The sequence below is a fragment of the Onychomys torridus genome, chromosome 9 (genome assembly GCF_903995425.1).
Source record: "Onychomys torridus chromosome 9, mOncTor1.1, whole genome shotgun sequence".
Taxonomy (NCBI): domain Eukaryota; kingdom Metazoa; phylum Chordata; class Mammalia; order Rodentia; family Cricetidae; genus Onychomys; species Onychomys torridus.
Genome location: NC_050451.1, coordinates 57831750 through 57901278, shown reverse-complemented (window position 1 = coordinate 57901278; position 69529 = coordinate 57831750). Strand labels below are relative to the sequence as shown.

General features: G+C 45.9%; 1 protein-coding gene across 5 annotated transcripts; it reads right to left on the bottom strand.

The window, feature by feature from the left end:
• Positions 1–22098: 22098 nt before the first annotated feature.
• Positions 22099–48627, bottom strand: Entpd4 (ectonucleoside triphosphate diphosphohydrolase 4). Of its 5 annotated transcripts, none has more exons than XM_036199521.1 (13): positions 48484–48627; positions 39519–39623; positions 38204–38401; positions 37269–37474; positions 34738–34888; positions 33693–33796; positions 32394–32453; positions 32015–32169; positions 30386–30552; positions 26769–27093; positions 25167–25252; positions 24272–24433; positions 22099–23295 (listed from the first exon to the last, which is right to left on the bottom strand). In XM_036199521.1, exons 2-13 carry the CDS (start codon positions 39554–39556, stop codon positions 23076–23078), a joined length of 1872 nt encoding a protein of 623 aa, XP_036055414.1. In that variant the 5' UTR covers positions 39557–39623; positions 48484–48627; the 3' UTR covers positions 22099–23075. The 5 variants fall into 5 exon arrangements, with proteins under 5 accessions (XP_036055414.1, XP_036055417.1, XP_036055419.1 ...); XM_036199524.1 differs by having other exon boundaries at positions 32039–32169; XM_036199526.1 differs by having other exon boundaries at positions 34738–34816.
• Between the last annotated feature and the right edge of the window lie 20902 nt (positions 48628–69529).

The following is a 69529-nucleotide window of genomic DNA, read 5'->3' as shown; positions in this document are numbered from 1 at the left end:
CCACTTTCCCACTTACCTAACAAACTCTCGCAGCGGCTTCTTGTCCCTATCAGCACCACTGCCAGCACCACTGCCACCGCCACCCTTAAGGACACCACTGCTGTCCCCACCAAGTTTGAGCACTTGCTGCTCTTTCAGAGGACCCAAGTTTGGCTCCTAGTGCCCACCTTAAGTGGCCCATGACCTTCCGGAACCCTGGCTCCAGGGGGATCCAAAGCTGCTGGCCTCCACAGGAACCTGCACTCATGTCCACACCCACACAGAGCAATACAATACACAAAATTAAACATAATTTTGAAACTAAATTTTAAAATGAAGTAGGCTGGTTTGCTTATTTTGCTTATTTGAAAGAATTCCCTGGAGCTGGAGAGATGGATCAGTGGTTAGAGCACAGGCTGTTCTTACAGAGGACCAAGGTTCGACTAGCAGCCACGTGGTGGTTCACAGTGATTGGTAACTCTATTTCCAAAGGATCAGATGCCCTCTTCCGGTCTTCATGGGTATGCATGTGGGCATATGATACCCAAGCAAGACATTCATACTCAGAAAGTTAAGTAGATAAATCTTATAAAAACTCTTCTTTGAAAATGATACTGTTAAGTGGCTGCATGAGCTACATTATTTAGATTAGGGATATGAGGAAGACTAATACGGTTAAACTCAACATTGCAAACGTTCTAGCCCTAAATCAGCACAGTTTATTGTTTTTAACATCCTTGTTGGCGATGTCTTTTTTAGTAAGCACTATTTTTGTAGGCAATTTTGATTGTATCAGTTGTGGTAAGGTTTCACACTCCCGTACACATTCTGAGGAGTGGCTTTCCGTGGTCCCTTAGTTTTCCTCTCCTATGGTGACTCACTCTGACCTGCCCCCAGTGTGAACCCCAGAGCCAGGAATGTTATGTCTTTTTGAACAATGACCACCCCACACTTGTTGGATCTTTAATCCCATGAGTGCAGGGCTTGCTAACCCTGACCCTGACATGAAGCAAAGGACCTTAGAGGTCACAGGATCCCAAACCTTTCCTTTACAAAAGAGAAAGCTACTCCACAGATGGAAGAGAGGCTTGTTTCATCTGTCAGAGGCAACATGGTGGGGAAACAGCCCAGTGCTGCAGCCTGTAACCTGAGGCCTTCCGTTCCACTTTCCCCTTTCTCTGTCACTTCAGTTTGGGTAAACCCAATCCTTGACTCCCCAATGTTTATGAGAAAGTTTTCCTAGGGAGACCCCACCACACACATACACACACACAAACACATGCTCCTACTTACCCCAAATAGAACACCCACAACAAAACAAAGTAATGATTGTGCCAAAGTCCAACTTGGTGAGCCAATGAGTTTTTGCTGGGGTTAATGGTTGATGTGGGAGGGCCCAGCCAATTCAGGCAGTGCTACCCCTGGGCAGTTGGCCCTGGACTATATGAGAAAGTGAGCTGAGGAAGCCATGGAAAGTGAGCGTAATTCCACTATGGTTTCTGCTTCAGTTCCTGACTCCATGGTCCTGCTTTGAGCTCCTGCTCTGACCTCCTTCATTGACAGACTGTGATCTGGAAGTATACAACAAATAAATCCTTTCCTCCCCAAGTGGTTTTTCAACAACAGAAACCAAGACAGAGTGGCCACCTCCTGCTGCTTCTTTCTGCTTGATGCCCACATACTGCTGCTACTGAAGGTGCTGCTGCCCCAAGTGCTAGGGTCTGTGGGGAGCAGTAGGCTCAGGCCAGAGTCAGAGAGCCAGGCTGCCTCCTGTAGCAGTCTGAAAGGTCCCTTTCTTTCTTTCTTTCTTTCTTTCTTTCTTTCTTTCTTTCTTGCTTTCTTGCTTTCTTGCTTTCTTGCTTTCTTGCTTTCTCTTTGGTTTTCTGAGACAGGCTTTCTCCGTATAGCTTTGCGCCTTTTCTGGAACTCACTCTGTAGCCCAGGCTGGCCTCAAACTCACAAAGATCCGCCTGGCTCTGCCTCCCGAGTGCTGGGATTAAAGGCGTGCGCCACCACTGCCCAGCTCTGAAAGATCCTTTTCAAAGACCACTCTATTCAAGGCAGAGATGGGATTCTTGGCTTCACTGCAGGATGAGCTAGGATGAGGCAGAGCTGGAATTTATTAAGAAGAGATTTGGGGGGACTAGCCAGATAGCTCAGTGGGTAATGATGCCTGCTGCTAAGCCTGCGGACCTGAGTCAGAGCCCCACGTGGTGAAAGGAGAAAGCTGACTCCTACAAGTTCTTCTCTGACCTCCCTAACAGACGCTTTACATGTGCAGGCTCGCTAAATACAAATACTGAGTAAACATTAGAGATTGAAGTTGAATGTCAAGGTCAGGGTTAGCAAGCTCCACACTCATGGGATTAAACAATACCTAGACAAGAAAGGGAGGCATCCAGGGAAAGAATAACACACACCCAATGTGGAAATGTGGTGTGAGCTTCTTAGGAAAGAGTCATACTTGAAGTGTCCTGGAAGTAGCTATATATATAATTTTGGTGGCTCTCAAATTATACTTTTTTTTTTTTTGAGACAAGGTCTTATTGTATAGCGCTGGCTGACCTGGAATTCACAGAGATCCACCTGCCTCTGTCTTCTCAGTGCTGGAATTAAAGGTGTGCACATCTTGCTAGGTCTTCTCAAGTTACATATTGAAAGCTTGCTAAGGGACTTTCTATTGTCTCATTTTTAATAAATAAGATTATAGAGTGGCTCCAGAGGTGCCTTGGATAGATCAATCTATGGATCATAAAGGGATTAAGATATGTCTTTGATGGCAAATGAGATTCCTTGTAAGACTCCAGGAAATATTTGTGCTTTGGAAAGGAGGAAAGCCATACTCCATCATATACACATGGGCCTGAAGCATGGGTTTGTGGCTGCTTCTTATTTGAACATCTTATTTGAACATCTCTACCCCAAAGGAATGTTATCTCTATGAAGGCAGTCTTCACGGAACTGTTTCCCATGCTGGACTCTCAGCAGACTCCAGGGCAGTGTTTCTCAACCTTCCTAATGCTTGAATACAGTCCCTCATGTTTCCAGAACCCCCAACCATAAAATTATTTCATTGCTACTTCACAACTATAATTTTGCTGCTGTTATAAATTTTAATGTAAATATCTGATATGCAGGATATCTGATATGCGACCCCTGTGAAAGGGTTGTTTGAACCCCAAAGGGGTTGCCTTCTCTTTCTGTCCTGACACAGGCCCACTGGTCAGGTTGAAATTTGGAATGAAAAGCTTCCAGTCTGAGTGCCTATAGCCAGGAATCTCTGGCATCTAAAGCCTGGACCAATAGGCCCTTGGTTTTCCAGGCTTAAAGCTGTGTGCCTCCGTGTCTACCAATCAAGCCTTGGTCACTCAAGGGGGGTTCTAATGCCCCTCCTCACTATCTTCCTATTAACCTCTGCAGCCACCCTGGGAGCCAGCAGCATGCTCTGCACAGGTCATCAGTGTTTGTGATATGCACCGGATCAAACTGAAAATATAAACCTCTAAGACGTGACAGAAGTAGAAACGGCTTTATTGGTGTTGTGATTGATCCCCCAGCTCCTAAGGATGAAGTAAGAGGTTTAAGCTCACACTACTGAATATCTTCATGTTCTCTAGTTGTTAATATAAATGGAGATCAAGAAAGCAACTATGCAAACATTGGTCCACACATTTGGGAAAGAGATTTGGAAATGTCTATCAGTGAGGGGTATCTACCTCATCTGGCCTTGGGGAAGGGATCATGATCAGTTATATCACATATTCCACGTTGGACATCTAACTAGCCCTGTGATCTGGCTTCCGTGTTTCTCATGATCACAAATCTGCCAATCTATCACAATGCCTTTTAGTTGAGTACTGATTGAGAATGAAGAGGCTGCGCCCTCTAGTGGCTGGATCCTTGCTCAACAATGAGCAATTGCTCTCCTGGATACAGAAGAAAAGGTATCACGAAAATTGTCCTTAAAACTACTGTTCGGCTCCTGATAACATTTGCAAAAGGGAATTGGCTTAGAGGACACGATTTTATGCTGTGTTAAGATAATTGCTCATGTTTTCTGCTGATTTTGTTGGGCTTTTGACCACTCAGGAAACCAAGTCTTAACCAAACCAAGGTTCGTTTAATTGTTTGTGTATGTTAAAGCCTTCAGTGTCCACATTATAAACATCTATTGCTTGAAGGTGGCCCTGGTGCATCGAATGTCATATTGTTGCATGTGTGTTTCCAAGGGAGAAATGCTTTGCCATCCTCACCACCCCCACAGTCATTTCTTTACAATAATTCAGTTAGTTTTGTATTGCCACTATAAAGCTTTGTTGTCTGTGGACTATTGTTGCTATAAAGCTTTGTAACTGTCATGGACTTTCTGCAGAAGAGCAACTCTGAGAAAATAACACAAGCAACACGTCTTTGGAGGTGTGTGTTAGGACATCACCTAGAGGGCAGCAATAACTCATCTAACAGAACAATACCGTTACAGCCAGGTCTGTGACACTAGTGACAGAGCTGTTGACGTGTCTTCATAGGTGGGAGAAGAGAGGGTTACAGTGCCCCTCACCTGAGATTCCAGCCATGACTTCTTCCACTGCCCACCCTAGCTGCAAGTGATCCTGCGAGATGCTGGAGTACGTAGGAAATGGAAGGTTGACCGAAAGGAGACTCCATGATGCAGCTTCCATGAGGTCATCATCCATGACGGGGTGAGACTTTGGGGTGATGTAGCTGTTGGGGGAGGGGTCATCATGCTCCTGTAAATAACCCCTTACCAGTCCTCTCTAAGTAGCCACCGGTTTACTGATTTGGACTTTGAAGGAATTGCCTGCCATTAGTTCCCTATCTAGGCGAGTAGATGTTAGCTTGTGTCTCCCTAGGAAAGTTAGTGCAACATTTTGATGCACAAATGTGGGGCATGGAAACCAACAGTGAGTTTGGAAAGAGCGATCCCATGGCCCTTGCTGTGGGCAGTAAGGAAGGCATGTGATTGAGACTGAACTATCTGAGGGTGTAGCGTTTGCAGGGGCAACCCTGACAAAGCTGTTTTCCCCCGTGGTATGGACTGTTATGTCTTCCTACTACATAGCAATGGTCACTTGGGCCTTGCTATGGGTGGAGTGTCCCTGGGAAGAATCCCAGGGTGACTGTTTTCTTCTTTGCGGCATGGAGCCGGATGTCTTCTTGATGCGCGGGTCTGTGGTGTGAATGCAGGGACACCCCGCAATGGTGGAAGGACTTGAGAATGCATTGCAGTCCCTGTTGTGACAGTTGCATGGCTATTGCTATGGATAATAAGACATGCAGCTGAGACCAACATAATTTTACTCCAAAATGTGCCTGAAGGAGAAAACTGTACTACCATACTGTCCTGGTTAGCTTCAGTTGTTAACTTGATACAGCCTAGAGCCTCCTGAAAAAGGGGTCTCCATGGAGGGACTGCCTAGATCAGATTGGCCTATGGGCATGTCTGTGGGGGACTGTGTTGATGGTTAATTCATGCAGGAGGACCCAGCCCACTGTGGGCGACACCATTCCCCGCGCAGGTGGTCTTTGGCTGTATAAGAAATCTAGCTAAGCATGACCTTGTGCAAGCCAGCAGCAACATTCCTCCATGGTCCCTGCTGCACTTTGTCCTGGAGTGAGTTCCTTACAGGAAATACTTTATAGACTAGCAAGCAGGCCTGCCTTCAAGTCCCTGTCTTGAGTCCCCGCCCTGACTCCCCTCGATGGACTGACTGTGACCTAGAAGTGGAAGCCAAATAAATCCTTTCCTCCCCTCAATTGCTTTTGGTCAAGGTGTTGGCCACAGCGATAGAAGGAAGCTAGAACAAACACCGAAGTGTCTGTGACTAGAAGTGTGCAGCGTCACACATGTGAACTTCATTTAAATATTGTGCAGGAGGTGGTAGAGTAAAAACCGTGCACATTTATACGTCCCAAGTATCAGGTTAGTACTTTTATGCAGTGTGCATCGAGACTAGCCACGTGCAAAGCAGCCAGCCAAGCTTTTGACATTTCCCCTGCAGTCATCAGTGCCGTTTAGACAACAAAACTCCTAGTTGGAAAGTCCTGTTTATTTAAAACCTGGTCCACATGTATCTGCCTCAGCTAGATAGGATTTTGTTGTATATACAAACCGGTTCAACTTATTCCAGACCCTCTGATTTCTGCCATCTCCAAGACACAGTTGAAGCAAGGAGAGGCTATGAGAGCTTTTCTACCAAGAGAGTTGGCATCTAGCAGGGTGCACACTCTGGGTTGCAGGCCAGCTAACCTCAGGGGTTCTCCAGGGTATGCCAGCAGCTTGCCCAGCTGGCTCAGGGTTGGCTGAGGACAGCGTCTGGCTCTTGCATTCCAGTTGCTGGTATTTATGAGCCTGCTCTGTGCCCAGAGCCAGCTCAGCACCACGGAGAGGCTGGAGGTTATAAATCCTGTTCTGCCCTGGGCCCCTGCTCCTTTGATTTCTGAGATCAGATGAAATCAGACCTGTTCTAAGCGCTGCAGCCACACATGAGCTTTACAGCTGTGCTACCTGAAGTGACCATTGGTCTGCTAGAATCTTGGTACAAGGCGGACATAAAGAGGAAACTGTCAAACTTCTGCAACATTAACCACCAAAGCAGCAGGGACACCCTGTGGTCAGAATGGGAACTGTAGTCCCTATGATGAAGCCGTAAATCCCAAAGGGATGGCATCAGGAAGTAGGGCTTTGGAGGGCAATTAGGGTTGGGTGGGGTCTTTAGAAGTAACTTTCCTGTGAGTTGTGGGACTCACAACTGTGTAAGAAGAGAAAGGGGGAGAAGGCACAAAATATCTCTCTGCTGGTAAGACACAGGGAAAGACAAGTTTTTATGAACCAGGTAGTGGGCTCCCACCAGAAGCTCAAAGAGCCTGAGCCTTAACCTTGCACTTCCCAGTCTCCAGAAGTGGAACATAGGCATGCCTACTGTCTAGCCCCCCAGCCTGTGGTGTTCTGTGGCAGCATCCTGAGCTGGCAGACAGACCCACAGGGGATCCTCCTCCTACTCAGGCCTCCCAGCCACGGCCACCACGGTACCAATTCTACTCTCTGCCCACTGTCTCCATAGTTCCTCATGATTCCCTCATGCAGCTCCTCTCTGATGCCCCACAGTCCATCACAGTAAAGAAATCTATCTCTTAAATCACAGTCCCCTCAGAGATGGGGTGGGCAATCACATCTCCTTTCCTCCAGTCTCTCAGCTTCTGTGTACCATCCTTCTTACCCCTGAATCATTGACCTTGAGCCCCCAGGTCCATTCCAAACCCTGTTGTCCTTGTCTTCAACCCCCTCCACCACCACCACCCCAAATCTTATGACGCTGTCTTTGCTTGGTACCCTCTCATCCCATCACAGACCAGCCATACTGATTCTTACATTCTCCCTTAGTCCCAGCACTCAAGTTCAAGTCCAAAGCCAAAAATAATTCTTTTGAAATATAAGTCTGGTCATGTCACTCCTCTGATGGGCATTTTGCTGTGGCTTCCCTCAAGACACTGGTGAGAAAGTCCACACGCTCCTACCCTCCTCTGCCTGTGCACAGGTTCCCAGCCTTTGCTCGATCTGATTTTCTGCACACACGCCCTGCCACTGTCCCTCCAGTGCCCCACTCCGTGCCTGCCCCAGAGTCTCTGCACATCTCCTGTCTCATTTTAGAACCCCCTTTCCTTGGGTCGCCTTGGGCTCCCTTCCTTTCCTCCTTCGAATCTTTGCTTGATAACGTTTCATCTGGAAGAACATTCTTGGCTGCCTATTCAAACTGCTACTCTCCTGGAATTCCTGATCCACGTCCCCACTCTCTTGCTCTCTGGCTCCAGCTCCTCAGCATGCCCTTTATGACGCTCTGTTCTCTTCCTTACTGGAAACTAAGCTCCACCAGGCCCCAGCTTTCTTTCTGTTTATCTTCTCTTTCCCCTCTGATGTTTCAAGTACCCAGCGACCAGCCCTGTTAACTGTTTGTCGAATGAATAAATGTACTTCTTGGATGTCTCTGGCTTGGTACTGTCTTGGAGGTCCTTGGAACAAGTCAAAATTCTTTCCTGCTTAAACCAAGTCCAAAAGCAACAACTACAAAAAATAATGGTATATTTTACTGCATTAAAATGAACAATTATCCATCAAAACACAGCTTAAAGAGAATGGAGCTATAAAATGGGAGAAGATACTTGTAAGAAATGTAACCTGGGGGGCTGGAGAAATGGCTCAGAGGTTAAAAACACTGACTGCTCTTCCAGAGGTCCTGAGTTCAAGTCCCAGCAACCACATGGTGGCTCACAACCATCTGTAATGAGATCTGGTACCCTCTTCTGGCCTGCAAGCAGAACACTGCATGCATAATAAATTTTTAAAAAGAAAGAAAGAAAGAAAGAAATATAACCTGAGCCGGGCAGCGGTGGCACAGGCCTTTAATCCCAGTACTCGGGAGACAGAACCAAGCAGATCTCTGTGAGTTCGAGGCCAGCCTGGTCTACAGAGAGAGATTCAGGACAGGCTCCAAAACTACACAGAGAAACCCTGTCTCAAAAAACCAAAAAGGAAAAACAAAGAAATATAACCCAAAAGGATGAATGTCAACTTAGGTAGCTTTCAGAAGTTATGACCCAAATACTTGAAAGAGCAGCTTAAAGGAAGGATTTATTTATTTTGGCTCAAGATTTTAGAGATTTCAATCATGGTTAGCTTGGCTCCATGGCTACATGGAGTAGTAAGGCCATAGTACTGGGATGTGCAGGAGAAAAGGCTGCTAATCTCTGGGTAGACAGGGAGAGAAGGGGGGGGGAGAGGAAGGAGGGAGAGAGAGACCTACTTCCTTCAACTAGGCCTTACCTCCTACTTTCCACCCCCTCCTCATAATGCCACCATATTAAAAATCTATCAACAGACTAATGCATTGATCAGGTCCGAGCTCTCAGGGTGCAGTCCCTCCCCTAAACCCTGCCAGCTGGCGACCAAGCACACACTCCATGAGTATGTGGGGAACGTTAAATACTCAAAGGGCAGAAGTGCAACAATTCCATCATTTGATGTGTTATATAATACAAACATGCCAAACTGGATGGGATTAAGAAAGTTTAAGGCAGGCTAAGGCAATGACTTAGTGGATAACGTGCCTGCTGTATAAGTGTGATGTGGTGGTATTGTGTTCCCCAAAATATTGTGCACCCTAATAAACTTACCTGGGGTCAGATGACAGAAAAGCCACAATATTAAGCATAGAAGTTAGGCGGTGGTACTCACACCTTTAATCCTAGCATTCCAGAGACAGATATCCCTCTGGATCTCTGTGAGTTCAAGGCCACATTGGAAACAGACAGGTTTGGTGACACTTGCCTTTAATCCCAAGAAGTGAGCCTTTAATCCCAGGGAGTGATGGTAGAAAACAGAAAGATATATAAGGCGTAAAGACCAGAAACTAGAAGCATTTGGCTGGTTAAGCTTTTAGGCTTTGGAGCAGCAGTTCAGCTGAGAGGCATCCAGTCTGAGGAAACAGGATCAGCTGAGGAACTGTCAAGGTGAGGAAGCTGTGGCTTGTTCTGCTTCTCTGATCTTCCAGCATTCACCTCAATAACTGGCCTCAGGTTTGATTTTATTAACAAGACTCTTTAAGATTCCTGCTACAGTGTGAGGCCCTGTGTTCTGATCCCCAGCATCCACAGAAAAGCCGTAAATGACAGGCCAGCATGGATGTCCATTTGTCATGCCAGCACTTGGGAGGCAGAGACAAGGAACCAATGAGTTCTGGGTTCAGTGAGTCCCTGCCTCAATAAATGAAATGGGGAGTAACTGAGGAAGACACCCAGTGCCAGTCAACCTTTGACCTCCACACACAAGTATATGCACACCTACAAACACACCCACACACATCCACATGCAAAAAATACAACATTTAAAAATTTTCTATTTTGTACATTACCTGCAACTTGCTTATCTAGGAGCGATTTTCAGAGTTCATGCATTTGGAGGTAACTCACTCAAATTACTGTAGTGTTTCCCAGTGCAGACATCTCAACAGTGTTCAGTCTCCCACTGCGGGTAAATGTGCTGATCATCCATTTTGACCGTTTACAGGCAGTTCTGGGCAGTCCCTGAGATCGCTTGCCATGGTGATGTTAACTGGGTTCAAGTCCCAGCTCTTCCCTCACTAATCATGTGCCTCACCTAAATTTCAACTCTTCATCTGATATAGAGAAGGACAGCAACTGTTGGTTCCTAGGCTTGCTTTAGGGATTGAGACCTTCCATGTAGGGAAGAATGCAGTTCTGTGTCTGGCTACGTTATGCATGCTCAGGAACACCAGCTCTCTACCCTGCAATGGAATCCCCTCTCCTCTCCCCCCCACTCTCTGACAAGGTCTCACTATGAGCCCATGGCTGGTTGAAACTCACTAAGACATGTGCCTACCATACCTGGCTTGCTTTCAGTTATTTTAAGGGAGGTCTGGGAGAGGCATGATCCACCAAAAGGTATTCGTATTTTCATCTTCATTAGAACCAAGTGATTACCCAAGTCACATTTCAAGGAACAACAAGTACAAGATGGCATAGCAGTTTTACCTTACATCTACCGGGTGCCAGGTTTTGGTTTGTCAATGTGATGGGAAAACATAATCAACTAACTTAGTACACTGTTTTTGTCTTTATTCAGTCACCCTGATAGATACATACATACATACATACATACATATATATATATATATATATATATATATATACATATATATATATATATATATATATATATATATTTTTTTTTAACTTAACTCAATATATCTAAAATATTATCTCTCAAGTAACTACAGGGTGTTTGTATTGTATAGGGCCATACAGGCCATTTTCATGGCAGCTCTTCTTTCAAGTGCAATTACAAAGCTGATTGAAGATCTCCCCCCCCTCAGTCACATGATCTGAATTAACTTTTGCAATCCTAGAAGTGTTAGGATTCTGCCACTCCACATGACCACACATGTACAGTTCAGTAGCTAAGTAAGGGGCCTTACGTCTTACATCATCAGTGTGCTGCGTGATTGTGCAAAAGCGCACAGTGTGGTCACACAATCAGTGCATGTGTGGCGTAGCTCCATAAGCCCATTTGTGCATGTGCAGGGGAATCCTTAAAAAGCCGGACAAAGGCTCCTCCCTCCTCTTCTACTCCCCCCCACCCCCACCACATTCTCTCTCTCCTGCACGTGTCTCTGCCCTGGCCTGGCCATGCTCTCTTCTGTCCACCCCTTCCTCCTAATAAAGCTCTGATACTGGGTTTTGTTGTGTCTCTGACCTTTCCTTGCATGGTAAAAAGAGTCATATTTAAAACCAACAAGAAGACAGACAGCTGGGTGTTATTAGGCAGGGTTCTCTAGAGGAACTACACTGTGTGTGTGTGTGTGTGTGTGTGTGTGTGTGTGTGTGTGTACACTAGCAATAAAGATTTATTAGATTGGATTACGTGATCTGGGTACAGGAGAGAGAGAGAGAGAGAGAGAGAGAGAGAGAGAGAGAGAGAGAGACAGACAGACAGACAAGAGAAAAGAAGAAGAGAAACAAATATGAATCCTTGTGTGAAAGAAATACCATGATCAGAAGAGAAGGAGCTGGGGTCAGAAGATATTTCATAGCTCCACCTAGTGGAAGGACGGCATAACAACCCTCTTTGGCCACCAAGGCTGTGCTTCCTACTTTGTTAGAACAATCTGATCTCCACACTTCCCCCTTATTATTACTGCTGTATGTGTGGGTGGATGTGTATGCTCTTATACCAAGGCACATGAGGGTCAGAGGACAATTTTGTGGAGTCAGTTCTCTCTATCCACCTTACAGGAGTTCTGGAGTTACAGCTTGGGTCATCAAGCTTGAGCTGCCATCACCTTTATCCACTGAGCCAGCTCACAGGCCCAGTTTTCCCTCTTCAGATTCAGTTCTTGAGGAATTTCTTTCACCGAAGTCATCCCTGGCTAATATGCTTTGGTCCCTCGCACAGGGGAACGGCCATGTGCATGAGACAGTCTTGTATTATATAAGGGAAGGCATCGTATAGGTTTTCTTTAAAAAAAAAAAAAAAAAAAAATTAGCTACAAGAGAGTTAGAAAGTATTCTTTAGGTGAAGTGTCCCCAGAATCCATTGTTAAAGTGACGGCAAACAGCTGAGAGCTGGAGATGTATTCGTGCAGAATTCCTAAAGACCACAGTCACAAAGTCAAAGCCAATTCTCCTGTTAAAAGACCTTGGTTGTAGCAGACCATTTGGGTGCAGTGCACTTTGGTAGGGTGGGCTGTGGCATTGTGGTAGCATGCTTGTCTGCATTCCAGGGGTCCATCCTCAACACTGAAAACCAAATCGAAAACAAGACACCCCCCCCTCCAACCCTACAACTACGCTGGGTTATTATTTAGGGGAAAGTATGTTCTTTTAAATGAAGAAATTATAAAAACACACAAATATTCTAGGGACTGTCTCAAAAATTCTGAGTTTATTCTTTCCTAGCATTTCATTTCTCTGAGACTTCAATCATGCAGAATATCAAGAATTGTGCTTAGCCGGGCAGTGGTGATGCTTGCCTTTAATCCTAGCACTCGGGAGGCAGAGGCAGGTGGAGCTCTGTGAGTTCGAGGCCAGCCTGGGATACAGAGTGAGTTTTAGGATGGTCTCTAAAGCTATACAGAGAAACTCTGTCTCGAAAAACAAAAAACAAACAAACAAAAAAAAAATTAGCATTTTGGTTGGGGATAAAGTTTCCAATGTATGAACTTTGGGGACATATTCAAGTCAAAACAGAAAAAAGGTTGGGGTATTTCAGAAAATACTGTGCTACCATAACCAGAATAAAAAGATTTCACAAAGCTGAGTAGAGCTCATTAAAAGTTTAAGTGTCTGAATCTTTTTTGGGGGGCTCTAAAATCTGGGTAATAAAGCTTATGGTCAGAAGAGAGAAACTCTTTAAGAAAAGGAAATGCCAAGTCTGGGCAGAGACAGGGCAGGTAATCTTTTCAGAACTGTCCAGTGCAAAATGGGGTAAAAAGTGGAATTCACACAGCCCATGGTAAACCTGAGAGAGTTGGATTTTTTTTTTATATAGAAATAATACAATAAGGGCCAGTGATATGGCTTAACATGGAAAGGCACCAAAGCTCAATGACGTGAGTTCTGTCCCTGAGCCCTACACGGTAGAAAGAACCAACTCCTTCAGGTTGTTCTCTAACCTCCGAATGTATTCTGTGTGCACACACCCACGTTCCCACCGATCAACGTAATAAAAAAGTAATAATTCAGTAAACATCAGCCCTCTGCTAAGAACTCCAAAGATACATCTCCTGCCTTTTGGAAACTTTACCACACATCAATTTGTCCCTTTCCTGTCAGTCAGGGTTACTTGAATTCCAGTCTCCCAACAAACAACGGGATGCCTAGGACATTTATCAGATGAGAGGTTGGACAGGAAGGAAGCACCCTCCTTCACCCTCCATTTAGCTGAGTTTATTGTTTCAACAAAGAGCATGACTTTGAACAGCAGATGCAGTAAAGCGCTCTCTGGACTTTTCCCTGGGCAGAAATCCCTGAGGCCTGATTTTTTTTTGTGTGTGTGTGTGTGTGGTTGTTGTTTGTTTCAGTCTGAGACAAGTTACAGACCCAGGCTGTTGACAGAAGTGTTCAAGTGGCCACGAAGTGTGAGCTTAGGATGACACTCCTGCCTGACAGGATTCTGGAGAGGGGGTGAAGATCAAAGTCCAGAGTGGCCCTGCAGCAGCTCCCAGCCATGCCTAATGGGTATTTTAATAGAGAGCAGACTCTGCGTGTCAACAAATTCTTCCTTTGTGAAGAGGAGGCAGACGGTGGAGGAGGCCATCAGCCCTCAGACTCGAGGTGAGCCGGCAAAGGCTCTCTGTGGTATTGTCTTTCCAAGTTGGCTGCATCTTCCAAGTCATGTTTGGGGCTTAGCAGGGCAGCCCTTTGTCTTCTGATAACATTTCTGAAAGGAAATATGCTGACAGGTCTGGCAGGGACTTCTCGGCTCCTTGGCCAGGGCCAGCCGCAACTCCCCACCCTCCATGCTGACTATTAGCATTTCATAGTCTAGAAAACCAAACAATGAGGCAATAAAAACAAGCAAAGTACAACCTAAAGTCATAGGGCAAATGGAAAAAGTACTTAAACCAAGCACGAAACCAAGGCTGTGTGTTGTGACCTGTTAATGCTGTTAAGCTTCTAGGTCTGGTACCTCCCTTCTACCCACATGAATAACAGATACATCTTTATTCACATAGGTATTTGTCTTTTGTTGTTGTTTGTCTTCAAGACAGGGTTTCTCGTGTAGCCTTGGCTATCCTGCAACTTGCACTGTAGACCAGGCTGGCCTTGAACTCACAGAGACTCACCTGCCTCTGCTGCCCTGTATTTACTGCGCTGTCTCCAAATGGGTTGTTTGTTCTCACACTCTGTAGTATTACTCCCAGCAATGACTTGGGTGCCCTGCTTGGAGGCTCTGTTCTCCTGACCAATATTTCCCTTTGCGATTCTCTCACATCCTTTCCAACAAATGCCTTAGGCTTATCTGTAGCTCCCATCTACCAGCCACCTTCTCTTTCCATCTGTCTCTATGTCTATTTTTAAGCATGGCTCAGGCCCATCCTCCGCCTTCAAGAAAAATCTGTTTATATATCCTAAGAACGGCTGAAAGAGGTTTCTAGCTTCTAATTTGATATTTTCTGGCAGTTGGTGGTTGGAACTGAAGCTCTCTGAAGAAGCCACATGTGTGGTGAAGATCTGTCAGACGAACTGACTGACTCTGACTACGGCTTTCTGCTTTTGGAGAGGTGGAATGTTGCAGGTTAAAAGGCAACATTACCGTGTACTGGTTAGTCTTCTCACTGGCTACTCAATACCAACCTCCACATCTTTGTGACTATTGGGTAATCTTTGGGAACTCACTGCTAACCTTAGCAGACCTCCAGCCTTCACCAACTCTACAGCTAAGAATGTTCGAATTGTAAGAGCCAAAGTTAAACTGTAAGCCTCACTTGCCCAGGGCAAGGTACATTCCCAGAATGCTGGGGCCTGTAGTTCTTGGGAAATAACAAGCCACATGTTTTCACTCCCCTAAACCAGTTTGTTTGACCCATCTGCCCTGGATGTGCTTGATCACATGGGCAGGAGGCACATAGGGAGAAAGTGTATGTATGCTTGCCCCGGATTGGACCTGATTGGAAACACAATGAATTGTGGGTTTTCCCTTATTAAGGCCCTGCAAAGGGTGACTTGTGGCCATTTCCTGGGAACTCAGGGGTGGACCTAGCCAGAGTCTATGAACCTGGTTGCTATTCAGTTAAAGCTTGCTTCAGATTTGCCTCAGAATTGTAGAATTGGTTTTTCCTCTCAAGAATCCCAGGGTTAACAATAACATTTGAATCTTTCAGGAGAGGTTTTTCCCACTCTGAGGTAACCTGTGTAAACTGATGTGGCCACCAACATGTGTGGCAAACACACTGACCTGTGACTTTTGTTCTCCGACTGTAAAAGGTTATATGAGCACATCCCCAACACAACGTATCATCCAGAGTAACCCGAACCTGTGTGTGCTTCCAGGCTATGGCTGTTCATATTTAGCTCACAACAAACTAGGAGCCAAAGTGATTCGTTCTAGTTTCACGTCTGTGGTTGTCATAAAATACCCGGACAAAAAGCAACTTTGGGGAGGGGAAGAGTTGATTTGGCTTGCCATTCTAGGCTACCGATCCACCATTGAAGGCAAGTCGAGGCAGGCTCTTAAGCCACTAGTCACATCGCATTGACAGCCAAGAGCAGAGAAACTGTGCCCCATACCACCTGCTTGCTTTTGTTCTCAGTTAGCTTTTTCCTCTTTTATACCGTTCTATGCCCCAACGAGGGAATAGTGAAATGCATGATAAACAGCGCTGTTTCCTGGCGCTGGTTACCGCGCGGAAAGGTCATGGTCACGACAGAACCCCCGTATCAGTTTCAGAGCTTTATTAAGAGGAAGAGGGGTGGGGGGTGGGGAGAAGAACCAGACCTGGGAAAGGAGCAGGTACAGAGAGAGGGAAAGAGGGAGCAGCAGAGAGGGAGAGGGTAGGGTCTGAATCACGGCTATTTAAGGAGCAAGTGGGCCTACAGCGCTACACCATGCATGAGCTGACTGCGTGACCGCGCCGCGCATACGTGACCACCAGCGCACACTGATGATGTAAGACGCAAGACCCTTTGCTTAACTCCTAAACTGCGCATGTGTGGTCATGCAGCTGGCGTGAGGGCAGAATTCTGACACATAGTGCTGCCCACGGTAGGCTGGATTTTACTCCTTCAGCTAACAAGCAATCTCCCCACGGACATGCCAACCTGATGTAGGCAATTCCACAACTGATAATCTCTTGGTGATTCTAGGTTGTGGCAAGTTGACATCTAAAACCACCCAAGATGGCTCTGTTGTTAAAGGCTGGGATCACAACCCCAAACCAACCAGCACAGCGGTATTTTGCATCCATGTTAGTAATAGTCACATTAGAAATTCTCTAGAAATGAAGGCTTAAAGCTTAGTGCCCTGTTGGTTTTTCTTGTCACCTGGGAAGAGAGGGACAATTCTTCTAAAGAACTGTCGTGATTAGATTGGCCCGTGGCCATGTCTTTGAGAGACTTTTTTGATTGATGCTTGATGGGGAAGGGCTTGACCACTGTGGGCTGTGCCACCTCTAGGCAGGTGGTTCTGGGCTGTACGAAAAAGCCAGAGAGCAAGTCAGCAAGGAGTATTTCTCCAAGGTTTCTGCTTCAGTCCTTGCCCTGACTTCCCTCAATGATGGACTGTGACCCCGAAGTGGAAGCTGAAACAAATTCTTTCCTCCCCAAAGTTGCTTTTGGTTATAGTGTTCTTCACAGCAAAAGAAAGCAAACCAGAACACCTAGAACTGCAAACTGGCTTGAGGTGGAATTCATATCCCATTGGCAAACCTGAGGGAACAGCCAGGGCCCACTGGGCATTTCTTTGGAAGGAGACAGGGAAAGTTGTCTCCACATAAGGAACTAAAAAGACCTTTGTTGTTACTATCTATGGATAGTGACTGAGAATGAAATCAACCCAGTCAAGAATTTTTTTTTTTTTTAATTTAGTGCTAATCAGGCTTGTAACTTGAAAGACACAGACTCATGGTCTTGAGAATAGTCTCTGAGATGTTCCAAAATAGTGCTGTATTGATAGCTTTGCTGACGGGGCAGTTAGAAATCACACTGTTTGTCAGAAATTATGAGGGATGCTGGAAAAAGTCAAGCTCTCTTGTAGAAATGGTTTTGGGTGTAGTTTTGTGGAAGAGGTCTGCTGTACTGGTCAGCCCAAGTTAACCATGTTTCAGGTTGCTGTTGCTCAGTTCAAGGGTTCGCTGTCAGGTGTCTAAGGTCTGATGAACCTGTGGCCTCCCAACGCCATGTTAAGTGCCCAAACTAATGCTCCTCCATTTTGATTTTTCATTGACAACACATACTAGTTTTTTTTTTTTAAAGATTTATTTTATGAATTATGCCTACATGTATATATGTGTACCACATGTGTGCATTGCCCATGGAGGTCAGAGGAGGGTATGAGGTTCCTTGGAACTAGAGTTACAGACAGCTGGGTGCTGGGAACTGAACTCAGATACTTTGCAAAAGTAGCAAATGCTCTTCACTCCTGAGCCATCTCTCTGGCCCCCATTTCTTTCTTTTTCTTGTCTACATAGAAAAGGCACTTCAAAATGGAAACCTTACTTTTGTGAGTGCATGCCCATGTGTGAGAAGGCCAGAGACCAACCTCCTGTGTTGTTCCTCAGAGGCTGCCCACCTTATTGTTTGAGACAGGATCTCTTGCTGGCCTGGAGTTTACCAAGCTGGGCTGGCTGGTCAGCAAGCCCCAGGGATCTGCCTGTCTCTGCACACGATGCTGGGGTTACAAGTATGTGCCACCATGTCTGACTTTTACATATGGTTTCTAGAGATCAAATTCAGGTCCTCAGGCCTGCATGGCACAGTGCCTTACCAACTGAGCTATTTCTCCAGACCACAGTGATCTTATAAGTAGCTACCTCAGTTAGGCTTAACATTGCATGTCGGTGAGTCTCACTCCTCGGGAAGCTCCTGATTTCTATGCTATGGGATGCAGTACCTGTGACCCTGACAGCCGCTCCTAGCTGCTGCTCAACATGACAAAAACAAAGTGTGTGTAGGGTCAGCTTATTTTGCTGAGTCCATTCATTCTATCAGGATTCAGACATCAGAGGGAAGTCTATTTAATTCACAAGCAGACAAGCATTTATGGCTCTGGTTCCCTGGATGAGCCTTTATTTTCAACATCCATCCATGTCTAAGTGGGACAGAAGGCTGGAAAGGAGACACACATATGCTTCCCCAAATAATAATTCTTACTCTGAACGAGCAGCTATCACTTAAAAAAAAAAAAACAAAAAAACAACAAACAAAAAACAAAAACCATTTAAAGGTACCCCTTTAGTTTTGTAATCCCTAACTATAAAAACAACTCAGTCACAAAGCATTCTCCCAGATTGGTCACGGCACCTAGATCAGTGGTTCTCAACCTATGGGTTGAGACCCCTTTGCGGGTTGACCAACTCTTTCACAGAGATCACTTAAGACCATCGTCTACATATCAGATATTTATATTAGTATTCATAACAGTAGCAAAATTATAGTTATTAATATTTTTTATGGTTGGGGGGTCAGCACACCATGAGAAACTGTAGTAAAGGGTCACAGCATTGGGAAGGTTGAGAACCACTGACTTAGGGGGATATTCAGCACTGGAGAATATGGAGCACTGAAATAAATGAGTAATTTATGTAAAGGTAGTTTTGCTGCATTGCACATTATCACACAGGACTCAAAGGTGGAGGTGATATTCTTGTTAAAGCTTGGCAAACACACACATACACACACACACACACACACACACACACACACACACACACGTTTCTTGCTGATCCATGCTTCTCATAAGGAACACTGTTCTATGTTGGCCTGGGTTAAAATGAGTTGTTTGTTCAAGGGCTGGTTACACTACAGTGCACAGGGGTGGGTATCAGTGAAGTGTGACCAACCTTCAGTGTGGTCAGGCTGAGACCTATGACCCTTGCCTAAGCCACCAGCTTCTCCATCACCTATGCCTGAGGCAGAAGCCCAGCTAAAGCCAGAGGTTTAGAGGTAAAATGTGCAGAGCCGCGAGAGTGCAGCTCTGTTTGCCTGTTCCTGTGATGTGCCTGAAATCTGAGAACACCCCTGAGTGGTTTAAAACCCATCTGGAAATAGGCTCCGGGAAGTGTGCATTTACTACTGGGTCTTTCTGTCAGGTATTCATGAAGAGTTTGACAAAGCTTTCTAGCAACTTCTCAGACCAGCGTCTTCTGCTTTCTACCTCAGATGCACAGCTCACTGGCTTCCTGGACAGCTACTAAGTGACAGGAATCCCTATCCCAAGGCAGCTTTATCCTTGGCTGCCTCTCACTCATGGCCATCTTCAGAGAAGCACTGGGTGGCCTTCTGCATGGTGTCAACACACAGCCTTGAGAAGTTGCAGGCCACCTCTCAGCAGGGATTGCTCTGACTCAGAAGCCCCTCAGGGCCACATGAGCTTCCTAAAGAGCTGTTTTTGGTTGTTCTTAAATTTTGGCAAGAATCGGTTTCCTGACTTGGCGAAAGTGGACCTGGGAAGTAATCTACATGCAAAGAAGTGAAATGTATCTAAGCAGGTATTTTCAGACTGATGTGGACCCTTCTCATGTGGGAACTGACCAGTAGCTCACTGAGTTACAATGCTACAGCTTACTTGTAGGAGCAGGTTGAGTGCCACGGTCTGAATTTGCAATGTTCCCAAAGGTTCCTGGGTTAGGGGAGGCAGAGGAACCTTTAAGATAGGGCTTAAGCAAGACATTTTCAGGTCACTAGGGATGTGCCCCTGAAGGGAAGTGTGGTACTCCAGCCCCCTCTCCCTAACTCTTGGCTGAAGGGGAGCGTGGGGCCCAAGCTCCCTTCCCCTCTTTGCTCTTGGTTGAGAAGCAGGTGGTTCAGCTCTAGTCTGTGCTCCTGCCACAGTGTGCTGCCTCAGCACCAGCCCCAAATGCCCCATGACCTCATGGAGAGCCCCAAAGCCATGAGATAAAGGAAATCATTTTTCTTTGTTGGCCGACAGTCTCAGGAGTTTGTGATAGTAACAGGAAGCCCACATAGCAATGGTCAGCAAACTTCTCTAAAGGAAGGACATGGTAAATAGTTTAGACCTTCTGAGGCCATGTCGATCCGTTGTACATTCTTTAACTTCTTTGTTTTGGTGGTGGGGTGCTGTGGGATGTTCTGTATGTCAAATGTGTTGCTCTGATTGGTTAAAATAAATAAAGTGCTGATTGGCCAGTAGCCAGGCAGGGTAGGCGGGACAAAGAAGAGGAGAAGTCTGGGAACAGGAAGGCTGGGAGGAGACACTGCCAGCCGCTGCCATGAGAAGCAACATGTAAAGACACTGGTAAGCCACAAGCCATGTGGCAAAATATAGACTAACAGAAATGGGTTAATTTAAGATAGAAGTAGATAACAAAAAGCCTGCCACGGCCATACAGTTTGTAAACAATATAAGTCTCTGTGTGCTTTCTTGGTTGGGTCTGAGCGACTGTGGGACTGGCGGGTAAGAGACATTTGTCCTGACTGTGGGCCAGGCAGGAAACAGTGGGGATGGGATCTACGTAGGCCAGGCTGCCCTGAAATCTTTATCCTTTTTCCTCAGCCTCTCCGTGCTGGGATTACAAGTGTGTGCCACTTTGCCTAACTTTTTTTTTTTTTAATCTAGTGTTTGTCTGGAACTCACTATGTAGACCAGGCTGGCCCTGCCTCTTGAGGAAGTAACAGTGTGCACCAAGTTCAACTAGAGCAATCCTTTCAAAAGTTGAAAATAACGTCCTTTGCTCAAAAAGTCTTCCAGATTTCCAACGCTTGCTAGATCTTGCTCTGGGAGTTATCGGAAAACATGGGAGGATGTGGCCCTGGGAACTATAGCTGGGGGTTACTTTGGAAAGTAAGGTTGGTCCTTGCAGCAGGGATCCTGATACAGGCTGAGAGTGCCTGTTTGTTTCCATTCTGTCCCAAACTGAAAGAGCAGGACCAGACCAGCGCCCTCTAAGAAAGCAGTGGCTGTGCAGGGGGGTGGGGTGGGGGAGTCTTGAGTAAGGCTCTTTGTTGGCTTTTCCTTGCCTTGGTTTTAAAGGCAAATCCCCCAAGTTTAAGGTGTTTATAGATTTTCGTTGCAAAGATTATGGAGGCCTTACCTACAGCCCAGCAATGGGAGAGGGATACAGACTAAAGTCAAACACACTTCCTCTTTAGTACCAAGGCCACAGACAGTTCACAGGGCACACCCCTCTGCAGGAATTCAAGGAAAAGATGCCCGCATCACTGCTAGAATTCCAATGACAGGCTCACCTGTGGCGGCCTGAGGCTGCTGGTGGCCAGCCCTTCAGAAACTGGCCCTCTCAAGTACACAGCAATGTTCATTCCGATATATGTCCTCTGGGGCATGATCCACACATGGGCTGCTCAACACCATGCCTCTCTAGCTCTCCACAAATGTTCTTCATCTAGAACAGTCACTTTGAAGAGATGAGGGTTCTGTATTTCCTTCATAAATTTGAAGTCTTTTAAGTGGTCAATGCAGCATAAACCACACCTTTTCTCTAAAGGTAACAGGACTTCAGAATCACCATTCTTCTAGAATCTCAGAGTTTTAAATGAACAGCTGAAGGTTCTAAAAATAGCCACTTGCTATCAGCTACTTCAACTTAAGCGTTGTGGAGCTAGGAAATACGTGAACCACTACCACCACCACCACCATCACCACCACCACCACCACCACCACCATCACCACCCCATCACCACCACCACCACCCATCACCATCACCACCACCCCCACCACCCCACCCCCACCACCCCCATCACCCCCACCCCCACCACCAAACAAACCCCCATGGACAGGGGATTTCTAAGCTACTTGAACAGCATGAAAACAAACGAACAAACAACCCCCCCCCAGCCTCAGGTGTCCCCCAGTTGTCTTCTCAGGTCTCTGTTTAAAAACGTCACATTTGCTTTCAACACGTGCTTTTATTTCTTGTTTTCAATTTAGGCTCTTCCATGGCATGGGCTTACGGTGTCATTGCCAACAACAACGCCACCACAGGGTGACAATGAGAGCTGTCAACAGTGTGTGAGGTGTCCTGGAGAAAACACTGAGGCCATCTGAACAGTGGGGTGCCGACCAGAAAGTGGAAGAGACCAGAGCAGCTGGCCAGCGCAGACTTGCTTCTCAGAAGTGCTGGAGCACCTGCAGGGGGCGCTCCAGTTCTCAGACCACTAAACCAGGGACCTTTAAAAAACGTTCTAGCTTAAAAACAAACAAACAAAACCAATGAACATAAAAACAAAAACCTCTAGTTCTGCTGTAAGAGGGCAACAGAGTGTCCTAAACCCGGGGACAAGAATGGCTAATTCACAGGCATGGGCTTCGGCTGCAGCCAGACAAGGCTCTCCTCAGTAGTTCTTACATTCACAACTCTTCAGGATTACCCCATGGGCCAACATTTCATGTTTGTTATGAATGACTGACTTCCTAAGTCTGCAAAGAAAACAGAGATAGGGATGGACCTGAACGGTAAATAAAACCGACACCTCTCTCCTAGGTTGGAGGTTTTCAGAGAGGAGAGAGGAGATCTAACTCACTCCTTGCTTCTGTCCCAGGACCATCTGAAGTCCCATCTACACTGACAGAAACTTGCCCAATGCCCTCCACTATCCAGCGCATGTGCTGAAAATGCAGCCCGGCCTAAAGACCAATCACAACCTTACTGATGTGTGGCAGACAGATACTGTGCAGCACAAATCAAGAATTCCCTTCTCCCAGTCCTCCAGTTAGATCTGCACTCAAAAGGCAAGGCCTCTGGACAGCAGGGTCACAATCAGTGGGTTTCATTTCAACAGGAAGGAAAGGGATCACAAAACCGTCTGAGCACACAGAAACCCTGAGGCGAAAATGGCTTTTCCTGTAGAGTCCTCAAGCTGACACCGGCTCACAAGGGACCAGGGCCCTTTTGGGAGGGCAGGCCTTCCTCTATCCACAGAGTGCCAGTCCGGGGTGCCCTGCGGTGGATGCGCCGCAGCCGAAGCAGGTAGAGAAGGATGGACAGCAGGACCACCAAGAAGCAGCCAGAGAACAGATAGTGGTTGTAGACAAAGGACACACCCCGCCAGTGCCCATGGCCGGCCCGGAACACCTCCTGCCGGATGTCTCTGCAGGCATGGGGACAAACAGACAGACAGTGAGAAGGGTGCAGGACAGGGGCTGCTGTCCCTGGCTTTCCTTACCACTGAGACAGTGGGCAGTAGGCCCAGAGTGAGTTCGCTGCCAACGCTATGCTCTTAATGCTAAGCCAATGACATGTGAAGGCTTGCCCATAAGACCCCAGCATTATAATCTGATAAATGGAAGGGCCAGGGATTTGCTGTTACAAGGAAGTTAATAGAACGAACACATTCACATCAAACTGTGTCTAATCAGCAAGAGCTACTGCACAGCATTTCTGGAGCTGACCCAACTAAAACTATCAGATAAATAGTTTTTAATGTGGGTCAGCTGAGCCAGGTCTGTGAACTTAAACGGGGAAATCTGTATGTCTATTTGACCAACTGTGGACTGGAATTTAGTATTTCCTTATGACACGAATCTACATAGACCATGTCACAGTCTTAAAAGAACAGTATTAATTGTGCTAAGGGCAATGGCTGCTGTTTTGGGCCCGTATGCTAGCCAATGTCTCAGCTGTCGCTCACCATCATGCTGAAGGAATGGACATGGTGGTTCTGCTGTTAGACATTACAGTTAGTGTGTAAATTAAGATGCCCTCTGACGTCACCATCTGTTTGCTACAAACAGTGTCAGAAATGCATTTCAATATGATTTCTTCCACAATCCTAGACATTATAATAGCCATGGAAGGGGCCCAAAGCCATAAGGGTCACCACGAACAGACCCTTCTGCAGGGGTTAGGGAACAGACAGCTGGGACACAGGATGGCCCCACAGTGTCGTGTGCTGTGGGAAGGGCAGCTTGAGGAAACAGGAAGCAGTTGGGGAGGGAGGTGAGAAAGACACAGATGAAGTCTGGCTAGCCTCACAGCTCTGAAAACACATTCACAAAAGACAGGCACCAGGAGGCACTGTGCTTTAGAGAAGCATCTTTTGTGATTCTCCCAAGTTCATAGCCTACCTCAAGGGCAAAAAGCGGGTCCTGTAAAGGATCGCCCCCAGTGTCCACTGCACTTCCTTGTCATACACCTGCAAGGCTGTCTTCAGGTTTTTGTATGTGATGGGAAAGGAGAAGCCCTTGTGGAACACCTCAAACATCCAGGCTGATTTGAAACACTGATACCTACAAATGCCAAGCACAGCCACAAGTCAGATGGGCACCCCTGTCAGAATGCACCAGGCAGAGACTGTCTCTGGCCTTCAGCAGGCCAGCTTTGAGCAAACAGTGATGAATCCAGCTTAGGTTCACCCCCCCCCCCCACAGAATGGTTCATCTGTCAAAACTGATTAACAACAGTGTCATTTAATCACTACTGTGAGACACTACCCTCCACATGCCTTTGGTACTCCATTATTTACCGAACAAACACTGCCAAGTTCCATCCTCTCTATAACAAAATGAAAAGGCAGGAGGATGCTTCTCAGCTCTGATATTTCCTAATCCCAAATGTTCATTACAGGCTTTTTCCCCCAAAGTACTGGACTAAGTAAGTGATTAAAAATGGCAATAAATAAATAATAAGGCCCAGTCACTGCACTTGAGTGACTTAAGTAAAAGGGAACTTTATAAACTAAATCATCACGGCTTCATCGGAGAGTGGGGTGAGTGTTCTGGGGAGTCAGCAGAGATGGAGTCTGGCTGAGGGACAGAATGAAAGGGCTAGCATCTCACACAACTTGACGTGTGTGCAGCAGGGCACGAGCAATCAGGTACAAAGGGGGATTCCTGTGGCAAGGAACTTCAAAACTGAGCAGAAAACCTGCAACAGAAGCTTGTCCAATTGAGAGGCCAGAGTGGAGAAGGACAGTGAATGGGGGTGAGCCGGCAGATGGGGACTTGACCACCCACTGCTTACTTGAGCCGATGGAGGTCAGCATGAGAGGCATACAGTCCTCGGTCAAAGCGCTCCCGCAAGATGGACCACTTCGTTGCACAGTAATCCTAAAAAAATTTCAGCCCCAATAAATCATCCCTGAAAGTGTATTATTAAAGAACCTTTTCTACTCACAAACTGTTTACCGTGTTCATAATCCTAACAAGCACAGGAAACACAAACAGAGCAAAAGTCTGAACTGTCAACATGAGACTCTGAGTCCCTGGTAACCCGCAAACTCTGCACTTGTTCTGTACCCGGAAACCCAGCCAGGGACATCCTGCCCACGCAGGGTGACCCGACCTCTTCAGCCCATTTACTTCTCCCATCGTCATGGCCCCAGAATGAACTCTGGCAAAGGGAAACAGCATTTGGCCCATTCAGATGAGTCCTTGGCTCTGGGGCAGACCTAGCACTGGGTGAAGATGGTGAGCTGGAGTCACTTTAACTGTTCACGCCCACTGAGCACCGCGCCCGCCCTTCTGAAGGATGCCTGATCTCCCTACACGGCCCCTCTCCTCGGCCCCTCTCCTCGGCTCTCTACTGACAGAGCTGGGGCTTAGAGAAATGGCGTGAAGGGAGCACAGGGGGGTGTGCTCAGCCTGGGGCAAGGTCAGGAAGGAAAGACATCAGGAACAAAGAAGCAGACGGACGAACGGACAGACGAGGGAAGGTGCACAGCGGAAGGATACTGAGCTTGTGGAGGAGGGAGGGGCAGGCTAAGGTCAGTGGGGCTGAGCACGGGAAGCTGCAGAAGCCTTTAAACAGTACAGCAAGGTGAGTGCAGGAGAACTACAGACAGAGAAACCAGACAGAGGCTTGGCAAGGACAATGACAGGGAACAGCAGGGACAGGCTTGAGAAATACTCACCAGAGAAACTGTCGCTGGTTATATGGGGGAGGGGGCTGAAAGAGGGGCAGAGAGAAGCAAAGGGGTTGGGGACGTGACTCATTGAGACAGCATCTGCCTGGCACGCACCAGGCAGTATAAACAAACTATTATAAGAGCCATGCCTGGAGGAAGGGGACTGGACGGTTGGTGGACTGTTAACTAAGATGGCACAGGAGAGAAAGGAAAGGAGAAAACTGTGATTTGTTTGGAATTATGAAACGCAATGGGTAAAAGACAGGGGTTAAGATCTGAGACTGAACGTCAGGAGCCAGACACCACCTACGGCACGGATGGGATGATCTACAAATCTGTGAACTCAAAGGGCAATGGGCTGTGGCTGGAAGACAAGGGCCGTCCAGGCTGATGAGGTACGACAGGGGAAACTTCTGAGGAAATGGGAAAGCAAGGGGATCTGATCACAGCAGTGTGGTGGCTGCTACGTGGGTGGGAGCGTGCAGAAGATTTTGAGAAGTGGCACTCAAAAATCCATTTAAGACTCTGGTCTGTACATCCCTGGTAACCAATGTAGTTAGTAGAGCTTAGGTTTTCTTCTATGACTACTGCCCTCCCCACAACAGAAGAGAAAGGGCATCACGAGGATGCACTATGAGCACCTTTCCCTCCGGTACAATGGAGGCAGGACCTGCAGCCCACACGCTCTCTATAAGGCAGGGATTTTCTTGGCGGATTACCTTGGCAGCTTTAGTGAATTTAGCAGCATTGTAGTCTCCCCCCATTCGCAAGACATCCTCGGTGCAATAGTAGAATTCGGAGAAGCCATAGAATTCACTGTTCTGGAAGTGGATTGGGGGCTGGTAGACTCCATTGAGGGAAGTCTGTGTCTCATTGGTTTTGTTCATGAAAGGCTGGAGGGTCTCTCGACACAGGTCAAAGTCGCCTGTCCCCCGAAGGTGCAGGGTCTGCCCGTTTTGCTGGATCTCATCTTTAATGTCCAGGGGCAAGCAAGGGTCCAGGAATGGAGCATCGGGAGTCAGACCAGTCTGTTTACCCAGGAGCCTGTGGCACAAAGAACCATTTACCATGAGACCCCTGCTACACTGTGCTTTGGACAAGTGGCTGCAAGCCAGTGTTCTCCTAACATGGGTCTAAGAACTGTATGTGGGAACACAAAGGGTCCCCAACCAAGTTAGGAAAACGGTCACCCAGGCCTCTTGAGGAGATCCACAGTGACACACAGAGGTATTGCTGAGTCTCAGTAAATGAGCCATGACCTGACTCTCTTCATTTACTCATTGTGTGCATGCATGTGTATGCACTACACCGTGTGTGTGGAGATCAGAGAACAGCTTGTAGAGTGGGTTGTCTCCTTCTACAAGTGGGTCTCAAGGATAAAACTCAAGTCATTAGACTTGAGCAGCAAGTTCCTTAAGCCACAGCACCATCTCAGGGCCTGACCCGATGCTTTGATTCCCCTCCATACAGTCGACAGGATGTCTGCGGAGGACCCAACAACCATGTGGTCCACACCCCAACTCTGCCACTGCTGCTTGAGTTCACCTGTCTAGAGCTGGGTGTTGACTGACTGTGAAAAGAAGCCACTGGTCCTGGAAAACCAGGCTGGATGTTTTAGAAAAACAAGATGCATACACACTGCTAGAAAGCTACTGTCAGACTACACACGGAAGATTAGAAAACTGGGGAAAAGTAAATTCTAGAGGGAGGTGGTACCAAAATGCTTGGCAAAATGACATTACCCTGCTGGTATTCTTTAAAGCCAAACTAATAGCTCAATGAAGATGCAGTGTGTGCAGGAGGAGATGATGGAGTCCAGGAAGACAGTAATTCATAGCCAAAAACCACCCAATGAATACGGGAGTGAGAACACAATGTGTAAAGCTTGAGTCTCTTCATCTGATTTTACCATGCTCACCATCATTACCATCCATCAACTACCAACCTAGACGGCAGTAGTTATTATTATTGTTGTTGTTATTAGTCAACGATTGGCCTACATGGCAGTAGGTATTATTACTGTTGTTGTTATTAGTCAACTATTGGCCTAGACTATTGGCACTGGGCATTATTATTGTTGTTACTAATCAACTATTGGCCTAGAAGGCAGTAGGAAGTAGCTGTTTTGCTACACTACAGGCTCTGAAGAGCCCTGTGAAAAGAACTGTTAGCCTTGTTGTAGCTGAGATACACCAGGCTTGTCACACCCCAAAGAGATATCCTGTAAATTACCGCCTGTTCTCCCAGGGTGTGTGCATATTCAGGCAATCTTCTGAAACGGAGGTGATGTTCACATGGAACCACGAACTCATGGGTCCGACTGTTAGGAGTTGACACTGCTGGAGTTACTCTCATTCACTGACAGTCTTTTTCAACTCAACTGGACATTCCTCAGGTGAGGGTTACTCATGATGTCCTACAGTGCCATCAATAAAGGTCTCTGCCATAAAACTATGTACTCTAAAAAAATGAATCACTACTGTAAGTGGCAGAGATAGGTATGAATTTCAAGGCTTAATTAACAACATGCTTATAATTATCAGGAATTCGGAGCAGTTAAATGTGTATCTCATACTGTTTCAGTTGTCCTACATCTAGCTAAGGAGTACCTCTGGACTATACACTAAACAAAGCTTTTTTCTTTTCAATTGGTAATAAAACCCAATTAGTAAAACTCAGGAGTCAGAAGAAAGTGCTTAGTAAGGCTATGGAAGTAAGATTCAAATTTATATTTCTATTGAAAAATTTTAAGACTATTATAAACATAACTATAATGAAATGTTCTAGACATAATTTTAAAAGAAAAAGCAAGCACCATGGGACTACTGCTGTTGTAATTAACATTTCTCAGCTAGCTTTTAAAGTAATCAGAGAATTACTTCCCACTTATGGACATGGATTTTGGGCAAACTAATACCAAGTAGCTCCAACTTGGTCTTTATTTTTAGGCCTACATGGATATATTAAGATTAAATTGGTCAGGGTTGGAGAGATGGTTCAGTGGTTAAGAGCACTGGTTGCTCTTGCAAAAGACCTAGATTGATTTCCATGGCAGCTCACAACCATCTGTAATTCCAGTTCCAGGGGATCTAATGCCCTCTTCTGGCCTCACACAATGTACAGACATACATTCAGCCAAAAACCCATACACGTAACAACAACTAATAAAATTTTTGGAAAGGATTAAACTGGCCAAGGAAACATACTATTACTTAGCTATAAAAATCAGCATTTGTCCTTAAAAATGTTCTATCAAAACAAACAAGCCAGATGCAGAAAGAGCAAGGTGTCTTACTGGCCAGATGCTGCTCTTCTGCTTCCAAACCATTTCCCTGTTCTGATGGCATATTTCAAATAAGTAATTGCTATATAGCTAAACTCACTGTTTTTTGTTTTGTTTTGTTTTGTTTTGTTTTTAATGACAGGGTCTTATTATGTACCCCTGAGTGGCCTGAAACCATGTAGACCAGGATGGCCTCAAACTCACAGAGATCCACCTGCTTCTGCTTCCCAAGTGGTGGAGTCAAGGTGTGTGTCACCATACCCAGCTAAACTTACACATATTTTTCTACACCAGAATGTCACATACACTCATATTTTCCCTAAGTTTCACTCATAAAAATAGTGAAAGGGGTTAAGAGTAAGGAATGACCTTTACTCAGAGTAGAAACTTCAGCATCACTCTAGACTAGTTATTCCTGGATGATGCTGTGGCTGATTGCAGAGGCCTGGGAAAGCTCAGACAGTGACACAACACTGCTGGTGCCCCCTGAGGCTCACACACAGAAGGTGCCCTGGACCTCAGAAAGTCTCAAATAAGGAGTACTCTACAGACATTGGTGGTACATCAGTAGATGAGAACCACAGTGAAAGGGGTTAAGAGTAAGGAATGATCTTGAAGTAATTTTAGTGGTATTAAAATATTTTTAGCCAGGCAGTGGTGGCGCAAGCCTTTAATCCCAGCACTTGGGAGGCAGAAGCAGAAGGATCTCTGTGAGTTTGAGGCCAGCCTGGTCTATAAAGCAAGTTCCAGGATAGCCAGGGCTCAAACATGTCTCAACCATGTCTCAAAAAACAAAAGCAAAAAACAAGAACAATACATATACTTAAGCTGGGTGTGACGGTACATGCCTGCAAAGATCAGGTAGAGAGGGACAGAGAGAGAGGGACTATGTAAGTACACAACTGTGGGACAGGGGGCTGGTGGCACGACCCCAAGTGCCTCTCAGTTCTTCCAGCACCATGGCAGCTAACAGAAGACACTTGGCCTGGTCTAGTTTTGATGAGGAGTGAGTTGGGCCTGCAGCGGCTTGCTGAGGAGCAGCAGGAGCTGTACCTGTTTTTCTGAACTGTGCTGGCAAATAGTCTGTCTTCATATCTCTGCCGAGCAGCATTACCACCGAACCCAAGAAATGTGGCCACATAGACTCGGTACACATGCTCAGTCTGGTGGACATCACACCCCAGATTGAATTCAGCTAACAAGTTTTTAGCTACTTCCTCCTGTAGGCACAAGGACAACACATTTTAGTATTTTAAAACAACTTTAGCTCTAGTTAAAAAAGAAGGTTCTAAGAAGAGTTACATCTAAGAGCGGCAGATTCTCTCTCTACTGTCCAAGGATGCTCTAGAGAGTGCTTTCACAATTCAGATGCTGCACATGGGTGGGGCCAGGACTTCCTGAGAAGGAGGTCAGTACTACAGTTCCTTTCCTCTGACCCATAAGTCTATTTATGGTACCCCCTGCTGTGGAAATAGACCCAAATAGACCCAAGACAGTAAAGTCTTGATATATTCATCCATCCATCCATCCATCCATCCATCCATCCATCCATCCATCCATAAATCTAAAAAGAATGACGTCTGAGTACTTAACATTAAGGGAAGGTTAAATTAAAGGCAGTAACCAATACTTTATAGAGGGACACACTATGAACTGTAAATAAAAGGCACAAAATCATAAAAAGGTAAAAACATAACCACATTTTGAAACTATAACAGGAATAAAAATAATGGAAAAAACTTCACCAAAACACTAACAATGCCTTTTTTTTTTTTCCCTGTGATGATGAATCCAGGGGGAATTTTTATCCTTCAACTTTCCCTAAGCTTTCTTTGTGAACACTTGGCTACTTTACAAGGAAGGGAGAAAGTATGAGTGGGAGTCTCTAGAGGCATATCTGGAATGGGAAGTGGGAAACACAGGCTCAAATATTTGAATTTCCAAAGCACTTTTCCAAGGAGCTTACTGAAGACAGCGGTAACACCTCCTGAGCACACACCAGGGAACCGAGAGTTCGAGTCACTCATCAACCATTCAATGGCCCCACCTATAGGGGCCACTGTTTGCATTTTTTTCTGGTTCACGATCCCTGCTTTGGGGAAAACAATGTAGGGGACCATGCTTGGGTGTCAATTTACATCTGGACATAAACAGTAATGAGAGATGTGGTAATTCTGGGACACAAATGGAAATGGCTCTCGTGTCCTCTTTGTAAGGCCTGCTAAGGACCACAAACTCTGACAGGACTAAAGGGATGAAGGAGAGGTGGAATGAACCAGGTGTGGAGTAATAGTTACCAACATCAATATTTTCCAGAAAAGTTCAAAATTAGTAAAGAACAAAAATGCTTCTCCTGTTTCTATAACTCTAAAAACCTGATGATATAGTAATTTAAAAATGACCCAAGAGATAACATAAACAAAAGCTCAAGCATGCAACTGACATATACAACAGAGAAATCTCCAAGTTCAGAAAACAAACCAGCTAGGCTCAATGTACAAACGTAATGGGCTTGGCTGAGGCCTGCCTCATTCTCCAGCCTCCTTCCTCCTGGGTTGAGAAGATGGACCCTCAGCAAGCAGAGTAAGGATGTGTTCAGACTCAGGAAACAAAACAAAAACGGATGGAGACATGTTAAATGAAAACAGAAGCAAACGGAAGGCAATCTGTACAGATAATGACCTGCTGTGAGGAGGCAAAGCTTACAGTTTTGGGGACTTCGTACGCTATCTGAGTGGACACGCCTCCCATGTCAAGAATACCGGCTGTCCTTTTCCGGACGATGGCCTCACTGCTCTCACTACCGGGAACGTTGACTTCCACAACCGCCTCGTCATCTGGAGAAAGAAGTGTCCATTCAGCAGACCCTTGAGAGGCACACTCTGCCTTGAAGACCACTCAGCCCACGCCTCCCGAGGAGCTCAACTGGTTCAGACAGCAGCTCTGCTCGCCCAGTCCCACACACTGAGCCATCTCACAGCACTTAGCCCCTTTTCTGCCCTTGACCATAAATTATGGTTGTACCTTCCAACCAGAACACTAGTGGAAACATGGCACTTACCCTCTTCAATATGTTCAAACCGTCCAAGGACAAAATTAATGCCGATCCAAGCATACACACCTAGACATCGCAGAGCAAAATTAAGAAAAATCAAGTTTTAAATCTTTGATCAATTTGGTCTGTGCAAGCTTCTCACTTATTTTAACTCTTGACAGTCTGGGACAGACTCATCAAATAACACATTTCTACTGATGTTCTATGTTCTCCTAGTGGTTTTATAAGAACTCTCAATTTTAATACTTGGATCAGGTATATCTGTTGGAAATGTAACTTCTACAGGGATTCCACACTAACTTCCCCATATCCCTCCTGGATCTTTCTCACCCACACAGCATATCTCAGCCTGTACACATCACCACTCCCGACAGCCTATTTTATCCCTTCCACTGCCACCCTGACTTGCGTCATTATGCTGTGGAGGTGACAAGCTCATCAGCCTTCTATGGCAACCTCCTCTATCCTATCTTGTTGGGATGGTCCACAAAGTGACAGTACAAAGTGACAGGCTGATAATTCAAGATGTGTCCAGCTTTTAACATCACCACCACCCTTCCACAGATCCACGATCCAGCCAAGCGAAAACCCACGTCGGTCCACAGTGGCATCCCTTCCCACCTGCAGCAACAGTGATCATGTCTTTTGTTGGACCATGCTTCCTCCATCTACTCAGGTAACTTCCTCTACTCTCCTCCCAAAGGTTCCACTTAGAACCATTCCTATCTGGGCAGGGGGAGGGAGAGAGGCCTTTCTCTTCCACACTCCCAGGATATTTTTTCTCTTTCTCTTCCTTTGGATGCCAAAAGTGACGTCTTACAATTCTGAGGGCCTTCTCCATAAGGCGCTTATTGACGATCAGCCTAATTCTGACCTTCCTGATGCCTTGCCATAGGGAACGCCTGCTGGAGTGGTGAGTGGCATAGGACTAGATACCGTACTGTGGGTCTCTGCTTCTAGAAAACCATTTCACTGACTGGTCATTGCTTACTCAAGTGGAATAATTTCTCTGAAACAGAACTAATATTTTCTCAGTTTATCAAAGGCAAGAATTCCTCCTTGCTAGAAGTAAGTCTTTATTAGCCAGGCAAGAGACACAGACTTCCTCTGTCAGTCTGTTCAAAATACAGTCCCTAAATGTGCTAAGGACAGGCGAGGTATGTTTAACAGCTTCAGGGTTCTATAATAAAGACCAGCCATACAGGACATGAATTTAGTCATTTAAGAGTATCTCAAGGCTCTGGTCTCCAGTGATCCAATACAATGCACAGTGGGGAGGGGAGCCTCTGGAGGTCTGGTACCAACCTTCTTGTTTCCCTGAGATGACTTCAGCGTGGGAGTCAGAAAACAGGAAGTCAAAGTGCACCGGGATGTCAGTCAGGAGGTCCTCCAGAATGGCTTTCTGCTGGCTTCAAGGCAACCCCGAAATTTACATGTCAAAATTATATGCTTGATTTTGTGTTTTGAAAACAAATTAAAAAAAAAAAAAAGCCCTTGTGACTCTGTTATATCCTACATGAAACAGTTAACTGTAAAACTAAAGTGATTCATTGAAAAGATTGCTTATCTCAGGAATGTTCTTTCCACATGAAAAAGTTATGGGAATCATGTGATTTTTGGGTCACTGGGTAGTGCCTGTCCAGCATGCACCAGGCCCCAAGTTCCATCCCCAGCACTGTATAAACTAGGCATGGTGGTGTAAACTCATAATCCCAGCACTGAGGAAGTGGAGATAGGTAGAGGGATTGGAAATGAAAGGTCAAACTCAGCTACATATTCAGTTTGAGGCCAGCCTGGGACATAAGACCGTAGTAGGATATTTGTACACTGTGTGAAGGTGTATTGCTGTGATTATTGTAATAAAAAGCAGAACGTCCAATAGCTAGGCAGGAGGTACAGGCAGGATCCTGGGAGAGAGAGGAAGAGGAGCAGGAATCTAGTCATGCAGGAGACACAGAGAGGAAACTAGAGGTACAAGATGGAAGAGAGGTAACGTCACGTGAGAGAACATGGATTAATAGAAATGGGAGGATTTACATTATAAGAGCTTGTTAGGAACAAGCCTAAGCTATAGGCCGAGCTTTCATAATTAATAAGAAATCTCCTTGTCATTATTTGGGAGCTGGCTGGTAGCACAGAGAAAGACTTGTTCCATGAGACTCTGTCCCCAGCCCCTGCAAAGTGACCCTTATAATTTTAGTCACAAGGAAGTAGATTAAAAGCTCCCTGGTGAGGTCTGTCTAAGAGAACAGCTCTGAGACTAGTCCAGACTCAAGATGGTAACAGTGACAGAGAAGAGAGCAGCAAGCCGCCCCTCCCAAGGACCGCCCTCCAGGCTGTGAAAGATCACCTTTCAGGAAGGACTCTCATTCCAGCTGTGCAGAGAATGTAGAGAGGTGTCTCTTTGTGTTTTGCCCGTGGCACATGTTCTGCAGCAAAGTTCAGAAGTGGAGAAATGTAATCGCTGACTTTTTCTGGAGAGGTAGCAAACTCTGAGATGCCTACAGAAATGGACAGTCCGGTTAGCAGGTAGAGCTGAGAGTAAATGTCCTCAGTGTGCTGAATCTGGGAGAAATTCAGACTTCACTTTGTATTCTTCTTTAACAGATACTGATCCAACTAGCATCTACTGTGTGCCCCCACAGGAGCACATTCTTGCCTTTCAGAATTGTGCCCCTCTCTCCTCAGACAAACTCCAATGGCTTGAACACCATCAATACATCACAGGTCTTCAGATCGTAGCACCTGTCCTCAGTACTCTTCCCAACCTTCAGAGCAGTTCACAGTGACTGTCTAATGCACATAGCTACTGCTTGTCCTCACAGACACCCCAACATGACCCGTGTTCTGCGGCTGGTACTGCGGATCTGTTGCTGCTGCCTGTTCTACTTCTCTCCGTTTCTTTGGACACCACCATCTGCTGCTAGCCTAGTGTAACCAACTACCTTCCGGGCTCCATCAATCCCTCCATCCCCTGCACCAAGGATGCTCATTTTTGGTTTTAAACCCTTCTACGGCTCCTCTAACCAACCCAAACTCAACTTAGAGATACACAGCCATTCACACAATGGCCCACCCTTGTCTCCTCCCAAGTCCCTTCCTCTTACCTCATTGAATTGACACTTCTTCAGTGATGTAACCTACTGCGGCTCTCAGGCCTCTGAGTCCCCAAGAGAAAAGGCCTTCTCTTCCCCTACCTCCTCTACCCAGTCAACTTATACACGTCTATTTAGCTCCTTCTTCCAGAGAAGTCTTACTTAGTAGAACCCCAATGGAAACTAGCTTCCCTTACAGCCTATGCTCACCCTGCTGCCAGCTACCTCTCTATTCATCACACCAAATTACTTACTTACTGTCTCATTACAACTGGTCAAGGGCACACACTAGGTCTTGTTTGGTTCATATCCCAGCACCTAATTGTGCCTGTCAAGTGTTCAGGAACTTCTGTTTAATGTTTATTAATTAAAAGTGAGTGGGAGCTGAAGAGATGACTCAATAGTTGGAGCATTGGCTGCTCTTACAGAGACCTAGGTTCGGTTCCCAGCACCCATATGGTGGCTCACAATTGCCCTCTTCTGCCTCTCTAAGCACTTGCATGTATGTGGTAAACATACACTCAGGCACACACACATAAATAAATACATCTGTTTAAAAAGTAAATGAGCATTTACAGCTGTCATTGAACTGACAATATTAAAACAATGGCGTTCTCAGGAGTTCCACAATTTCTTACTTCACACATTAGAGAACTGTAGATCCAGAAAGATGGTATGTGAAAGGAATCAGCAGAAAATGGAGCAAAAGACAAACTTTTGACTCTGCACACAAGCTATTTCAGTGGAAAACCAAATCCCAAACTAACCAGAATCTATTTTAAAATGCTCAGAGCCTTGCTTCTATTAATACTGGAGACTAGGAGTCAAGACGGAGCATTGCTATACAAAAGCCCACTGATGGCCCCCTGGGTAAGGGCCACGCCGAGCAGGACTGAATGGAGCTTTGAGCACCACCACCACCCCCCCACCACCCCACCCCCCCGGTGCGGGAGTGCTGCTCAGATGATCCACCCTGTGAGGCAGAACCATGCTGCCTGCTGTGACCGAGATCCTGGAGTAAACCTCCAGGAGGATGTGAGTTTCATCCCTCTCCTGCCGGTGTTCAACCAGTGCTGGAAGCCACCATGTGAGGCTCGGTGAAAGACAAAGTGTTTCCTGAGCTTTAGTTCTGAGTCTCCTGGTAAATTTTTACATGAGCAGCCTTACGTTAACCCTGAAGACATTTCTCTACTGAGTATACATGCAATTTCAGGGACAGAACAATGGAAAATTAAAAGTTATTACTAAATATTAAAATCTTTGTTTATGGAAATCCATGGATATTATTTATCCTTCTCAGATGGAAGGTGATTATAGAGAAAGGGGCAAGGGAGGGAGGGAAGGAGGGTAGAAGGAAGAAGATAGATATCTGGGCAGTAATTTTTTAAAAAATCACTAATACGTACCAATATTTAAACAAATAATATGCTAATATTTAAAGTACAGATTGTCAAGAGCTATCAAAAATGTCTATTTTTAAGGAAGAGCTACCAAATAGGAAAAACAAAGCAACCCCCACAACAATGTTAACTAGCATGTGTGCAGACATCATGGGGCGACCGTGAGGATGGCCACAGGTGACAGAAAAGACACAGGCTGTGGAGGTTTGGTCACAAACACAGACTAGAGAAAAGGACATGGAGAGGGAAATGCAGGCGGCCATCAGGCCCTGTCTTGAACTCAGAAGCAGGCAAGGCAGTGTGGAGGGAGAGGGGAGGAGTGAGTGGTATCACAGGATACTGGAGCCCAGAACCTGTTCCAGTCCTCAGCCCTTCTTATCCCATACCGGGTTTAATTTTCATCACCACCGGCTTCCGGTTTTTGTCCCGCATCTGCCTGATGTCCAGCAGATCATGAGGATTGCCGTTGTGCCGAGGCCAGCAATAGACAAATATCCGAGAGCCACTGCTGCCGCAGTCCACCACGATGCCGTAGTTCACGTTGGGGTTGTTGGTGTCTGTAGCCTCCACGTCTGTGACTCGGGCCAAGTACCTTGTTCAGAAACACACAGGTGCTGTTACTTAAACAAGAGCATCCCCGACTCCAGCAGAGGAGGACACTACAGAAGCCCCACATCATGACCTCCACTCTGCGGAATGAGCTCTCTGGCACTCCCTCTATGGCCAGATGATGGGTCAGAAGAAGGCCAAACAAAAGCTGCCCACGGAGAGCCTCTAATTCAGGTGCTCAGCTCTCCTTAACACATTCTACTGGTTCCAAAGTAGAAACATGAACTCAGAACCCAGCTTAAAACAGACAGAAGGAGCCGTGAGGGTGGGACTATCCCAGGGCCTTCCCTGCGGCCAGCTGTCAGGCACATCCATGCAGTCTAGTTTATTAGAGGTAGTCAGCACAGTTCCTACTGCCACATGCTCCTTATAGGCAGGTCCAGCCATAATGGCGGTGCTAGAGCTGACTGGTCCCTCTGCTGTCGGTTTGCTGAGTCTGACCATGAGGGCAGCACTATCCTCTGGGAGGCGGTCAGATCGGGAGGAGGGAGACCTCAGAGCTACCCCACCCCTTCCCACCATGTGAACCGGGACACAGCCTTCACCAGACACCAACTTTACTGGCACCTAGCTCTTAGGCTTCCCAGCCTCGAGAACCAAGAGGGCTACAACTCTACGGTTTGCGAGCCGCCCAGTGTTCTGTTCCAGCTGCCGGAATGCCGTCAGCCGGAAGGTGTGAGTTCCTTCTAGAACGAGTGAGTCTTCCTCTTACCTTTGAAACTTCCTGTCCTTCGACAGCCACCCGTACTTGCTACGTATTAGGACGACAGAAAGGTAGAAGAGGGAGACAGCTGTAGCCAGGACACTGATGACAATGACTTGGCGTAAGCTGGTGTTCAGAATTCGAGGACAGCCCACTGGAGAGACGCTAAAGTGCCAAGAAGCAGGAAAGAGACAGGAAATGCCGATCCTGAAATTCCAAAGACAGATAGATTTTAAAGCCACATGCTGGGATGAGACCTGGCCTCACCTCAACAGCTGCTCAGCACAAGCTCCCCCTGCTTGCTGTCTGCTGGTGCCTGCACGTACCATGCTCCAGGTTGCTGTTTGGTTACGGAGCACAGTATGATAACATGACGTCAGGAGAATGACACCCTGCTGGTTATGATATTCCTGCATGTCCCCTTTTCTTGGGAGTGGTACAAACTGTACTGCCTTTGTCCAAAAGGACATCCCAGTACATAAGTTTAGCCAGATAAACACACATACATTAATACTGAAATCCAGTTTAAGGGTGAAGCCACCAAAGGGAGATGCAGGTACAGAAATGGCCTGCTGTAAGCTACCCCATAACTGCCAGCAGCCCAATGGACAAAACACTGTGCGTTACTGAGTCCATGGCTTAGGAGAAGTGAGATTTTCTTAACAAGCAATTCTAAGGTCAATTTCTCCCTGACGACCCAGTAATGGGAAAAGCAGTATCTTTCAACAATATTGCCATAATGAGGTCAATAAGGGAACCCTGATTTTAGAAAGAGTCCTCTGCGACATGGTCTACAAATGGGAAGGGTTTCAATCCATGTCATGAAAAAGAGGCAGACTGTAGAGCCATCAGCAGGCACCTGAAGTTTCAGTATTATGTACTCTCTGTCCTCTTTGTTTTTAAAGCACTCCAGGGACTAAAACCCCTCACTGAAGGAGATACACTGTCAGCCCACTGGAAACTCAGTTTCCCTTCACAGAAGTTCTGACGACACTCGGTGGCAGTGTGTCTTCCTCCTCCACACCTCAGAGGCTCTAGACAGCTATCCTGTGCTAATATAACATCCCAAGATGCCAATGTGCAGGCCTAGACTGCAATTTACACTAACCTCTGTAGAGCCCACCTGGCTATGTTCTTTCTATGACAAGTGCCAGTACCCCCAAAACCCCCTCCCCAGGCTCTGTAAGAACAATGGTTTTAGACTAGTATAACACAACTGCAAACACTTCTCTCTTGGGATTTAGATTTTCTTCTCTCTTTAAACCCATTTCTTCAGCATCAAGATCTCAGGGTTTACAGGCCAGCGACGAAGCCCATCACTCACCTCCCCATAATGAAAGGCCGAGGAGCAGGCAATATCATGGGAGTCAGTTCTTGTCATCCACAATGGCAGATTCAGAGCTGGGGTCTTCATGGAGTCAGAGCTGCCCTGTTTCAGGGTGAGAAAAATCAAGAACAGAGTAATCAAATAAAATGTCGACTGTCTTACCAAGCACATGCTTAAACTCAGCCATACATCATCTGACTTGATCCCTATGTGGAGACTACTGGGTTAGAGCAGCAAGCTTGTACATCAATTTCATGCTGTTAGAGATACAGGCCTCAATCAAGAGATGCTAAGAGCCTGGCATGTTATTACTCCAAGCATCCCTGTAATCTCCAATATTCAGGGCATGAAATAATCACAGCACTGAAATGTTAAGGGAGATTTGGGAGGTGGGGAATAAGCAGGATTAACTCAGCTAACTCGATGGGAAGCATGTATTCATTTGACAGAATACGTTACTAGACTGCTACTGTACAAAGGACAGTGTTCTGTTCCGTCAACATTCTCAGCCTTCCTCCAGGCCTCAGCCCTCACATCACAAAGCTGCTGGAGCCTGAGGATGGTTTCCAAGTTCTCCTGGTCTTTACTTCCTGGGGCTTCTAAGGACTTCCACAGCCTAGTCAGCTTCTCAGCTCTGGGATCCTGTTGGGGATCCTTGGCTCTGTACCAAAGCTGTCTGCTCTTGAATTCCCCAAAGTTGTGCCTAGACCCACTCCCTCCTAACTTAACCACTCCTGCTCTGACTCCATTCCCTCTTAGTTTAATGCCTCCAGCTCAGCCTCATAAGCAGAACGCTTATCAGATAACTTCTTCAACCCGACTGCTCTTCTGAGTCATGTACACATGCTCCTTCAATCACCAGGATCTCCATCTGGACGCGGCTCAGACCACATTTCTGTGGAATCCCAGACACTCCTCTCCTCTGTCCCGATTCTCATTTCAGGCTCCTCTAATTCCCGGGATCATCATCCTCCCTCTCCAACTTCTTAGAATCCTTCCCTGAACCCCTGCCTACTTAAAACCTGTCCCTTTCACTTATCACAGTTCCAGGCTAGGCTCTCTCATATCATCTGTACTGTCTTCTCCCTTAGGTTTCTACCCAGGGCTCTCCAAGCCACCCCAGGCAGGGATTCTTGCTCTGAGGCTGACACACTCAGATCACAACAGGTCAGGACTCAAAATCTTCCAGTGGCCCCAAGCTTTTCAAACTTGCTGAAGACTTTCCTGTGACCTCCAGTCCTGCAGGCCCTGGCCAGCTGCTCTGCTCTGAGGTCATCATCTGCTCCCTCTTTTCCCAGCATTCCAGTTGCACTGGCAGCCCCCACCAACTTCTAGCAGTCCACTCACTGTGGCCTGTGGCCTCCCTGCTCTCTGCTTTGGAGCAATCCTTACAGCTTAACACCTGACCTCCCGCAGGTCTTTACTCAGTCATGTCACCTTCTCAGGGGTCAGTAAATACATACACGACTGTCCATCCAGCTCTTGTCCTTGATCTTTCTCCTTTAACTTTTACTTTTTTGGTGTTTTTGTTTGTTTGTTGAGACAGGATCTCTCTACACAGCCCTGGTCATCCTGGAACTCACTTTGTAGATCCTGAGTGCTGGGATTAAAGATGTGCCCCACCACACCTGGCGCAGCATTTCCTTCTTTACTAAATGCCCACCAGTGTGCTCACTGTGCTCCAAATGCTCAGTTATCCAGTTCTCCCCAGACCCCTCGGTAAGGAATGCTACTGTGCTGTTTTCCCGCAGAGGCGGCGGGTGTGTGTGTGTGTGTGTGTGTGTGTGTGTATTCAAGTGTGTGAACCACACTGCTGCCCCTGTCCTCTACCTGAGCACCTGGTGTCTCCATTTCTCTTGTGCTGTGATTCCTTCTCTAGAGTGCAGGCCACCCGCCCTTAGCTGACGGCGCAGTCCAAGCCACCCAGCTCTGTAGAGGTCCTGACAAGGTGACAAGGGTCAGAATTCTGGGAAGAACCTCTACATTAGATTTGTCTTCACATCCAAGGGAAGCCCCTGTCCCCTACATTTCTCTCTTACTGAGGGAAAGAGCCCCAACTCCTCAGATGTGGAAGAGGGCCCCCACACCTGGGGCTCATAAAGCAGCTGCCTGCTATGTGCAGCTATTTAAAGGAACTAAAGGAAACATTTCATCCAGACACAGGGGCACAGGCTTGTAATTCCGGCTACTCAGGAGACTGAGACCGGACGCCTGTAAGTGCACCGCCTACCTATGGGATAGAGTGAACTCAAGAGCAGCCTGGGGGAGTTAGAGACCTGTTTCTGAGAAGAAGTACAAAGTAGGCTGAGGGCACGGCACAATGGCAGTGTTTGTCTAGTATGGGTGAGGCTCTGGGTTATGCTCACTAGAACAGGTAATAATGATAATAACATTAAATATAAAAATATAAATATAAAATGTTTGAGATCCTCATTGCACATCCTCATTCTAATGCTCAACAGGCACACATGGCCTCTGCCTGGTCTGTGCAAGCATTGAACATGGACCTCATAGCAAAAAGCTCTTCAGACAGCATCATGGACCCTAACAGATCCCTACACCAAATGCAAGAGGGGCACTTCTGTACAGTGCCCCTCTTTGGGGTCTATGGTTGGAATCCCTCACTCCTGGGGCACAAAGGCCTCTGTAAGAGCCTCTCTAACACAGCAGGGGCTCTGGTGTTACATTCCTGTTGACTTTCTCCTCACAAGGCCATCCCAGGCAAGAACCAGTGCCTTTTACACAAGTGATAAACAACTAATAGCTAGGAGTGAGAGCTATAAAGACACACACACACACACACACACACACACACACCCTGTTTGCACTGTGCAAATAATATAATTAAAACATTTTAAAAATTCATATAAAACTAAAAAAGTATTTCAATTAACTAAATGTTTAAAATTAGTTTTAATGTATTTTTATAAAATAACTCTTTTAAAGCATTTTAATATAGTGAGAAATTCAATGCCCTAAAAAATTCAATGCCCTAAAGATTTAAATATTTAAAATACCCATTAAAAGGAAAGGTGATAACAAAAGCAAATTCTGACATAATCAGAAAAGAATTAAGGCCTTTCTCCAAATGATAACAATGCATCAAACCACAAAAGAGAGAAAATATAACTATGTATAATTTTAAACCTTCCCTATGTTAAAATAACAACAACAACAACAACAAACCCTTCTCAAACACACATAGCTTGGGAAGATAACTTGTATCATTTGAGACAAATGGTAACATTTTTGAGGCTGGAGAGATGGCTCAGTGGTTAAGAGTACTGGTTGATCTTCCAGAGTACCCAGATTCAATCCTAAGCATCCACATGGAAGTGTCTGGAATTCCAGCTCCAGGGGGCTGATGCCCAGAGTTCTCATGGCCAGAGCCTCCAAAGGCACGCACATTCATGCACACATACCCACATGCAGACACACATACCTACACATAATTAAAAGCAATAAAAGTAATTTTTTTAACAAAAAGGTAAACCATTCTTTACTTATAAAACATTCACATGAAGTAGTAACAGAAATGTACTAACACAAAAACCGGCAAGGGTAATTGACATTAGCATAAGAAATGATGCAACTTCAGGGGTGTGCAGACAGACAGAAGGAAAACAAGACCTGACAACTATCAGACTTGTAGAAGTTTTAGGGGTAAGGAGACGGGGTCATAAAGTTCAGTTGACTACAATCTGAGCAGGTACTAACTTAGAGGCATATGAGTGACATATGAAGACAGGTTCAATGTCTCTATATATGTCTAGAAACTTACCCTTGGGAAATAATAAGTTAAATTTGACTGAAACGTGTATAAAACATTGTCCTGAATGTCCACTGAAAAGCTGGAGATGTCACTCAGCAGATGAGTATATGTCTTGCATGTGCAAGACCCTGGGTTCCTTCCCAGCACCATAAAAACATGAGGAAGGCAAATGTGACTTGTGGTGAGGGCACATTTACACAATGGAACAAAATATGACTATTCAAGGTGATGGTGTCACTCTACACTTGACATGGCAAGAGCACCACCATGTATAAATGAGAACATTTTACCACACAGAGAAGACACTTGAGAAACAAAATGCTAACAGAGAAGAAAAATGAGAAACAAAATGTTAACAGTGTTGCTTATTTCTGAGTGGCAGTCAGATACATGACCATCTATACTTTTTTCCCTAGGCTCACCTATGCTTTCAAAGTACATATATTAATTCCCTCATCAGAACAAACCACAGAATTGCTTTTGACAAGTACCTGTGACTGATGCCTTCCCTCTTTTGGAAATACGAAGGAAGATTACTTTAAAAACTCAAGACAAGGGCTGGAGAGATGGCTCTGCAGGTAAGAGCACTTGTCATCCTTGTAGAGGGCCTGGGTTCCATCCCAGCACCCACGTGGTGGCTCACAACCATCTGTAACTCCAGATCCAGAGCATCCAATGCCTTTGACTTCTGACCTCTATGGGAATCAGGCATACATGTAGTGCAGACACAGATGCAGGGAAAACATTCATTGATATAAAAGAAAATAAATAAATAAAAAACCTTCAAGACACAGGAACTCCAATTTGTGCACAGAAGGATTAATGACAGTTGAGCTACGAACCAAAGAAAAGAAAATTGCTAAAGCTTCTATTAAACATAAACTAGTCATGGGAGAAGAAAAGCCATTAATGGTTCAATATGATGAACATAACCATAAGGACTAACAAACCAAATTCCAAATAATACGAATATCCAAGAAATGATGAAGCAAGCAACTAAGAGCAATGTTAAATTCTATGGACTCTTGGCTTTGAGAGCTCAGAACCCAGGAAGGCTGATGCCAACAGGAAGTGGAGGTGGGGAAGAATTTGGGTGGGGTCAAGAAAGGGGAATACATTTCTAAGAGGCACCTTACCAAGGATCTCAGCATACTTAGCAAACTTTATGATATCTGGTACTTGTCTTAGGACTTTCTTTTTATTTTGAAAACATTTTATTTTATTTTTCTTTATGCATATGTGTGTACAGACACACGTGTGCATGCCTATAGCAGTCAGAAGAGGGCATCAAATCCCTTGAGGCTGGAGTGCTTATGAGTCACCTGATGTGGGTGATGGGGATTGACTATGAATTCTCTGGAAGAACAGGAAGCACTCTTAATCACTGAGTGATTGAATCTCTTCATCCCCAGGGCTTTCTTCTTAAGGTATGAGAGGACAAAAAAGGTAGTCCATAAATTACTTATTACTTTCACTCAGGACACATGTAAGGCTGATTGCTGCCAAGAAGTCACAATCCCGTAACTTGATCTTAATGTAAATTCCAGCGGCTGCTTCTGCACCTAAGAATCTTGGCACCAGAGCTCAGGTAGGCAAACGCCTAATAATGCTGTCATGTTTAAAACAAGTTCTAAATTGCACTAGGCCTATTACCAGAGAGGGCAAGAACCTTGGTGAGTTTAGCTTCAGGGTCCTCCCTAGCAGAACGTCATGGAAGGGAGTAAAGACTGGTGGATTGAATAAGAATGGCTCCCATGAGCTTCATATATTTGAATGTTTAGTCATTAGGGGGTGGCACTATTTGAGAAGGATTAGGAGGTGTGGCCTTGTTGGAGAAAGTGAATCACTGAGGGTGGCTTTGAAGTTTCAAAAGTCCAAGCTAGGCCCAGACAATCTTTCTCTGCTTGTGGATCAGGATGTAATTCTGAGCTACTGCTACAGTGCCATGCATACTGCCATGCTTCCCACTAAGATGTTAATGAACTAAACCTCCGGAACTGGAACCACACCTCCAATTAAATGGTATCTCTGCAAGGCAACAGAACAGTAACTAAGACAAAGCCCATCTGGTCCATGGGGCAATTTCTTGGTGAGTTTTCCGCATTATGTCTGTGGGAGGGTGTCAGGTCCCCTGGAACTGGAGTTACAGACAGTTGTGAGCTGCCATATGGGTGCAGGGTATTGAACCTTGGTCCTCTGGAAGAGCACCTAGGTCCGTTAGCCCCTGAGCCCTCTCTTCAGCCCCATCTCTCCTATTATGAAAAAAAAAAAAAAAAAAAAAAAGATACACAGCAGCCTCCAAGCTTATTTGGTGAAAACACAGATACAGTAAACAAGTATTCTGGGACTTGGGTTAGTCACTCTATCAAGATAAGCACCTGGGAGAAAACCTTTCACAGCAGAAGGACTCGTTGTACCTCATGGTTTTAGAGCTCACGGCGGAGTAGCACACATCATGGCAGCCAGGAAGCAGAAAGGGAAGAGCAAGAGAACGCTGAGCTAGCCCTCACTGGCTTTCTTCTGACTCCATCTATGTACCTAGCCTATTGGGTAGTACCTCATATTCAGGGTAGGCTAACCCGCTCTGTCAGCCCTCCATGGACTCTCCCTCACAGGCATGGCTGAAAGGGGCATGCCTTACTAATCAATCTTTGAGGCATTTCTCAATCCAGTCAAGTCAACAGCCGACAGCCACCATCGCAACAGCCAGTCAAATCCAGGTTAGACTCCAGGAGAGTCTACCTTCTGAGTTAGAAAGCTTGAGATGACATGGAGTGTTTCCAAAATTATCAAAGGGCAATCGCAACCCTGGGAGAGCCTGTAAGACATGGCTGCCCATGAGCTTCAAGGTGAAGGCTGCTGCGCTTCTGGGACTCAGCTATTGGCGAAAGTCACGGCAAAACAACTTGAAGATGTACAGAGTTGCATGCACGCTCTGTAGTTCTTCTACATTCGTGTCAAATGGCCATTTTAAATAGCAAGTCCTGGTCGATCTTTTCCTCCCCTACTGCTCACGTACTACTCTGGCACCACTTTGAATGGCCTTCTTCAGACACACCTTCCTTGCACCAGCTCTGCAGTCTCCTCCAGAAAGATTTTCCTCCAGTCCCAGGTCCATATCCAGCGTATTAAAGCCTCCAGGCATAAGAGAGGTATCACCACCACTAACATGGTTACCTGGTCCTCAGCTTTGCGTCTCACTTCTCCTGTACTAACACTCCATCATTCATTAAGTCCTGTGTCTTAATGGTTTTGTGTCTGTATATCCATATGTGTGCAGGTACATATGTGCTCGTGTGTGTCTGTGTGTGTGTGTGTGTGTATGTGTGTGTGTGTGTGTATGTATGTGTGTGTGTGTGTGTGTGTGTGTGTGTGTGTGTGTGTGAGTATGTAGGCAGGGCAACAGTAGTCATCTTTCTCAATCACTTGCCACTTTAATTTCTGAAACAAGCTCTCTCACTGAACCTGGAGCTCATGAACTGGCTAGGCTGGTTACCAAGGAGCTCCAAGGACCCCTGCTCCCCATCTTCCCGCAGTGCTGGGATCTGAACTTGGGTCCTCACACTTTCACAGCAAACACCTTACCAACCATGCCACCTCCCCAGCCCCAGGATCCTGTCAATTCTTCATCTGGCATCCCACATATCCAAGGTGACCACAGCAGACATTACTTCAGGGCAGATCTTGTGGTGAACCCTTCTGCCTTCACTGAAAACCCTCTTTCTGAAACACTACCTTCAAAGTATGACCAAAGAAAAACCTGAAAGCCTGAAGATCAATACCAGCTTCTCTGGGTAGCACTTGAAATCCTCAGTCCATCAACTATTCCGATACTGTATCAACAACCTGCTCCAGCCTCACTCAGTATCTCTCTGCTTTGGCAAGGTGGGCCTGTTCCACACAAGCTCTTCTAATCCTGGCCTCTTGCTTTTAATAATGCTGCTCCCTCCTCACATCCTGCTTGCACTATTACGTCTTCCAAGGCCATTGGGCATTATTCTTTAAAATCTAGACTTAGCTTGTTAGACTTGCTAATGTCTTCCCACACTCCAAATCTCATGATTCTCACGGAGCCTATTTTGAATAAACATGCTGAACAAATACATAGGGAAGACAGATCCGTAGATCAATTCCCATGTTTGTCTCTTCTCAAAGTCTTGGCTCACACATTTCCTGATAGGTCTAAATGGAATGGAAGCCATGAATTCAGTGAGCAAGAGAAACAGGTAGTAGCGGCTGGCAAGATAGCTCGGGTAGGTAAAAACATTTACTGTCCAAGCCTGACTCTTGGAGTTCGTTTCCTAGACCCTCTACAAAGTGGTCCTCTAAACTCGATATGGGGTGAGAAAAGTGCAGCCCCCCCCCCCACAGATCATCCACTCACACACATATACAATAATAATAAATTAAATTTTAAAACAAGTCAACATTAAGACAGGCAAAAAATAAGAAAATTACTCATATAAATGAGCATAGTTCTGCAATTATGTAAAGAAAAAAATAGCAACCAGATACAAAGACAACTCAAACATAACACAAAACAGATTTTAGGGCCCTCTGAGGATGGAAATTTAGGTAATTTTCTCTCACAAGAGTTGAACACATTAAAGACTGCAACCTAACGTTAACTGGGTGTCTAATTTAGGACTGTTATTGATCTTTAGTTTACTGTGTAGCATGCAGGTCCTGAATTAGAAAGCATCTCTTGTTTTCTAGTGGCATATGGTCTCTGCACCTGTGTTCACCTAGCTGGGGTCTTCGGCGCCCTGCAGGTTCTGGGGTTATATTCTTGAGAAGGGGAGACTTGTCCCTTTAAAAGGAATCCATGCATGACTCAAGTTGAGAAACGCGACCGTGCACCGTCACTCTATCTCCGGATCAGCTCTATTTTTCCACGGGGAAATCTAACAGGAAACTTCCCCAAAGCGCAGAGCAAAGCAAACCATGCGTCAATGTCAGATTTCGGGCGGCAGGCAGGGGCCATCCGACCCCAGGGGCGACAGCCCTTTTCCCGCAGCCCACAATCGCCAGGGGGTCAGGACGCTCCGGGAGACCCGGAAAGGTGTCCAGGGACAAGCACCTGTCACCGGGGTCATGGGGCTGCGGCGGGGCGCCCGGAAGTGGCGGCGGGGGCGGCGGGACAGGGCCGCGGCCTCCCGTTGCCCTAGCTCCACCGGACTCCGGCCTCACCTGCTGGGCCGGCCGCGGCTCCGGGGGGGCGGGCGGCCACGAGCGCACCGCATCCCGGCCACCAGCTTTCCGGAGGTTCGGCTGCTTTCCGGGAGCCACGCCGCGCGCGCCCGCCCGCCAGTACCGCGTCACAGCTCGCGCCGGCGCGCGCACGTAGGAAGCGAGGGCGCGCGCGCTAGGGAAGGTGGGAAACAGGCCTGCGTGGGGGCGGGGCCTGCCGGATGATTGGCACCGAGCGCTGGACTAGCCTTCGGACTCCCACTGGGCTCCCTTGGGGCTGAGGGAAGGTTTCAAGTGGCTCCTGGCCACCTCTGGCTAGCCTGGTTGTCCCCAAGACGCAAAGTGATGGGGGAGACCGCGGTTTATCTTTCCTTCGTGTTCCGGAGGATTCTAGGAAACGACACAGCCTGGCAAGGCTTAGGCATTGTGGCTCAGCCCAGGACACTATCATTCATTCATTCATTCATTCTTTACTGTGTGCATGATGGTGTGTGTGTGGGTGGGTGGGTGGGGGGGAATATGTACCGCAATTTGCTTTCTGGAGAAGGTTCTTTCCTTTCACTCTAAGTTACAGAAATTGAACTCAGACCCTACAAGGCTTGCGTGATAAGCACTTTCACATACTGGGTCATCCCAACTGTCCAGTTCTGCATATTTTCCCATTCTGCCAATAACTTCTTGCTTCAGAAATTGGAAGGTACTCTGCCAGTGAGTCTCTTGTCTCTCCCAGGCCAATGACCTATCCCGTGCTTAGGAGGAGAAATAAGGTAGAGCTTGCATGCTATTTCTCGATGTGCTCCTAGCTCAAGGCCTCTCTATAGTTCGATTTATTGATTGAAGTTGCGGATCTGTATGTTTGGGAGTGGACACCCGAGATTAAGGACTTAGACCATAGATGGGATCATCCTACTAGGCACTGGAAGATATTTTTATGTTTAGAGCTTTATAACTGTCTATTTATCGAGTAAAACATGCTGGCACAGAACCAGTTGTTCTCCATCTTAAAACAGAATCCTCGGCCTAGCTCCAATTTGGGTCACCTGCCCTCTCTGGTAATGTTACACAAGTGGACTTGAAATTCAGTTAAATAAGAAATTCTATACTGCAGGCGGAATAACTAACTGGAGCGGTCCTGCTCAGTGCCTCATGGCTTCTCCTCAGCTTCCGCGGGCTTCTGGATTTCCTCCACAGGGGAAAAAAAAATTCAGAGTGAGTGAGAGTGAAGCAAAGTCAGCAAATTAAGAAGACTCAGTTAAAGAGACTCAAGTGTGGGCATCAGGACAGGAATGCACCTCAGTCTCCCAGAAGCAGCTGCGCATGTGACTTTGGGGTTTGAAGCTACCCCACATACAACTAAGTTTAGGTATTTGGCAAAGCATATGCTGGTATATTTATTTTTGTTACCCTCAGAATTCTATCCTTGAAGAAAGGACTTTTTAAAGGTATGTGATGTGGGCTTGCAGGTAGAAAAGGGAATGTTAATACAGACAGAAACCCGAGTCCAAAGGACCCTTATTTGTACATAGGTCACAAGAAGGTTGTCTGTGATGACTCTCCAGAAGGCGAGGGCAGTTCTTTTGCAGGTGGCTGGTTAGTTATGAAGGAATTCCTGGGGCTCTGCCCAGGAGAGACAAAATTAAGAACCAGGGGATGAAGGGGCCCTTCATGTCCCCTTTTATTTTCTAACTAGTGATCCTGCTCCAGTTCCCTGCTCTGAGACTCATAACCTTGAGTTGATATGCTTGAAGCATCTGTGTTCTGTATAGGGTGTAGTGTGTGCCTTTCCAGGGATTATAATTGTGTGTGTGTGTGTGTGTGTGTGTGTGTGTACACGCATGGATGTGTACCTGCATGTATGTGTAGAAACCAGAGGCCAATCTTTGCTGTTGTTTCTCAGGATGCCATCTAATCTAGCTTGTTCATTCATTTATTTGTTATTTATTATTTCTTTTGAGACAAGGTCACTCACCGAATGTGGAACTCACTAATTTGGCTACCCTGGCTGGTTGCTGAGCGCCAGGAATCCATCTGTCTCTGCCTTCCCTTCTGTAGAACTACAAGTGCACACCTAGCTTTTTTATGTGGGTTCTGAGAATCAAGTTCAGGTCCTAAGCTTGCAGAGCGAGCTCTCTGGGTTTGAAAGGTTTCCCATGTGTGATCTAAGGGGAACATGAGAAGGTTAGCTTACAGACTGGAGGATCAACCTTTGGGAATCTGGAGAGGTGTCATCATCTGTGACACTGGACTGTGTAGACAATAAAGGATAGAGCAGATTGTCATGGCTGGTCTTAAGGTCAATGCTGAAAGAAGAGGGACATTTTTCACTACATTGTATCTGAGAGCTATCAGGCTAACCAATCACTGAAACTCAAAACAGTGTGTGCTGTTGCTTTAATTTCAGTATGTAAGTCATGTGGGGGTGTAATATACACAGCATTCCACATTAAAGATGGCACAGGTTCCCCTCTGCGCTCAGTCAAAATCAGTAGGACGGCTGTCAGCATCATTTAAGTGGTGATGCACGCATTTAACCCCAGCATTTGGAAGGCAGAAGCAGGAGGATCCCTGTGAGTTTGAGGCCAGCCTGGTCTACAGAGTGAGTTCCAAGATAGCCAGGGCTATGTAGAGAGACCCTGTCTCAAAATGAAAAAAAAAAAAAAAAAAGAAAAGAAAGAAAGAAAGAAAGAAAGGAAAGCAACAAACAAGCAAAAAGTTAACTTTTGAGTTTAGCACTACCACAGAACCACTTGGAACCACCAAGAGCAGCCCATCTAGTTTTGGTTCTCCAAATTTATATGGCATTAGAGAATTGATTTCCTTTAGTAGTATGGTTGGTTTACAGTCAGCATCGGGGATCCATTTGAATTGTCAGCTGAATTTTCCATACTCTTCCAGGGAATGCTTTCTTTGTTCCTCTGCAAAGGGAGTCAGCTAACTATCCTATCATAGGTGGTCTATCTATAATCATCCCAAATCTGGAAACATCCTCCTGTATCTGTGATTATCTGGTCAAATAAGAGGAGCTGGGGTGGAGTTATTTAATTGAGATTCAGCCAGACTGTGCTCAGAAATTAGTCTCTCCTAAAGAAGAAACTTTCTCTGGCATCGTGAAACACGTTTGTCATCCCAGCCTAATGGAGGAGGAAGCAGAAGGGTTGGGGGTCAAGGTCAACCTCTTGGCTACATAGCAAGTTGAAAGCCAGCCTGTTACATGAGACCTTGTCTCAATCAATCAGTCAGAACACAAACAGACCAATAGATATACACACATATGCACATATGTATGTACATAAAATTTCCATAATCTGGTTGATGAACACTGCTACACCCTTCCTTGACTGGTATGTTAAACTGGAACTATGACAGACTCTGTCTTGAGTTATTTTTGTCTTTTAAATATTTCATTTTGGGGCCTGGAGTGATGACTTGTTGGTGAAGATCATGGGTTGCTCTTCCAGAGGGCCTGGGTTTGCTCCCCAGCACTGGCATGGCTGCTCACAACCATTTGTATCTCCAGTCCCAGGGGATCCAATGCCCTTTTCCGGCCTCCAAGGTCACTGCATGTGTGTGGCGCATAGATAGATATACATGCAGACAAAACACTCATATACATAAAATCATGAAATAAAATACTTTTTGCGGTTTTTATTTAATGTGTATGAGTGTTCTGTGTGCATGTATGTCCGTGCACCACGTGTGTGCCTGGTGCCCACAGAGGTCAGGAGACGGTGTTGGATCCCCTGGAACAGTTCCAGAATGTTGTGAGCCACTGTATGTGCTGGGGAGGGTCTAGTGCAACAGCAGCAAGTACCCGTACCCACTGAGCCATCTCTCCAGCGCCATCTGTCTTGTGGTTCAGTGATTCATGATTCATGGCTAGCATTCATGTTTCTCAAGCTCCATAGGTGGGAAAAGGTCCTTTATTTTGAGTGTTGATTTTGAGTCTGGGCATAACAATTGTCACTGCGCTTTATTGTTTATACAGTCCAATGTATCAGAAAATTATATCATTTCTTCCAGAATCCATGGAGTGATTCTAGTGTCCCAGTCTGACCCTCTCACGCCCTACCTCCCTTCCATCACTTAGGTGGAGACTTTCAGTTCCTGAGTAGTCAGAGTTGGTGTCCCAGCCCCACACTCAGGCTTCAGAAGGCTGATCTTCAGCCATGGTCAGCTCTGAACTGTAATGCATCCAAGTTCCCCAAGGAGGAATAGGCGTAGGATAGTTTATAGGAAATAGAGGAGACACGAGGAAGGAAAGGTCCCCTCATCTCCTGGTTCTGATTTCTGTCTCCACCTAGCTGAACCCTGGGAGGTTCTTCTTTTGTGATGCTAAAATGCACTCCTGTCCTGACGCCTGCACTTGAGTCTCATCAACTGAGTCTTGTTTTTCTACTTAATCAATAATCTCTCTCTCTCTCTCTCTCTCTCTCTCTCTCTCTCTCTCTCTCTCTCTGGTTTTTCGAGACAGAGTTTCTTTGTGTAACTTTGTGCCTTTCCTGGAACTCACTCTGTAGCCCAGGCAGGCCTTGAACTCACAGAGATCCACCTGCCTCTGCCTCCTGAGTGCTGGGATTACAGGTGTGCGCCATCACCGCCTGACATCAATAAACTCTCTCCACTCTGACTTACCCTGAACTTCTTTTCTGTGGAGGAGGAGGATGTCAAGGAGTCAGCAACATCAAAGGAGAAGCCCTGAGGCTCTGACCAGACTGCTTGAGCTTGCCCTGTCTGCATCCTTGAAGTGAATCTTCTGTTGCCAGTGGCAGACAGAGCTGCTGTTCACAGCAGTGACCAAGACTGACTTTTGTGCTTTAGGTTAAATAACACTTGTCCCTCAGGATCTGTGGAGCATTATTCCAGGACTTCCTCATTTATCAAAATCCATATATGTTAAATAGCTCATCTCCAGATTGCTCATAAAACCTAATATAATATAATTGCTATATTTTATTGTCGGAGAATGAGGACAAGGAAAAAAACCATCTGTACATGTTTACTACTGATGCAGTGTATGGGAAACATTTTCAGTCCTGCCTGGTCTTTCTCAAAGATGTCAGTGTGTCCTTCCATTCTCTACCTCCACTGCCATTTGTTGTTAGTACAAATTTCTTTCTTTAAAATTTACATTTATGTGTACATGTATATTTATGTGCATGTTTGTATGTGTGGGTCAAGTACATGTGTAGGAGTGTGTGTGTGTGTGTGTGTGTGTGTGTGTATGTACACGCACACATGCTTTTGGAAATCAGAGAACAATCTTGGGTGTCATTCCTCAGGTTCCTTCTACCTTGTTTGACATTTTGTATATAACATATATATACATGTATATAACATATATATACATGTATATAATGTACATATATCTACATGTATATAACACACATATACATGTATATAACATACATATACATGTATATAACACATATATATGTATATATATGTATACACACATATATAAATATATATATGAATGCTTTGAAATATCATACAGTGTGTTTTGGTTTTGCAATCATCCAACTCTTCCCAGCTCCACCCCCTTCCTTTCTCACCCAGTTTTGTCAAGGTCAATTTGTATTACCCAAATGTTCTTGATTGAATGGCCTCCAATTAAGTCCTACACTCTTAGAACGAATCTTAAAGCAAACTGACCCTTCTTCCAGCAGCTAACCATCGCCAATCGCTCCCTCGGCCAGGGATGAGACTGTGTGCCCACCTCCCCTCTCCACGCTGGGATTTGGTCTGGCTTGGGTTTGCACAGGTCTCATATGTGTTGTCACAATTGCTGCACATGCAGATGTGCAGCTGCCCGACCTGTCCAGATGTTCCTTGCCATCACTGCCTCTGGCTCTCACTCCCTCTCAGCCCTCTTCTGTAGTGGTCCCTAAGCCTTCGGAGGAGAGAGGATGTGTATATTCGACTAGTTCTCTGCACCTTGTTCTCTTTCTTACAAAGACACTAGACTTATGGGATTTAGTGCCCACGCTTATCCAGTATGAGTCCATTTGACCTTGACTGCATCTGCAAATACTGTTTCCCATGAGAGCACATTCACAGGCTCTGGGTGGACATAGACTTGGGAAGGGGGCACGAATCAACCCAAGACATGAGAAGAACATTCTAATGGGGGTTTTCAAGGAAGACTTCTTTAAAGAAGAAAAAAAGCCAGGCAGTGGTGGCCCATGCCTTTAATCCCAGCACTTGGTAGGCAGAGCTAGGTGTATCTTTATGAGTTCAAGCCCAGCCTGGTCTACAGAGTGAGTTCCAGGACACAGGCACCAAAACTACACAGAGAAACCCTGTCTCAAAAAATCCAAAAGAAGGAGGAGGAGGAGGAGGAGGAGGAGGAGAAGGAGGAGGAGGAGAAGGAGAAGGAGGAGGAGAAGGAGGAGGAGGAGGAGGAGGAGGAGGAGGAGGAGAAGAAGGAGAAGAAGAAGAAGAAGAAGAAGAAGAAGAAGAAGAAGAAGAAGAAGAAGAAGAAAAGCTTCATAGTTGCATGGTTGTGTAAATGTTCCTGGTGTACCCAGGCTGGCAGAGATGAAGATGTTCTAAAGAGACACTGTGTGCTTCTGTTTGACTGTCAGACTGTTGAAAGAATGGACCAGAAGAAACTACAGTACCTCCAGAACTCTCATGCTGGAAGAAGAGAAGGATTAAAGCCTGGACCAGCCGGAGAAGAAACTTATCTCCTGGAACTTGTTAAACCTCCCTCCACGTAAACCACCGCCTCAGTTCAGGACCCTGAAGATGGATTTGGAAGGCTGCTGGACCTCTTTGTCTCTCTTCCTAATGGGGTTGTATTGAATTAAAATCCCCTTTCTGCTTTTACTATTAATTTATATCTATTAATCGACTTATTCGTGACAGGTAGCTGAACCTGGCTTGTAGTGGCACAGGCTGTGACTGTAAGTCCAGGAACGCTGGTGTCCGCATCATCATGAAAATGTCTTTAGATTATAAATGCTCACGATGTGTCCTTAATCGAGGTTCTCCTCTGTCAGTCTAGCACAGACACTACAACTACAGCCCCCCTAGAGTTCACACGGGGAAACTGAGGCCTTTCACAGACAGAAGCATACAAACTGGGGCAGTGCGACACATCTGTTTTCCATTAACCTCATGGACAGGGGGAGACAGATCTAGGACAGGTGCCACTGTCCCTCTGGGCCAGGTTGAATACAGTAAAAGTTTCTCATGTACCCAGGGAGCATCTGTTCAGTCTTCAGTGGGGCCTCTCAAAGCTGACCCCACCTGGGAAGTGCCCTGTGTGTACAGCTGGCTTCCTGCCTCCTGGCTGGAAAAGAGGCTGGCCTTCTGACCTGCCAGGCTCCTGTTTGTTGTGTTTCCAAACAATGCTGAAAGTCCTGCTTCCTCCCCAGTGAATCTGCTGCCTCCCAGCGCTGCTGTCAAAGACTGGGCCAAGAGGTTTTACATTTCTGCCTGCTCTGTGCCTGGGTTTTCTACTGTGGTGATTGTAACTGGAAGGATGTTATGAGAAGGTTAAGTAGCGGGTTCAACAGCAGCTAGGCTTCCATTGCTAGCACTTCAGCAAACAGATCAGTTACAGCTTTATGATTATAAAATGGCATACCGAAGCCTGTAAGAGCAGGGAGCACACCCAGCTTGATGAACGTTAGCATTAGGGGCTTGATGTTGTCATGCAAAAGCAAAGCTCCCAGCCCAAAGGGGATGATAGGAGTTTATTCTGGAGCCAGATGTGAGGCCCATGCGACCATGGTGCGGGAACACAGATTCAGGCTCCCCCAGATTCCGTCTTCCATGTGGAAGCAGTTCCACGAGCTTTTTAAAAACAGTAACGGAACAAAGACCTTCATCAATCAAGGTACTTTCCCCATGCATTGGCGGGAACATGAAGGAGGAGGTTACAGGAATGACGACCTCTGCGTTCCTTGTTTCATCATGGCCCCTTCCTCCATTTCCAGAACCAGCAGCAGTCAGGTCTCTCTCTGGCCAAAGCCTAAGAAGGTTTTCTGTAGGACTGAGGGTGATTATGTGACTGTGGTTCCACGATGAGGGAGAATGGGTTGGCACCCTGCGGGGACAGAGGAGGCATTCTAAATTCTAAAGAGAGACACTTGTGTTCTCCATGTAGAGAATGGAGTCAGTGAAGGCAACCTGAGGCCTTGTGGCCTTCCCCTATTAAATAGCCTCACAGCCAATCTATATATTGGATAGGAGTTAGCTCCCTGTATATGCAAGGGCCCATGGCCAACTACAAGCTAGTCATGTTACCTAGGAACAAAGAGAGAACATACTTTAATTAAGGACCAGTAAAACAAGCCAAGGGAGAAAAAGAATGACCGGAGAGGACCGCAGCATGGGACTATTCCTATGATTGGGTAAATAGCATGTGATCATCTCCCCGTTGGACTAATAGGGAATACAAAGAATGTATGAGCCCACATTGGCTTAGTCTGTGATCTGCCCAGAGAAGAACGAATTTCAATAAAATTATCTCAGCTTTTGTTCAGTTTCTGCCATAAGTCCAATAAAAAGCCTCTAGATGGCACAGCTCAGTGGGCGTCCCTCCCTTGGGACCCCTCCTGCTCTCAGGGATCTTTCTTATTTTATCTCAATAAACTTTCACTTTGCTCAGCTCTTTGTCCAAGTTCCTTATTTCTCATCAGCTTGAGAGCCACTATCTCAGTGTGGCTCTGGTGACTTCTGCTTGTATGGTACCCGAGTCCCCTGGGGTAAGCCCACCAGAGACAAGAAAGGCTCTGTTGCTCTCAAAGATCTGACATCAGTATCTCCTGACCTTTGTCACATGTTTTCCATGATCTGTAAGACTGCCAAAGACACGGAGAGGAAACAGCCTCTCTCTCCTCCTATGTTCATACTGGGAATGAATTCACTTTTTAAGACCAGTTTGTTTCCTAATCTCTTTTGGAATCCAGGGAAACTGAAGTGGAGGTTTATGGGCCTGAGTGCCCAAGATCAATTGTGAACTATCTCCTCCTTGCTGGTCTTCAACTCCAGCAAAGTTCACTGCTGCCATGTGAGATGGTGAGTGGAAAGAGAGGGATTACTTTCACCACAAAATCTGAAGCAGAAATGAAACTTTTAAAGAATATATACAGCTATTGAACATATAATATTACCTATCCACTTAATGAATGAGTGACTAAATTGGACGCATCAAGCACAAACACTGTCCCAGCAGGTCCCTACCCCAACCAGGGCGTGGTTTCAGTTCACTTGCAGGGGTTTCAGTTATCCATGGTCAACCACTGTCTGAAAATATCAAATGGTAAATTCCAAAAACAATTCACCAGTTTGAAATGGCACACCACTCTGAGTAGTTCAAAGAAATCTTGTACCATCCTACTCTGTCTCCCAGGATATGAATCACCATATTGTCCAGTGTGTCCATGCTGTGTACACTACCTTCCAGCTAATCACTTAGAGGTCATCTAGTCATCACATCGACCATTGTGGTACTGCAGTGCTTATGTCCAAGTAATCTTTATTGTACTCAATAACAACCCCAAAGCCCAAGAGAAGTAATACTGGCAATTTTATTCTAGTATAGGGCTATAATGTTCTATTTTATTTTTAACTAACTAATAGTAAGAACCTCTTACTATGCCTAATTCATAAATTAAACTTTATCATAGGTGTATATGCTTTGGAAAATCACTAGTATATATTTGTATGTATGTATGTATGTATGCATGTATGTATGTATGTATGTATGTATGTATATGTGTGGCTGGCTCCAGGGATTTTGAAAGGTCTGGAGGGCTACAGACTACCGCATAGCCCCAGAGAACTCTTCACCATCCAGCTGATTCACATAATTCCTAAAATATCAAGAGGGCTCTCCGTTGCTTCTGACCCTGTGGCCTGACCTGTATGTAGGATCCCCCAACAAGAACCTTGTTCTTTCTTTTTGTCCATTCTCAAGCTCTGCAGTTCAGCCTTCCTCTTTTGGAAGTTTTGGGCATGACCAAGTCGTGATGCACCATGGTACAAGGTGGAGAGGAGAACTGGGCAAAAAGGAAGCCTCGAGGTGGTCTCCCCCCTCAGACAACAGGAAGGGCTAAGGGCGCCCTGTTTCCCAGGCATGGTTGGCATGGACAGGACTTTGTGGCCTACACGCATTTGTTCCTGCACTCCTAGGGCTGCTGAGGTTTTGCCGGCCTCCCTCTGTATTTAGAAAGAGATCCCTGGAGAGGCTGTTTGATTAGGTGACTAATATGATTAGAAACAAAGAAGAGAGCAAGGCAGGCATTTGGAGGCTCTTCTGGAAGCCTAGAAGGTGAGAGTGTGGTGGAGGGAGGGAGGCCTCTAGGCTCAGGGAAGTGGATTTTGGTGACATGGACATCTTTTGAGATGCTTTGATGGGTTCTGGGTCTGGGGCCTGGGATTCAGAGCCCTATCATGACTGACTCTGAGCATTGCCACCAAGTCCTCTTGGAGCCTTACACTGAGACCAGGAATGTGCCACTAGAGGTCACTGGAGTTTGTGTCTCTGCACTTCGGCTCAGCAAGGGAACCAACATCAGATGCCTCTGAGTGGTAGCAGCCAAATCAACACCAGGACACAGTTTTCAGGGACGGTGAATGCACTCCCTAGGAAGAAAGTCCACTTCTGCACTGGGCAGTTTTCCATGTCATTCACCCCAATCACCCCCTCATTTCTGCTCCCACATGCTAAGTCTGTACTGAGAAGACCTGGCCACTAATGTCTCTGGTGTTTGATCCATCAGGGCTAAGCTAGGAGGTTTTAGCTCTATGTCCTGGGCCCAGTCTAAGGAAAATACGGCCCTTCTCTGCCTCCAGCAAGGGTATGTCCCAGAAGGAACTGTCTTTTTCTCTACTGAAAATTAAGTTGTTCCATAATTGTTCTTTTATTTGCTTGTAGGCAAAAGGAGGGAAGGCTGGTTTGGGTTTGAGGTTTGGGTCTTATTTTGTAAGCAAAGTTCTTTCTAGACCTAAGGTCCTGACTTTAAAATTTTATTACTCTCTCTCTCTCTGTGTGTGTGTGTGTGTGTGTGTGTGTAATGGGGAGGGGCAGACAGGCATGCCATGCTGTGTGTCTGGAGGTCAGAGTTAATTTTATGGAGTTGAATCTCTTCTCCCACTTTCACTCCAGGGATCAAACCTGCTGAGCATCTTGCTGGTGCCCAGGGTTCTTATTTATTCTTTTTTTTTTTTTCTTTTTCAAAAATGAAACTAGAATTCTCGCCAGAGAGAGCTAAGGGTAATGCATGACCTAATGTAGTGAGGACAGCACAGTGTGACATTCAGTAGAAGCTTCCTCATGGTCTCATGGCTACTCCTGAGTGATTCAGGTCCTGTTTATTTACGTCTGTCCCCTCATGGAATCACAGAATTTAGCATGTGGCCATCCTTATGTGTTTTTAGCAAACAATCAAAGTAGCTCACATTTAGAGCTTGGGCATACTGATTTTGACCAACATTTTTTTAAATCTTTGTGGAGGATTCAGAGGTCTTACTAGGCTAATGTGGAAGTGCATGCCTGTGGTCCCAGAGCTCAGGAGGCAGAGGCAAGAAGATCAGAAGTTCAAAGTCATCCTGGGCTTGCAGGATACATGAGATCTTGTCTATATCCTTCCCTGCCAAAGAAGTATATTTTATGAAATTCTCACCAAGGTTCTTGTTGTGGGGTATTTGCCAGAGAAGACTGCTCAGACATGGAATTAAGCCAAGAGAAGTCTTTATTAGCCAGCCAGTGACTACACTGGGTGTTTGGGATCCCACCTTTCTCAGGGTGAGCTTTTAAGCACAAAAAGCCATGTGCTGGGTTGACACACTTCAGTTAACAAGAACTGTTAGCCAGAAGCAGAACTCCAGAAGCCAAAAAGCAAGTTTAGTACATTTAGAGACCTTCCCATAGGTTGGGGATTTAGCTCAGTGAGGTTGGGGATTTAGCTCAGTGGTAGAGCGCTTGCCTAGCAAGCACAAGGCCCTGGGTTCGGTCCTCAGCTCTGGGTTAATAAAAAAAAAATAATGGCAACTAGAGACTTTCCCATAACCATGGACTTTGATGGATTAGGTCTTTGTTTTCATTTTGGGCAGGTGGTGCTGTCTGTGAGCTGAAGTTTACAGCTCAAATGGCGCTTCCATCATGGAGTCGGCTGTGCTAACGTCTGTGGTCCTGTTACAGTTCTAACTGGAAGAAACAAAATTAAAACACACTAAAGGGGCCAGTGCAATAGCTCGGCAGGTAAAGGCACTTGCCAGGCAAGCCTGGAAACTTGAGTTCCACCCCAGGGCCCACATAAAAGTAGAAGAGAACCAACTTCACAAAGTTGCCCTATGATCCACATAGTGTCTCATGCACATACTGGCACAGCCCCTCCCCCATCATGCATACATACAATAGTGATAATTAAAAAAAGAGTAAACACAGAAATGAATACACAGAAAGTGACTAAAATGTGGAACTTGAGTTGTTTAGAATGAAACATCATTTTTTAAAAGATGTATTTATTTATTTATTTATTATGTATACAGCATGTATGACTGCAGGCCAGAAGAGGGCACCAGATCTCATTACAGATGGCTGTGAGCCTCCATGTGGTTGCTGGGAATTGAACTTAGGACCTCTGGAAGAACAGTTAGTGCTCTTAACCTCTGAGCCATGTCTCCAGCCCCTGAAACATCATTTTTTAAGCAGAACCCCCCCCCCCGGGGGGGGGGATGAATCTGTGTCAGGACTTTTGCCAACAGTGAGCTGTGTCAAATGCTGGGGATGAGGAGAAGGGGGCCGATTATATAGCAGAGACACTGTGTTGGGGAGGCAGATTAGGGTGTAGGCAGTATTGAGAGAGCACTTGGCTGCCCGGAGGTGGAGTGGGAGTGCCCGGATACAGAAAGAAGCCTTGGGAAAGCAAAGCTAAGGAGGAAGACACCACTGTCTCTGCACCACTTGGCTGCTGATTTCCTCCTCCAAGGTGTAATAAAGTTATATAATTAAAACCCAGACGTGTTCCTACACTCAGTGTAAGGAGCCTAAACGTTACATCTCTAAGTTAGAGCCATCGAATCACCACGTCCTACACACCAGAAGTTCAAGGAACTGACTCCTCAACCAGACAGTTCCAAGTGGCATTTAATCCCCACTTGCCCTCCGGTCTTTGCTCAGGGCAGCTAGTGCCATTGCAGAGCCATAGACCGAGTTTCTTCCTTCTTCCAGGATGCCAGTTACACTTACCAACAGCTGCTTTCACATCTTAGCTCTGCGTTCCCAAATGTCACTACTGTGAAATGATGCCTTGCCTCTCAGCCGGCCACCCTTTCTGTAGCTGAATGGGGAGCCGCCATCTGGGTGCTTTACACTCAGTTTCTCTGCTATGCCGTGATGTAACACTAGATGGCGCTATGGGCAAGCCCCCCCCCCCCCCCCCCCCCAGGGCTAACCCCTGTATTCTCAAGTGACCAACTGTGGCACTTATTCAGAATCCCATCTTGCTCTGTGAGGTGACGAGCATACCAGATGCTTGTCTGCCCAGCATCCAACCCTCCATTTCATGACAGCCATGGAGTTTTCCTTTGAAGAACCGTTTCTTGTGGGTCTTATGGGTTCTGCCACTTGGAGATGTGTCCACATTGCCCAGTGTGGCTGGTCCAGGCTGGAATGCATGTTGCTATGGCACCAGGATGAAGCAGGATAGGGACCACGGGGAGCTGCTGGAGAGTTGTCTGTTGTGAAGTGAGGAGAGGCTGCCTGAGAAGGGAGTTCAGTCAGGGAGTGCAGACAGGGAGGCTATGAGGGAGCTCCTGGGTGAAGGATTTGTACTCTGTATCCAAACAGGACTGAAGCCGACTCCCAACCCACCGCTGACTTCTACTTAACCTTCAATCGATTCTCTTTTCTTTTTTTTGGGGGGGGGGCGGGGGTTGAGACAGGGTTTCTCTGTGTAGTTTTGTTGCCTTTCCTGGATCTCACTCGGTAGGCCAGGCTGGCCTTGAACTCACAGAAATCCGCCTGGCTCTGCCTCCCGAGTGCTGGGATTACAGGCGTGCACCACCACCGCCTGACGATTCGCTTTTCTTTGTCTAAGTTTAGTTCAAATGTAATTTCTGACATTTGAGCCCAAGGGCCCTAACAGGGCCCCTTGAGTCCCCCACCCCTCCTTTCCTGGGTGACAAGTCATTATGCCCACTCTCTTGTTCTCTCACCATCCTGCCTAAATACTCTGTCTGCCTCCTTCTCCGGGTGAGCCCTGCTTTTCTTTCAGGACACCAGCTCCTTTGAAGACCTCAAGAAAACTGCCTGTAATTCTGTGACAGTCACCAAGACAGCCCCTTCATCATGGATGTAGGGGCTGTTTTAGCATTCGGTGTCAAGTGCAGTAGTGGGAAGTTGGGGTGGGGTTGAGAAGGAGTCCAACGGCAGCTAAGCGGGAAGGTGCAGGGTGGGCCATTCTACAGTGATTAGAACCATAATCAAGGGGCCGGGAGGCGGATCAGCTAGGAGAAGGTGCTTCTTACTCGAGTATGAAGATTGGAGTTTGCATCCCCAGAGCCTGTGCAAATGTGTGTTCACCAGCCTACAATCCCAGCACACAGAAGGGGAAAACAGGATACCCGAAGCTGGTGGCTACTTAGACTAGCTGAAAGAGTGAGCTCTGGGTTAGAGAGAGACCCTGCCTTGAAACATAAAGTAGAGAGTCATCTGGGAAGACTCCTGTCTCTCTGACTCTCACACACATGCGTCCAAGCTCACTTGTACACACACACCCTACACATGCCCACTTGAATCCAAGGAATGACTGTATATGAAAGAGTTAATCATACATTAATCATTTCCCATTATTTTTATGTATCTATATTTTAACATCTTACAATGAGAACGTACTATACATACTGTAGGAAGAAAACTAGAAGGTATTTTGATATAACTAATATGGTATTAAACATTTCATTCTTATACATGTTTATGTGCATTCATTACACCTTGGAGATTAGATGAATTCCACCTTGGAGATTTCCTCTAAGAAAGTAATAGAAGTTGTAAAATATGGTTTGTTTATATGACCTTATTTGTAACCATGTAAAACTGAAACAGTCTAACACTACAGAAATGACAGAATATGTCACCTCTTCCAAATCAAAGGAAGACTGTTAAGATTATGTCTATTCTGCCAGGCCTGGAGGTGCACGCCTTTAATCCCAGCACTTTGGAGGCAGAGGTAGGCAGACCTGTCTCTGAGGACTGCCTGATCTACATAGTGAGGCCTTATCTCACAAGAAAATTGTGTCTAAGTTTGTTATAGCAATGACAGCTTGTGAGTTATTATGAGGTAAGAAAATGTAGAATATAATTATATTCTGATTACTACTATACCTTTTTAATGCATAAATATAATGCACTGAATGAATTTGGAATATAGGTTATTTTGATTGGTGTGACTTAGGCTGACGGTAGAATATTATTTTCTCTTGTCAACATTTTCCAAGTATGGTCATTAAGCACTTACGTTAACAGAAACAAACATATAATTATTTGAAAACATGATGTACTTGAATGCTGAAGGAATTTATCAGTCTCTGGAGAGCCTCCTAGGGTTTGGGTGGAGACAGAATGATAATAAACTGCTGTCCTTTAGGGTCCCAGGGACCCACCCTCAGAGAACAGGGCCTCAAACCGCCCTTTATCATATGGAGCATACTGATCCCAATCCAGCCTGGTCCCTAAAGGTCTAGCTCAGCACTGGGGTCCCTCCTAGGGTTGGCTACTACCTCAGAGAGCTAGAACAGAGTCTTCTTTCAGCTCACTCCACCCTAGGCGGCCCCACCACATCGGGGTGAGAGAGGACTCTCCCCCATAGTTTAGTCAACATCACGGACTTGAACCTCACCCAGGTCTCCCCCACCCTTCTACAGAGTGGCCCACCCAGCTGCTGGCATGACCCATCTTATCTCCAGGCCCAGCTGTTCCTTGAAGTGCCTTCAACTCCCCTGAGCATCTTGCTGGGGCTGGAAGCAAGTTACAGGCTTGACTCACTGGAAGAGCCAGCTGCCCTGGGAGCAGGCAGCTGTGAGAAGGCAATCTAGTCTACAGGTATAGCAGGTGAACACAGACACTGGCCAGTGCTTGGGAGTTTTTTTTTAAAATGATAACCTGCCTCTGAAAGCTGTGTATGGACACCAGAAGGGGCCCTGTGCTTCCTTAGGGATGGTGTTGGATTTACAGGCCACTTACAGCTGTTTGTTTAACCCTAAGCCTCCTACCAGCAATCAGCAAGTGCCCACAAAACTCCATTGTGGACTTGGCCACTTTCAAGGACAAAGAAACGGCTCATATCCTTGGCTTCCTGGGAACCTCAGTTTCCTTATCTGCAAAATGAGGGGCTTGTCCAAGAAGATCATACTTATAACAAAAAATCATACTTGCCTTCTGAACATGCTTCGCTTAACAGGAAGGTGGGAAACGGAGGCCCCTGATTAGGACTATCCCATAAAGTAGGTAGAGTACAGCCAGAAAAGAAAACAGAAAAACAAGATGGAGCTTCCACCTTTGGAAGGAAACTGTTTTCTTACTAAGGATAGAACTTTACATCTGAGAAGGCTTGCAGTGGGGTCCTAGGAGAGAGAGGGCCAGAGACTCACCCACACTAGTCTTTTTTTGTTGTTGTTTTTTCCGAGACAGGGTTTCTCTGTGTAGCTTTGTGCCTTTCCTGGATCTCACTCTGTAGACCAGGCTGGTCCTGAACTCACAGAGATCCACCTGGCTCTGCCTCCTGAGTGCTGAGATTAAAGGTGTGCGCCACCACCACCGCCTGGTTGATTTACACTAATCTTGATGCATCTGATGAAGTCCTGGTGTGTTTCACCTTAGCTTTTGTGTGGTAGGGAGGAGAGGGGTGGGTGTGCAAGTATGTGTGTGTGTGTGAGTGTGTGTGTGAGTGTGTGTGAGTGTGTGTATGTGAGTGTGTATGTGTATGTATGTGTGAGTGTGTGTGTGAGTGTGTGTATATGTGAGTGTGTGTGTGAATGTGTGTGTGTGTGTATGTGTGTGTGTGTGTGTGTGTGTGTGTGTGTGTGTGTGTGTGTCTTCTTCATGAAGAGCAGAGATCAATTCTAGGTGTCACTCCTCAGAAGCCATCCCATGTGTGTGGCATCTGAGGACAATTTGTGGGAGTCAGTTCTCTCTGCTATGGGGAACCTGGGGCTCAAACTCAGGTCATCAGACTTAGCAGCACGCACCTTTACCCACAGAGCCATCTTACCCATCCTTTGTGGGTTTTTTTTTTTTAAGTCTACGAGGTCACATGCTTTGTATTTCTCCTCTCCCATCTTCCTTCATCCCTTTGATCTCTATGTCCAGAGATGTTCTGTGCACAAATTTCCACTCATTCTTTCTGTTGACTTGGAACCAATGTCCTAAGTCCTCAGCTCTCCTAGCTTAGGAGGAAAGCGCAATAGGAAGGTAAACTTCATTTGCTTCATCACTTGTGAGAACAGGAATTTATGTTGATGAACTGCTTTCAACCTTTGTAAGCTGAAAAAAACTCATAGGGTTCATGTCATCCCAAGAGATAGAGCAGGAAGGGCTGTCCCTGGGAGAAGGAGCAGGAAGGGCTGTCCCTGGGAGAAGGAGCAGGAAGGGCTGTCCCTGGGAGAAGGAGCAGGAAGGGCTGTCCCTGGGAGAAGGAGCAGGAAGGGCTGTCCCTGGGAGAAGGAGCAGGAAGGGCTGTCCCTGGGAGATGGAGGAGGAAGGGCTGACAGTGTAGCAAGGGTTGAGCTCTCTCCTCATCCTCCAGACACTGTGTCTTCAGTCACTCCCTTCATCTCAAGGGTAGTGTTGCCTAGAAGGTGGTATGGATTCCCAGATTAAGTGCCTGTTCACTGGTCAGGACTAGTGAGCTAGGACCCCCAAACAGGTATATCCATTTCTAATAACTACATCATTTCACAATGATGGGCTTAGCAGGACTCATGAAAGCCTCCTTACCAATCCAACATCTTTTATAAACACTGATGTACATTATCAGGTCCAAAGGAAACTCCAGTTGCTCAACTCCAAAAGGCAGTCCAAATATCCAGAAATGAGCTCAACCAGGACTATAGGAAGATTTCTGGTGCTTAGATAAAAGCCAGTACTCCTCAGGAACTTGTGAAACTGGTTCCCATCTACGAAACAAAGTCATTTCCCTTACCTCTGGTAGAAGGGAAATATGGCCTCAAACTCATTCTGCAGCAAGGGTGGGTCTTGAACTTGGAATACTACCTCTTTTTTTTTTTTTTTTTTTTTTTGGTTTTTAGAGACAGGGTTTCTCTGTGTAATAGTCCTGGTTGTCCTGGAACTCATTCTGTAGACCAGGCTGGCCTTGAACTCACTGAGATCCGCCTACCTCTGCTTTCCAAGTGCTGGGATTAAAGGTTTGTGTCACCACCACCGGGCAGAATCCTATCTCTTACCTTCCCAAACAGCTGCATTGTTTTAACCCACCAGTTTGTGGTCATTTGTCAGGGTAGCCATACAAGATAAATGTAATTTATTAAGAAGAAAAATTACTTAAAAACTTATAAAAGCCTTTTATATGAAATAACCAATGACAATTTATTACAATCGAAGGTCAAGACTGTTAAGTCAGCTTTTGGATATTTGAATGAGAAGTCATTTAAGTTACACATCAAAGCCAAAACTATTAAGCTAGGCTTTGCAGGCTTAACTTTGTGTTAGAGAGGTGAAATTTTTGTTTATGAAATTTGCCTTGAAAAAAAGACCCTTCATGTTTTCCCTCATATGTGGATCCTAGCCTATAATGCATACATGCGTACATATAAACAAATGTATGCATAAGCATAGTGTAACAAGTAGAAAGGAGAACAAGAAAGGATAGCATTAGGTGGTGAGGAAGAATGGAATGCAGGGGAGGGACTAATGAGTTGTGAAGGAAGATATAAAGCTATTTGTTTTTTTAGTGTTAGCTGTAGTGGATTTGTGTGTGTGTGTGTGTGTGTGTGTGTGTGTGTGTGTGTGTGTGTGTGTGTGATGGAGAAGAGCATAACAATGTAATTGATAGTGGAAGTGTAAAATCCAATGTGAAGGTGCACAGCTTCAGAATGGCTGTTCTAACTGTGGAAGTTCACTGAAATGTGTAGGCTTGTGTCTGGCTAACTTTTATTTGAAAGTTCTTTACAATAAAGTGATTGTTATTTTTTTTAAATAAAGTTATAGATTTCTCATGAGACTTCTGTCAAGTCTAGTTATTACCTATGAAGAAAGGCTTCTTACTACATACCACCAGGGCTGATGCTATTATCAAGGTCAGAAGAAACAGGAAATTGACCCATATTGCCTCTGTGTGTCTTTCCATTCTGGTGAAGAATTGCCCACACATTTCTTTGTGTGTGTGTGTGTGTGTGTGTGTGTGTGTGTGTGTGTGTGTGCGCGCGCGTGCGCGTACATGGAGGTCAGAAGGAGGTGGTTCTCTCCTTACACCATGTCAGTTCCAAGAATCAAACTCAAATTATCGGTCCCACTGAGTCATTCCCACTGGCTCCTCCACCTCATTTTTTGAGGTAAGTTCTCTCACTGAACTGGAAGTCTAACCTTTCAACTGGTCTGGATGGCAGGTGAAGCCCTGGAGTCAGCTGTTTCCACATCCCAGCATAGGGTTGGCAGGATGGGCTGCAGGGATGGGCTGCTGTCGGTTTCTACTAGGATGCTGGGGATTAGGCATCAGGAAAGAGCAGAGCAGGACATGGAAAGTGAGGATCCAAGAGCTGGGTGCTCCTGGCCTTCCTGGTGTTCATGGGCCTGCTGTGGCCATGGCATTGGCAGCACGCTGGACCAAGGCAAACATCTTACGTCAACTGCTGAGTTAGACATGTACATGGAAAACACGTCTTTGTTTGTATACATGTTTGTTCCTTTTCCAGGAGGAGAAGTCATGTGACCTTCAGCTTTGAAATATTTCTTGGGTTTATTTGTTCTTTGTGTATAGTGTTATTTATAATGACACTGTGTGTTACACCTGTTAACTTACAGAAATGAACACTGACTATACAAATTGCTATTTCTAGTAATGACTGTTTGGACTATAATTCTTTTGTGGCTAAATATGGGTTTGAACAATATAATCCTTAAACCTAATTGCACAGTTGAACACGGAAGCTATGAGTGTTGCTCTGTAGAGACCTACCTGCTTTTCAGAGCAGCCAGCCAACCGGCCAAAGAGCTCATTTAGCTCTCTGATAGTGACAGTGCAGGGATAATGACTGTGTACTCAGCATGCCATTCATGGTTATCTTCCTGGTGACAAGATCCTTGAGTTTTCTCGCAACCCTGTGTTGAGACAGGAGTTTTAACAGCCACTCCCTCTGGAACCATAACTTTTGCAGAATGGAACCACCACAAACGTAAAACATTGGCATCTAGTTTGCACATATACAAACAAAGAAAGAATTATTTTCCATGTACATGTCTAACTCAGCAGTTGATATAAGATGTTGGCCTTGGTCCAGCCTGCTGCCAATAACACAGCTCTCTTAGAACGGCCTCAGACGATTCATAATCTGTCACTTGAATCACTTCCATCCACCTGCTCTGGATTGAGAGTCTCTGAAATCGCATCACGTTCTTCTGTTGCCGATGCTTGGCCCTCCTAGGCCCACAGGAGTACATCCAAAGCCTCAATCTCCGGTACTGGGAATGGAAGTGGGGTCCTTGGCAAAAGCAGCAAGTGCTCTTATCCAGATTCACCTGGAACACTTCAAAGAGTACGTTTTTGGGTTCTATTTCTTCTAGAAGAAAAAGGACCGAAAACCCATTTGACTCTGAGGCCAATAGACAGATATGTGAATGTCCTGCTGGACTATATAGACCTGTGGGAGGACCGGCCATGGGTGACACCCACTCAGATAGAGCTGGTTGCTCCCAAGTCAGAGAACTGGTTTCTCTCATGTCCAGACTAATGTCAATTCCCACATGCAAACAAAGCCCAGGATGCTGATGCAGCCCCCAACCCCACTCTGTGACATCACTGAGCTGGAAAGTATCTCTTCACCTACAGATCCAGGAGCAGCCAGTGTGAATGGTAGG

What these genes read in the sequence shown, in the direction of transcription:
- Entpd4 (XM_036199521.1), bottom strand. Translation starts at nt 39,556, where the DNA reads ATGATATTGCCTGCTCCTCGGCCTTTCATTATGGGGAG. An exon ending in CGGCCTTTCATTATGGGGAG is followed by an intron (nt 38,402 to 39,518) that starts GTGAGTGATGGG and finishes TTGGAATTTCAG; the next exon opens with GATCGGCATTTCCTGTCTCT. An exon ending in GGTGATGAAAATTAAACCCG is followed by an intron (nt 34,889 to 37,268) that starts GTATGGGATAAG and finishes CCATTTCTGTAG; the next exon opens with GCATCTCAGAGTTTGCTACC.